At 37.5% G+C, this 72,089-nt stretch overlaps 3 protein-coding genes and 2 non-coding genes across 16 annotated transcripts; 4 read left to right on the top strand and 1 right to left on the bottom strand.

The window, feature by feature from the left end:
- Positions 1–21,393: 21,393 nt before the first annotated feature.
- Positions 21,394–33,960, top strand: LOC122008286 (E3 ubiquitin-protein ligase SIS3-like). 5 transcript variants are annotated; one of them, XM_042563977.1, is made up of 11 exons: positions 21,394–21,578; positions 21,676–21,830; positions 21,913–21,951; positions 22,064–22,130; positions 22,225–22,298; positions 30,635–30,773; positions 30,860–30,952; positions 31,638–31,703; positions 32,512–32,628; positions 33,064–33,177; positions 33,391–33,960. In XM_042563977.1, the coding sequence occupies exons 2-11, from the start codon at positions 21,802–21,804 to the stop codon at positions 33,787–33,789; spliced, it is 1,137 nt and encodes a 378-aa protein (XP_042419911.1). In that variant the 5' UTR covers positions 21,394–21,578; positions 21,676–21,801; the 3' UTR covers positions 33,790–33,960. The 5 variants fall into 5 exon arrangements, with proteins under 5 accessions (XP_042419911.1, XP_042419912.1, XP_042419910.1 ...); XM_042563978.1 differs by having other exon boundaries at positions 21,394–21,830; positions 30,761–30,773; XM_042563976.1 differs by having other exon boundaries at positions 21,394–21,830.
- A 1,618-nt stretch (positions 33,961–35,578) lies between these two features.
- Positions 35,579–58,726, top strand: LOC122008284 (dof zinc finger protein DOF1.8-like). 7 transcript variants are annotated; one of them, XM_042563973.1, is made up of 6 exons: positions 35,579–35,779; positions 37,297–38,350; positions 43,630–43,827; positions 45,824–45,899; positions 57,254–57,312; positions 57,854–58,726. In XM_042563973.1, exons 3-6 carry the CDS (start codon positions 43,710–43,712, stop codon positions 57,910–57,912), a joined length of 312 nt encoding a protein of 103 aa, XP_042419907.1. In that variant the 5' UTR covers positions 35,579–35,779; positions 37,297–38,350; positions 43,630–43,709; the 3' UTR covers positions 57,913–58,726. The 7 variants fall into 7 exon arrangements, with proteins under 7 accessions (XP_042419907.1, XP_042419905.1, XP_042419900.1 ...); XM_042563971.1 differs by lacking the exon at positions 35,579–35,779 and having other exon boundaries at positions 37,965–38,350; XM_042563966.1 differs by lacking the exon at positions 35,579–35,779 and having other exon boundaries at positions 38,041–38,350; positions 57,254–57,697.
- LOC122013205 lies at positions 37,737–37,831 on the top strand. The gene has a single exon (XR_006120529.1). It is a non-coding gene; the product is annotated as a small nucleolar RNA snoR1 (small nucleolar RNA).
- Positions 38,081–38,173, top strand: LOC122013204. Its single transcript, XR_006120528.1, has one exon. It is a non-coding gene; the product is annotated as a small nucleolar RNA snoR1 (small nucleolar RNA).
- Positions 58,727–58,949: 223 nt separating the features above from the next.
- Positions 58,950–61,825, bottom strand: LOC122008285 (60S ribosomal protein L10-like). 2 transcript variants are annotated; one of them, XM_042563975.1, is made up of 5 exons: positions 61,665–61,825; positions 60,427–60,928; positions 60,126–60,207; positions 59,715–59,880; positions 58,950–59,206 (listed from the first exon to the last, which is right to left on the bottom strand). In XM_042563975.1, the coding sequence occupies exons 1-4, from the start codon at positions 61,672–61,674 to the stop codon at positions 59,743–59,745; spliced, it is 732 nt and encodes a 243-aa protein (XP_042419909.1). In that variant the 5' UTR covers positions 61,675–61,825; the 3' UTR covers positions 58,950–59,206; positions 59,715–59,742. The 2 variants fall into 2 exon arrangements, with proteins under 2 accessions (XP_042419909.1, XP_042419908.1); XM_042563974.1 differs by lacking the exon at positions 58,950–59,206 and having other exon boundaries at positions 59,560–59,880.
- Positions 61,826–72,089: the final 10,264 nt, after the last annotated feature.

Here is a 72,089-nt window from a genome sequence, read left to right as displayed (position 1 = left end):
AGTGTTTTTTTTCTGAGAAAAACTTCTACTTAACCCTCTCTTCAACCAGCCTTTTATGTCTCTGCCATCTCTGCCTTTCGCCCGCAACGGATCCCTGCCAAACTGCAGCAAATCTCTGCATCCAGCCATAGCATCGCCAATCACGCTTCTTTCTCATCTGATCATCTGAGCTCACACCAATGGAATTCTGGTCTTCACTGGTGTCTCTGAGCTCCACCCAATCACCATGAGTTGAGCTGATCGATGCCAGATCACCGCCAGATCGCAGCCACGACTTTGCTGCTTTAACAGGTTTACAGTGGAACATAGCAAAAGTCTCTCTGGTATCCTCTACTAATGAAGCTCAATTTGAAATCAACCAATTGCAAATTACCAGTAACCTGCACCTCAAAATCTTGCATTAGATGGTTAGAAATATTTAGGCAAAAGCAACTTTGAATCAGAAAGAATCAGAGAAAGTGCATGCAAAACAGACTATAGTATGGATCGGTCTGCAGACCGATCCATACGTTCAAATCTCTTTTTCGATCGTTACTGATCGGTCTGCGGACCGATCAGGAACTAACCTGATCGGTCCTCAGACCGATCAGGTGTCGCGCGCACAAGCCTGATCGGTCTCCGGACCGATCAGGCATCAATCTGACCGGTCCCGAGACCGGTCAGTATCGATACAGTAGCATTCGCAGTATGCTACTGAGTTCTCACCGATCGGTCGGCGGACCGATCAGTAACAACACTGTATGCTACTGGGTGTTTACTGATCGGTCCGTAGACCGATCAGGACACACTTAGTGTCACTGGATCGGTCTGCCGACCGATCACCCGTGCCACTTGTGCCACTGGATCGGTCTGATGATTTAAGAGGCAAGCTTCCAAGCTTGCTACCCTTAATCCTGACAGTCCAGAGACCGAGCTACCGAGCTCTTCTCCGACTATACATGCCAAGTTTCCATACTTGGACTTCCCAATACCAGATGTCCGATCACCCTTGATCCATCTGGATTTTCCCTTGCCTGGCTTCACTCACCAGGACTTTCCAATTGCCTGGCTTCACTCACCAGGACTTTCCAATTGCCTGGCTTCACTCACCAGGACTTTCCAATTGCCTGGCTTCACTCACCAGGACTTTTCCAATTGCCTGGCTTCACTCACCAGGACTTCTCCCGTGCCAAGCTCCTTGCTCGGACTTCTCCCAATCAGATTAATCAGGTCAACCAAGTCAACCCTGATTTGTCTGAGTTAATTCAATATCTGATTGAAACTTAAATCAGTGTCAACATCAAAACAACATCCAGGTCAGACTGTATCAACAATCTCCCCCTTTTTGTTGTTTGACAACACGATTTAAGTTTAGATCAGAAATGCTTTCATATCCATAATTTTAGGGAAATCGGGATCCTCCCCCTAAGACGGATATATCTCAAATATCTTCTCCCCCTTTTTCATATTGAGTTTACAATTCGTCTCTAAACTTCAAATACTCTCTCCCCCTTTGTCAAACACCGAAAATGTATATATATAAAAACAAATGTGAGGACTGACAAACACCTCCCCCTTAAACCCATATCATAATCCACAAAAAAAAGTAAGATATGATAGAACTCAAGCAATGTCATATACATAGCATGAAAAAGATATCATAGGAGTACAAAACGCATGAAAATAAACATAATGTCTAAAATAGCAACCATCCAGGACAGGCAATCAACATCGTATCTAGAATAAAGTAGCACAATCAACAATCAATCACATAATCAAAATCAACTCGCATCCTCATCATGAGGAGCAGTGTCATCAGCAACAGGATAAGAGAATCCCTGAGGGGGCACGCCGCTGCCTGAAGATGGATCGTCTGTAGAAGGCTGAGGTGGTGGGTGGCTGGCCATCCATCCCATAAACGCCTGATGAGTAGCCAGCTGATGTCTCTGTAGGGTCTCAAAGCGTCGGTCAATGTTGAGACGTAGACCAACGAACTCAGCAGCCACCATCTCCTCGTGGCGATCAAATCGGTCCTCCAACTCCGCGATCTGCCAGCGCAGATCTGGATCCGCCTCGACAAGTGCAGCTGGAGCAGGAGCACGAGCACCCTGTCGTGGGAGTGGTAACTCACCCAGTGCCCTCCCATCCATCCACCTAATGGTCCCATCTTGACTGAGGATGCCAGATTTGGAAAACGCACGCTTCCCAAGTCGACAATCCTGGCGAACCATCTTCACCAACCTCCCCTTAGAGACATCTATACCCAAAGTCTCGAGCCAATCAGTAATGACATGCCCATAAGGCATATAGACATTGTCGCCGCTTGGCGTGCTATGGAATACGATGGATGCATAGATATTGGACATGATATCAAAATCTAGACGCCGACGTAACCCGTAAAGCATCAGACAGTGATACGGGCGAATCTCTGCCAACGATTTAGTGGTGATCGGTAGAAGACATTGTGTGACCACTTTAAAAAGGATATAGTCAGGAGGAGAAAGACTAAGGGCTGGAAATGTGGGAAAGTCGTCATCCAACTCATTTAATCCATCCTGTCTGGGGTGTCCAAAGAAATACTCATAGATTGAGTCAGGTGAGGCATCGAGAGGAGGAGGCACGGGGTCTGGCAAATCAGGGTAGAAAGAGAGCAACCCCGTACTTACACGACAAGCCAAATAACCCAAGAAGTCAATCATATTGAAATCAACGTTTTGCTTAGCCACTCGGGTTCTATAATTACCATCCAAGGTCTGATGAAGATTATTATAGAATTCCGAGACTAAGTCAAGGTTGATGTCTCTCTCCAAATATACCAAGGCGTCAAGTTTGTAGTAGGCGATAGTTTCGGTTATGGACGGACAAAATTCGTTCATGTACTTCTTATCAACCGACCTACACGGGAGCAACTTGAAAATCCTGTCCTTAAAGTTTTTCTCAAACTGTTGGTTCGGGAATCTCCCCGAACTGGATGGTTGAGGTCGGGAAGAGGTAGGAACCTTAGATTTGGACTTATCCGATTTAGAGGTACCCTCCCCTGCAGATTTCTTCCTAAGGATGGGAAATGGGACATGACCGGGGTACACATGGGAGCACAATGCCACAACAGATGAGTACCGACCCAAAAACGCAAATGCAGTGAGAACTAAATTAAAAAAAATGCTAAGGATGAATAGAATGGGAAGAGGAAGTTACCTTGGAGGCATTACTTCGTTCGTCGGAGAAAGAAACGAGGGTCGGCCGGCGCTGGGAAGAAGAAACGAGAGAAGCGGAGAGGTAGGGTTCGCGTGAGACGCCAAAGAATGGGAGGTTTTAAGAGGGTAGGTGACCAACCCGATCGGACGGCCGTCCGATCAGGAGAAGGATTGAACGATCAGATCCTTGGATCGGAGATAGCGGATCGGTCCCTGGACCGATCAGGCATCCTTCAGATCGGTCTCCGGACCGTTCAAAACGCGAACAGAACCTATCGAAATTTCCTGATCGGTCGGCAGACCGATCAGGAAACCTCCTGATCGGTCCGCAACCTCTCTGTTCGATATCTGAACGGTCTGCAGACCGTTCAGATATGATTGTCGCAAGAGAGCCCCTGACCGGACTGTGGACCGATCAGGGAGTCTCCTGACCGGTCCAGCGACCGATCAGTGTCTGATACTTCAGACTTCTGATATCTGAAACTCGTATCAAAAGTCCTAAATTTTGTTCCAACAACTTCCTAGGATCCTAGAAGCCCATAGATTATAGTTAGTGATATCAGATGGATAATTCCTAATGATTTGCTCTCAAGAATTGAACTCATTCAAGGCTTAGAAATTCAAAATTTAAACCTTCTCGATTCTTAGCTTCAAAATCAGTGAATCTCCACAAACTTAGGAAATTGCTGAAACTACAATCTGTAGTGAAGCAAAGTCCCAAAACTGACATAGGCTACCTATAACCTATTCCAAAATTCGTCCTTTCTATGATTAGTTTCAAGTTTGTCAAAATAAGTCTTAGTTCCTAATACTTCTTTATCAACTTGTCCTAACATCAATCAAAGTCATGAAATGTATCAAGCAAAAAGTATCAACCACACACATTAACTATGTTAGACAATTTCTAGACAAAAGTCCAACCAAGATTCCTTGGTTGGAATGTATGAGTAAGATCTAGGAACCAAATACACATGAATTGTGTAATGGTGTTCCCCAAACTCAATTAATGTCTCTTCAACCTAATTATTCAAGGGATGCATGATACATTTTGAATAATTTGGTTGATCCTAGCATCTCACCCCATTTCTAGCAAACAAAAACATTTTGTTAAACCTTATAGTGTATGTGAGATGTTCCCAAGTTGCCCAAATTTTTTGTCCCAATTACTCTTGTCATCTTAATAGTCCTTATTGATCATGGTGAAACTCTAATGACCTAAGGAGCCAAACACATTCCCAACTCCCTCCTTAAATGACTAAATTCATTTTCCGGAAGGGGTTTGGTGAAAATATCAGCTAGGTTTGACTTTGACTCAACATATGTGAGTGCAATGTCTCCCCTAGCTACATGATCTCTAATGAAGTGATGACGCACTTCAATGTGTTTTGTCCTTGAATGATGGACTGGATTTTTAGTTAGGTTAATCGTGCTAATGTTATCACATAGCACTTGTACACCCTTGTAAGAAAATCCATAATCCTCTAAGGTGTGTATCATCCACAACAATTGCGATACACTCTCTCCCATGGCAATATATTCAGCCTCGGTCGTGGAGAGAGCAACACAATGTTGCTTCCGACTTGACCAACTAACTAAAGATGACCCTAAAAATTGGCAACCCCACTAGTACTTTTCCGATCCAATTTGCACCCAGATAATCGGAATCGGTATAACCTATCAAGTCAAAAGACTCAGTACGAGGATACCAAAGACCTACTCTTATTGTGCCCTTAAGATATCTCAAAATTCTTTTAACCGCAATTAAATGAGATTCCTTTGCACAGACTTGATACCTAGCGCACATGCCCACAAAAAAGTATATCGGGTCTCTGGCTGTGAGATATAGAAGACTACCGATCATGCTTCTATATTGCGTTAGATCAACTGGTTTTCCACTCTCATCATTGTCAAGGCGAGTGTTTGTCGCCATTGGAGTGGACACTTCCTTAGAGTCACTCATATTGAATTTTCTGAGCATCTCTTGAGTGTATTTTGCTTGATGGACATAAATATCATCTCTAGTTTGTTTGATTTCGAGTCCAAGGAAGAAAGTCAATTCTCCCACTAGACTCATCTCAAACTCACTCTCCATGTGAGTGATGAACTCATTTAAATAGCCCTTGTTGTTTGAGCCACAAATTATGTCATCGACATATACTTGGGCTACAAAAATATTTTCACCATCTCTACGTAGAAATAGTGTTGGGTCTATTTGTCCTCTAACAAAGCCCTTCTCTAGTAGATATGTTGACAACCTTTCGTACCAAGCTCGTGGTGCTTGTTTAAGCCCATAAAGTGCTTTCTTGAGCTTGTACACGTGATTTGGAGATTCGGTATTCACAAATCCTGGTGGTTGTTCAACATAAACTTCTTCCTTAATGAGACCATTTAAGAAGGCCGATTTTACATCCATTTGATAGAGCTTGAAACCTCTATGTGCAGCAAAAGCTAGCATTAAGCGAATGGACTCTAATCGGGCCACTGGAGCATATGTCTCATCATAATCAAGGCCTTCAACTTGACTATAGCCCTTGGCTACAAGTCTTGCCTTGTTTCTAACTACCTCTCCCTTTTGGTTCAATTTGTTCTTGAAGACCCATTTGGTTCCAATAATGGTGGTCTTCTTAGGTCTGGGAACCAAGTCCCATACTTGGCTCCTTTCAAATTGACCTAATTCGTCTTGCATAGCTATGATCCACTCAGGATCATGCAATGCCTCATCAATTAATCTAGGTTCAATTTCTGAGATCAAAGCGACCTCATTGGACTCATTTCTAAAGAATGACCTAGTCCTAACCCCTTGATGGATGTCTCCCACAATCTGGTCTTGGGGGTGACTAGTGTCTAACCTAGACTGCCTTGGTGCTGATGGTGCCTCATGAGTGGTCTCACTTGGCACAGACAAGGACTCAATATCAGGCAATGGATCCACCTGAGTTCTTTGTTGTCCTTGCTCATCATTATCAGAGTCAATTTCGACTCTTTCGATGTTTTGGTCATTCAAACTTAGCCTTCTAAGTTCGAATTGAATTTGTTCTACATCCCTTGATTGATCATTTAAATTAGGGATTTCTTCAAAAGCTACATCAGAGGACTCTTCAATCAATTTAGTCCTACTGTTGTAGACTCGATAGGCTTTGCTGGTGAGTGAATACCCGACCAGTATCCCTTCATCAGCCTTAGCCGTGAACTTCCCAAGATGATCCTTTGTGTTCAAGATAAACACCTTACAACCAAACACCCTAAGATGTTTAATTGTAGGTGGTTTCCCAAACCAAAGTTCATGAGGGGTCTTTCCTAAAAATCTGTGTATTAGGACTCGATTTTGCACATAGCAAGTTGTACTCACAGCTCCCATAAGTAGCTCGGCAAAGAGTACTCATTGAGCATGCTTCGTGCAGCCTCTTGCAGACTCGGTTCTTTCTCTCCACAACCCCATTTTTGTGGGGTCCTTGGAGTAGAGAACTCATGTCTATAACCCTTCTCTTGACAAAACTCTAAAAACCTATGGTTTTGGAATTCACCACCATGATCACTCCTAATGGTTTTAATTGTGGTTGATTTTTCATTTTCCGTTCTTCTACAAAAAGAAATGAAAATATCTATGGTTTGGTCCTTATGTTTCAAAAAGAAGGTCCAAGTATATCTAGTGAAATCATCAATAATCACAAGACAATATCTACTTCCATTCAAAGATATTACACTACTGCAATCAAATAGGTCCATGTGCAATAAGTCTAACGGAGTAGAAGTACTTACAATGCTTTTACCTTTATGAACCGCTTTTGTTTGCTTACCCTTTTGACATGCATCACATAGTTTGTTCTTTTGATATTTGATGCTTGGTAAGCCTCGCACTAATCCTTTGTTTGCTAGCTTCCGGATGTTCTTCATGTTTACATGTGCCAACCTTCTATGCCATAGCCAAGACTCTTCTTCTTTTGACATGAAACACTTAATCAAAGCATTAGTAGCACTTTTAAATGATACTTGATAAATATTGTCTACCCTTGTGCCTACTAGTACTGTGTCAAGTGTGTCAATGTTTTTAACCAAACATTGACTTGAATGAAATTCAATTGTGTAACCCGTATCACACAATTGACTGACACTTAGGAGATTAAAAGTCATTCCCTTGACTAGAAGGACATTCTTGATATGAAGACATTCGGATATATGAATGTCTCCAACTCCTATTACCTTAAGACTACCATTGTTACCAAAAGACACATTACCTCTACTTTTGTTTTGAAGAGAAGCAAATAGAGATTTGTCCCCGGTCATGTGCTTGGAGCATCCACTATCAACAAACCAAGTTGATAGGTGCTCCCCCTCGATCAATGCCTACAAGATACGAAAGATAGATGTTTTAGGTACCCAAATCTTGGGACCTAATGCATCTACAAGAAGTGACCTAGGAACCCATGCTTTGGTCATACCCTTCCTAGTTCCATGAACCCTAGAATCATTTGATCTATGGTATTGGGTCCTAGACACTAATGAGATAAAACTCGATTCTTTGGGTTGATAACCTATCCCGGCTTTGTTGTAGACTGCCCTTTGGGCATTTAAGATCATGTCTAATGTCTTAGAGCTAGTTGAGAATTTCTCAAGCATTTTCTTGAGCTTCTCAACCTCACTCTTCAAAGCCTTGTTCTCATCTTCAAGAAGCTCTAGATGAAGGTCATCAACCTCATCTTCCCTAAGAGCCTTTAGCATTTCTACTTCTTCTTTTAACAATTTATTTTCTGTTTTCGACTTTTTAAGCAATGTAGATAAATGAGTAATAGTCTTATAACATTTTTCTACATGAGAAGAGGTTACCTCTTCATCATCCGAGGATGATGAGGCCGCGTTTGAAGCATCACTTGAGTTGCCATCGCTTCCGGAGTCCTCCCTTGCCATGAGTGCTAAATGGCGAGTGCTCTTCTCCTTCTTCTCTTCTTCCTCGGATGAGCTTGAAGATGACTCATCCCAAGTGGCCTTAAGGGCCTTCTTCTTTTTGCTTCTTTCTTCTTTCTTCTTGGCTCGTTCTTCCTTCTTCTTGGCTCGTTCTTCCTTCTTGAGCTTAGGACACTCACTTCGGTAGTGCCCTTTCTTACTACATTCATAGCACGTAACGTTAGATTTATCAATGTTCGGATCATTAGGTTTACCTTTGTATCTTCGGCTTCTTCTCATGATCCTCCTCACGAAATTCGCCATTTCGCTTGATGACGATGATTCGCCTTCGTCATCGGACTCGGAGGAAGAGGTGGATGAGGAGATCTCCTTTTCTTTCTTCTTTTCCTTCTTCCTTCTCCCATCCTTGCTCCTGTCTCCTGCAACAAGAGCAATACCTTTCTCCTTTTGGCCTTTGTTAGCAAGTTCATGTAATTCCATTTCACAGAAAAATTCATCTAACTTGACAATTGAAAGATCCTTGGATACCTTGTAGGCATCTACCATAGATGACCACAAGGCATTCCTAGGAAAAGCTTTAAGTACATACCTTACAAGATCGCGGTTTTCTACATGTTCATCTATGGAATGGAGACCGTTAATGATCTCTTTAAACCTACCATGAAGTTCACTTACATTCTCATTTTCCTTCATGGTGAGGTTCTGGAGTTGGTTGAGGAACAAGTCTCTCTTGGCAATTCGAGAGTCCCGAGTTCCTTCTTGAAGCTCAATGAGCTTGTTCCATAGATCTCTTGCACTAGTAAAAGGACCTACCTTGACTAGTTGGTCCTTGGCGATTCCACATTGCAAGGTGACCATGGCCTTGGCATCGGCTTGTGCTTTGCGGAGTTGTTCGGTAGACCACCTTGACGATTCGAGCTCCTTACCTTCCTCATCTCTTGGTGGTGTGTAGCCTTCCTTGACTGAGAACCACATGGCAATGTCCGTCTTTAGGTAATACTCCATGCGTCCCTTCCAGTACTGGAAATCTGCCCCTTCAAAGTAAGGTGGTCGATTTGTGCTAAAACCTTCCCTCATGGCCATCTCTTTGCTCTTAGGTTGTTAAGCCGGATGAAGAGCTCCAAGCTCTGATACCACTTGTTAGGGTCTTGGATGGCTAGAGGGGGGTGAATAGCCTCTTCAAAAGCTAAAACTTAAAGATAAAACTCACACGAGTGGTTAGCGCAGCGGAAAACCAGTTAAGAACAGAATAAGAATAAGGGAAGAAACAAAGCAAACCACAGTGACTCAAGTGTTTACGAGGTTCGGGGATAACTTGCTCCTACTCCTCGGTGTCCGTAAGGTGGACAAGCCGATCTTCGGTAGATCAACCCCGGTGAACACCCGGCTATGAACTTTCTCCTTCTCGGTGGAGTGACCTCTCAACAAAAACTCAACAGGTATGTAGAATATAGCACAAGACTTACTGAGCTTGGTGACTTAGGAGAATCAAAATTAAGCTTACAGTCACGCGAAGGTCAGTGAAAGAGAGAGCAAGTCGAGACAGCCGCTTCTCAGCCCCGAGCGTCAAAGCTTTTGCACTGATCGACAGAGAGTGTTTTTTCTTCACCAAGAAAACTTCTACTTAACCCTCTCTTCAACCAGCCTTTTATGTCTCTGCCATCTCTGCCTTTCGCCCGCAACGGATCCCTGCCAAACTGCAGCAAATCTCTGCATCCAGCCATAGCATCGCCAATCACGCTTCTTTCTCATCTGATCATCTGAGCTCACACCAATGGAATTCTGGTCTTCACTGGTGTCTCTGAGCTCCACCCAATCACCATGAGTTGAGCTGATCGATGCCAGATCACCGCCAGATCGCAGCCACGACTTTGCTGCTTTAACAGGTTTACAGTGGAACATAGCAAAAGTCTCTCTGGTATCCTCTACTAATGAAGCTCAATTTGAAATCAACCAATTGCAAATTACCAGTAACCTGCACCTCAAAATCTTGCATTAGATGGTTAGAAATATTTAGGCAAAAGCAACTTTGAATCAGAAAGAATCAGAGAAAGTGCATGCAAAACAGACTATAGTATGGATCGGTCTGCAGACCGATCCATACGTTCAAATCTCTTTTTCGATCGTTACTGATCGGTCTGCGGACCGATCAGGAACTAACCTGATCGGTCCTCAGACCGATCAGGTGTCGCGCGCACAAGCCTGATCGGTCTCCGGACCGATCAGGCATCAATCTGACCGGTCCCGAGACCGGTCAGTATCGATACAGTAGCGCAGTATGCTACTGAGTTCTCACTGATCGGTCGGCGGACCGATCAGTAACAACACAGTATGCTACTGAGTGTTTACTGATCGGTCCGTAGATCGATCAGGGCACACTTAGTGTCACTGGATCGGTCTGCCGACCGATCACCCGTGCCACTTGTGCCACTGGATCGGTCATCAGACCGATCCAAGGCTGTGATTTAAGAGGCAAGCTTCCAAGCTTGCTACCCTTAATCCTGACAGTCCAGAGACCGAGCTACCGAGCTCTTCTCCGACTATACATGCCAAGTTTCCATACTTGGACTTCCCAATACCAGATGTCCGATCACCCTTGATCCATCTGGATTTTCCCTTGCCTGGCTTCACTCACCAGGACTTTCCAATTGCCTGGCTTCACTCACCAGGACTTTCCAATTGCCTGGCTTCACTCACCAGGACTTTCCAATTGCCTGGCTTCACTCACCAGGACTTTCCAATTGCCTGGCTTCACTCACCAGGACTTTTCCAATTGCCTGGCTTCACTCACCAGGACTTCTCCCGTGCCAAGCTCCTTGCTCGGACTTCTCCCAATCAGATTAATCAGGTCAACCAAGTCAACCCTGATTTGTCTGAGTTAATTCAATATCTGATTGAAACTTAAATCAGTGTCAACATCAAAACAACATCCAGGTCAGACTGTATCAACACTTGGGTCAAGGTTGACCGTTTGACTAAGTTTGGATTGATTTTGTTAGTATCAGTCCTGAGAATTAATTATGAGATGATTGACAAAGGACCTATTGTATCATATTTTATTAATAAAAGATAATATTTATGGTTATTATATTTGCTTATATCTATGCAGTTGAATAAGTATAATAATGTCTTAGGGTAGTATGTTCTAGTTTACAGCATATCAATTTGTTAAATTGATAGTAGGAGACTGTAGATATATATAGAACACTACTCTTAACTATTTCTAATCAAGCATTAATATACAAGGGTAATATTAATACATTGAGACTAGCATGTAGGACTTAATCTTAAAGTCATGAATACAAGATATCAAATTGACATATTGGTATATATTAGAGAATATGTACTAAATTAACCCGTAATAAGAATATTTTATAGATCATTATATGAGTGTCATAAGCATTCTCATAGTGACTATTAGTATAAATATTCCTTAGACCTTAAGTTACTACGATTCCGTACATAAGAAATTGTGCACTTTAGTATCGACAAACGCCATCTGTAATAAAGTAGACTATAAAATCAATCACTGGGTGTGTAATAAGTTATGCAAAGGGATGTGAGTGATGTATATGAGATCTATCCCTTCCATATGATAGAAGTGATATTTGTGAGCCCTTTGATTAAGTATAGCTACTAAAATGCATGACCATGCTTGAATAAGTTAATATGAGATATTGAGTTCATTTGGTTAAGTAAGTCTACTTAGAGATCAAGAAACATAAATATTGATAAGAGGATGACATGGTATATACCTCATGGATTGATCTAGATATCGAGGATAAAATAATTGAGTTATACAAGATAATAATCATGGACATGTTAGGTCAAATCTCGACATTCTCATCACTTGGGTAACAATGATGCATTGTTAGATGTTACTTATTGTTTTTATAGCAAAAATAGTTTTAGAAATACTACCAACATTACAAGAACCTAATGGGTCACACACAAATAACATGTTGATTTGGAGATTGATTGATTTATTTTATGGTTTTAGACCTTAAACTTATTGAGTTAATCTAATTAGATTTTGGACTTATTGGATTAATTAGTTAATCCATTTAAGGCCCAACCCAACTAGAGCCCGCTAAGAGTTTTTCTTAAAGATGAAGGGTTAGTAAGAAGGTGAAGAGTTAGCTTCTTCTTCCTTACCACCTTAAATACCCATCACTAGCAAGAAAAGAGATTTTTTTTTCCTCTTCACCTGGCCACCTTGAATAGCTATCTCTAGCAAGAAGGTGTGGTGGTGTGAGACTCTCCGATTCTGAAATTATTGAGACGAAGGAAGGGGCATGCTCCTGTGTATACAGTAAAGGCATGGACATTCTGATCACGCTGAGATCGACCAAACTAGAAGTCTTCTAAGGGTTGTTCATGCATTAAATATAACAATCCTATTTGCTACTGATCCTGTCTGAACGCTGAGTTGATGGACGCTGGGCACGTGGCGCTCTCCGAACTAATGACGTGGATCTCTGACCGGCCGTATGGATGTCCGGTGAACCTGCAAGGAAGTCGGGCCGGGAAGGGGTTCCCGACGACGACCTTCCGACGCTTAAGTCAGGCAAGAGGAAAACTATGAAGTGGCTCCAAAGATGAGAGATTGCGTACCTCCGGCGAAGTCTGAGGGCTCTTATATAGAGCTACGGGGAGGCTTATGCACACCTACCGAGGTGTACACGTGTCCCTTACCATACCTTAGTATGAGCCTAACAGAGGAGCATGTCTGACACCATACTGCTACAGTCTGAATACCTCTCTGATGGGACGACAGAATCTTCCGTCGTAGGATTCTGCGTATGACTTGGTCGTCAAACATGCCGGTTGTCAGAAGATGTTCCCCAATGTCCCCTTGCCCTTGTCTCCTTTTTCCCGACGCCGAGCGTCAAGCCACTCGGCAGGCACATTACTTCCAACCGGGCACAGGTATTGGTCCGACCGGGAGGATTCCCGGTCGCGTGCTCGGCTGAAACTGCTGTTTCACAGCATAGCTGTTTTATGCCTCGGCCGAGCGGGCTACCCGCTCGGCCCGGCGCCCTTGTTCACCCTGAGCATCGGAAACCCGACTCCCCGTCGGGTTCTTTGATTCCGCTTGGACCCGTTCGGTCGGTTGACCCTACCCCTCTCCGATCGGCCGACCCTAAGGTTGACCCTTTTGCCTTTTGACCACTATGTGTCATTGACTCCCCTCAAAGAGGGTCCCCCGTTCTTACTGCCGGATCAGCTACTATAGTTGCAAGAGTATTTCTGTAATTGCATAAATCTCTAGAGGGATCAATTTTTGCTGCATTTTTAATTTGTTTCTCTATAGATCCCTACAGGTTTGAGCTTGAGTTTCAATATTTGATAATATGAGTGAGAGAAGTCAAGTAGGTCAAGAGAGTACTAGATACTTGACTGAAAAAGTCCTAACTAAGGTTAGGAAAGGAAAAGTTCTAAGTGAGGTTAGGAAACGAGAAGTTCTAACTAGAGGTTAGGCAAGGATGAAAAGTCTATCAAATAACTAGTCCTAACTGGAGGTTAGAGCAAGGAATGTCTAATGAGAAGGTTAGCAAGAGGAAAATTCAAGTAGGTTAAGGAGGACCGGATACTTGGTGAGAAAGTCCAATTGAATTAAAGGTTAACTGGGCACTTGGTGATCAGAAGTACAATAGAAAGTTGGCAAGGAAAAATTTAAGTGGGTTAATAAGGAGGACTATACACTTGGTGAAGAAGCCTTGAAAGGTCAAGGCTGACCGGATTCTAGGCAACTAGAAGTCCCAAGAAGTCATGGATGACTGATGTTGAGCAACGGAAGTCCTAATAAGTTGAGGTTAATTGGATATCATGTAAGACATGATTTTAGTCTTTAAAAGGGTGAAATTAGGGTTAGCAATCATCAACCGATTGAAAAATCCTAAACGCGAAAGTTCAGATTTTATTGCTCTAATCGATTAACTTAATTGATCGAGTAGAGCCAATCGATTGGCATGGATCGTCAATCAATTGAGAGAGGGTTTTGTGAAAAATGAGATTCAGAATTGATTGGAACAATCAATTAGGCTATTTTTCTTCATAAATGGAAAAGTTCTGAATCGATTCAGGCTTCATCAATCGATTGGGTTAATAAATTGAGACCATTTTTGTGAGAGAATAGAAAGTGCTGGAATCGATTAAGCAATTTTTAGTCTCATGACAGAGGCTTCGAAATTGATTGACTTAATTGATTGGAAGCTGATAATTGATTGACATGACTCACAAATTGATTAGACATATAAAAAAAGAGTCGTTCTATAGGTTTTGAACGGTTGATCTAAAGTGATAATCGATTGAGGGTAAGGCCACTAGATTAGAAAGCGTAAGTCAACCCTAAAAAAGGGGGTTCGCAAATGTTTCAAACAAGAAAGCTAATACCAGTTCTTACGAGTTGGGGAGAAAAGTGCTACTGCATTTGCAACCATTAAAAGGCATTTTCTAGCAATAAGAGATCAAGCGAGCAAGCTTATTCATTGTAAAATCATTTCGATTGTATTTGCTTGTGTATTTTGTATTTTTGATTGTGTTCATATGCTTGAGCTTCTACGAGGCTTCTGCACCTCCAGAAAGTTTCTGAGAATAAGTCATTCATAGTGGAGCTATGAGTGTGAGGAGTGGGATTAGTCATCTTAAGGAGGTGAATATCAAGTAAAAAAAAGGAGTTAGCATTGTGGAGTCTTCGCTTCGAGTTTTTGCTGTAAATCAAGTTTGAAGAAGCGCCCTCTAGCTCATACTTGTTCTAACATGATCAATAGTCTTATCATCAGTCAACTTGATCCAAATCCACTTTTCAATAGATGTACAAGTTCGATCGACCGAACCATGTCCACGTCAACAATTTACAACTTATCTTCTGACATATCAGCATCCTGATGCTTATCTTCGACCATGTCATTTGACACATCAACACTTCAATACTTATTTCTAACCATGCACCTATCACGTCAGCATTCTGAAGCCTATCGCTTGCCACACCAGATCTTCTAAAATTTTATCCTTGACACTTCAGTTGCCACATTATCACATCAATTCTTATCCGTGCCACATTAACATCTTGACACTTATCAAGACCATGTCAAGCCTATGCTAATTGTAGTGTTAGCTTTTTGAAACAACTCAGATATATCGTGCCACGTCAGTAGGGGTGTAAATGAGCCAAGCCGCTCGTGAGCTATTCGAAACTCGATTTGATAAAAGCTCGTTTGAGCTCGTTTAATGAGGCTCGTTAAGATAAACAAACCAGGCTCAAGCTTTACAATATTCGGCTCGTTAGCTCGTAAACATGTTCGTTAAGCTCATAAATCAACTTTTAAATAAAAATAATAATAGTTTTGATATTGAATTTATAGATTTTACACTCTACTTATGAAAAACATAGACAAATATATTAAATTTATTTATTAGAATAAAATTATAAATTTTAACAAGAATATTATATTTTTTTTTAAATATATAATTTAGTTTTTAATGAATATTTAAATTTATAATTTATATTTATTAAACTCGTTTAGGCTCGATAAAAGCTCGAATAAGCTTGTGAGCCATGAATATATTCGTTAAATAAAGCTCGAGCTCGGCTCAATTATAAACGAGTCAAACTCAAATATCCAAGAGTTCAGCTCGGCTCAACTCGATTACACCCCTACACGTCAGTATCCTGTTGACCAAACACACTATTCGGTTGTCCAAACTGTTTGGCCAACTAAACCAACTTTCAGATCGACTAAACTTGAGTTCTTGCAAAATCGAGTTAGCCCTACAAAATAAAGTTAGTACAAACATCAATGCATGCTCTAAGTGTGACAGTTTATAAGCAACTATTTAATCTCGACTTTGAAATATGGATTAATTTTTTAGTTGGATTAATGACAAACCTAACTTTTATTGTGAAATGACTATCAAATATTGAAGTACTAAAATCTTTCTCTACACTAATATATCATAGGAAATGGCATGGATAGTCTCTCATAAGGAATATAAATAGTGAATTCTAATTTTCGGATTAAATTGCTATTGATTTAAGGGTTTGGTCTTAAGTTGCTAAATCTAAGAAAGTAAAGAGAAACAATTGTAATTGACAAAATTAGATTTTCACTAACTCACGAACATGAATGAAAAGATGCAACTAATGAAATTGAGACTTGCTAAACTACAATGTAAAACAATTCACGAAAGTATTGATCAAGGAACTAAAGATCAAACAATTGACAAAAGATTTAAAATAAGCTACTAAGAATTGAAATCAACTCATGAATTTAAAGAGAAAGTAAGCTAAACTAGCCTAATCTACTGTTGAATGAGAATCAAACAAGAATAGCAATATAACCAACTATCAAATGCGAGTAATTAAATTAGAATTGAATTTGAATTTAAATAAAAGTGTGTACGGGAATTTAACTAAGCATGTTCAACAACTCAATCTCATAGAAATGATCTACATATCATAACCAGAGAAAATCTGAATCAAGAAGGTGCTCACGAACCAAACTAGGGCATTCTCGAGCTGGTTTCAGATTATATCTATAGAGGCAAAACAAAGGACGTCGACGACAATCTGATGTGTAGAGAGAGTGTGCATCAAAGATGGATTAATGAAAAAGGAGAAGGTCACGGTCGTGAGGAACGTCGGAGATGAAGGAAAAACCTCTCACGGTAGATGATAGAGGAAGATGATTGATGCCCAGTGGATGGTGGTGTTTGTGGATGGAATGGGAGATGGATCACCATAGCAGGATGAAATGGATTGGGAAGGGAAACCTTTAATCCTCGATGGTGGGTGGAGCTCTGGTGGATGGCGAAGGTGAAGATGATCGGGATACCCCTCCTCTACTCTCGAGTGCATCCACTGTGCTTCATCCCTCAAAATCACGATGGGCCCTATAGCAATTAACGAACGACTTTTGGACTGTAGCTTCTCAATTGAAATGGAATGGATGGTGGAAATTAGTCAAGATCTGATTCAACAGTGGGATTTTATCTAAATCTGATTCAATTCTCAAGACCTTGATCACTGGTGATGATCTACTTCCTCTTGGCTTGGAGGAACTAGATCTTTGACGGATGACTCAGATATCTTTAGATCTTGATAAACAACCATAATTAATTAGATCTGAGTCCTTTGATTAATTTGCTTCAGATTTGATCCAACGGCTCAGATTTCTCGAGATTGAACTTCCCCTTGACATAAGCCTTTAGGTTCAATTTGATCCAACTTGAGTTCAATGCCTACAAGATAAAAGTGCATAATTGTAAGTAGAAATCCATAAAAAAGTAGGAAGAATTATAACAAAGCCCGTAATATGAATCCAACTCAATAAACATAATAAAAATCAACAATTAATCATATGAGAGGATTCAAACATGGATATAAGTGCATAAAATTATGTAACAAATAATAATTATCAATTAATGCCTAACTTTGTCCTAAGCTTAGGACATGTTCTCATTGCCTTCTTTTCAAAATAACCTCTCCTATCCAAAACTTACCTTTCTTTCCTTTTATCAAATATTTGGTCCAACTGATCTATTTGGACTATCTCTACTTTGTGTCTAATCTCTTGATCCATTAGGGCTTCTTTTGAATTGATGTCGGGCCCTACTGACCCATCAAGTATGTCTTGCTAAATGTGTAATTCCACTAATCCATCTAGACTTTTAATTGTTTGATGTCCACTCCACTTGATCTGCTAAAATTTCTAATTGCTTAGTATCCAGTCCACTTAACCTACTAAACTTTCATGTTAAGTAACTTGCACACTTAACAAACATATCAATTCTAAGAGCTTAACTTTAAAATCTCTGTCAACATCATGACACAGGTTCAATTATATTATACTTCCTACACCAAGATGTTATACCATTGGGTACTATCAAATGATCACACAATTATAAAAACAAAAGTCTCAATAAGCATGTTGATGTATATATTGAGAAAAAACCACTAGATGTGATTTGTTATAAAAATTCATGTGGTATGTTATGTAGTATCTATAGGGTTTCATGCAATTGAATATAATCTTTCATGCATGTGTTTTTTTAATTTTTTGGTTAGTGCAATCATGTCCTAAAATGATCATATGCGACAGAGTACAAATTAAGTCTTCTATCTGAGTTATGTGTGCACAGGGGAGTAGTTATATGGGGCCGAGGGGGTGCGACACCCCCTCCTAAAATTTTTTGGGGAAAAAATTAATATAGTGTTTTTTAAAAAAAAGATTTAGTTATAAATTCTAAAACTTTTTAGGATTTTTTCACAAAATGTTCAATTAAAACAAACCGAACCTTTTTTTTCCTCTCTCCATCGACCTTTTTTTCTCTTCCATTGACTGTACTTTTTTTTCCCTTTCCCCTTTTGTGTTTTCTTCTTCCTCCTAATCCCCTCTTCTTTTTTTCTCTCCTATGGCCATCTTTCTCTCATAATTCCCTTATTATTCTTTCCCTAACCCTAATTTTACTCTTAAATCCCCTGCCGCACATTGATATCGTTGTCGTCCACGTTGCTATCGCCGCACGCCGCTATCACCACACCACTGTCATTTGCTACCAGTGCTGCCGTCGTTGTTTCACCGACGCTCCAAAATAAACACTTTTTGATTGAGGTAAAGTTTTCTTGCTTTATCTCTTTCGATTACGAATTTAAGTGTTGGAAAAAATATATAGTGTTAATTTTTCATATATTTATATTTTTGTTTGTTAGTCAAATATGTCAAATATTTACTCATATTGAGATCTTCCATGCATTTGATATTTGATTTGTTATATGAAGTGATCAATTTTATTGATGATCGTTTAAAAATTTAATCAATTAAATCATATCATTTATTATAACTCATCATATAATTTACTACAAGAAAATCCACAATTAGCGACGTAATTTAATTTTTGTCGCTAATTAGCGACCAAAATAAATTATGATTACTAATTTAGAAACAAAAATTAAATTTCATTGCCAATTTCATATATATACTTATTTAACCTATTTAATTAGCTACGAAAACTTAATTCTGTCGTTATTTTAGCAACAAAATAAGTTTTCATCGCTATTTTAGCGACTAAATTAAGTTTTCGTGACTAATTAACTTTCTAATTAAGGTTTTCATTTTCGATTTTGCTTCCCAACACCCTAAAATCTTCCTCTAATTGACCTCTTCTTTGATCTCTGGCACACTCCTCTCCTCTTCTCTCTGATTTTTGGCACCGGCATGCATCCCATCAGTATAATCGATCTTCTCCCCTTCCCTCTCCTCTTTTAGCGGCGAGGTACGGTCTTGCTTTGGCTGCGGCCTCGCAATGAGGTCTTTCCTTGGTCGCACCTTACAGCAAGGTCTTACCTTGGTCGCCACCTTGCAGTGAGATGGCGAGGTCGGGCATGACCTCAACAGCATGCCATGGTCAGCTTGAATTCGCCCCCTCGGTTGCAAATCCTGGCTACACCATTGCATGTGCATGATGATTGGATGCGCATAAAGCTCATGGAAATGGACTTGTGTGTGCATCAATGGGTATGTTCGTGACCACAGTTTTTGATATAATTGAGCAAGACAATGTAGCTATTGACAAAAACAAAGTGTTTATCATTAACATTGATATGGATGAAGGGGTAGAGGTTAGACAGGTTGTCCTTGATCACGTCCTTAGTCTTGATTAGGAAGCAAAAATAAATAACAACGGAGTCATAGGTGCCCTTCTTGGGAAAAACTTGAAGTTAAATTGGAAGTGCATGGTTGTTAATGATAATGACACGATTAATGAGAAGGACATGATTGGAGGAGTATTATCACAAGGCAGCGAAGATATACACTGGGAGACTCCTCCTGGTGGCATATATGGTTGTCACATGAATGGAAGGTGCGGACAACATGTTCTCCATCGTTGAAGCCATTGTTCTAGAGGATGAGAGTATCATCGGAAGTGACAAAGCTAAAGGAGAACCAAGTGTGACAGAGAGAGCGGCGTAAAATTGTTGGAAATATAATTAAAATTTCACATTAAAATTATATGAGTTTGTAAGTTGAATTTTTTTTATTAGTTTAAGATTTTTGGATAAAGCTTAAAAAATAAATCCATGAATACTTAGGCGGTTAATGATCCCGCTACCATATGAAGTCCAAAACTCTTGGTCTTTCATAGATAGACCTAAGATAACAAGAGCATAGGGATTATGTAAGTGTAAGTTTTGCTATCAATTAGTGGGCATCCATCTAGTGGCTCTTGTGTTGGCTCATACACTTGATACATCCTATAAGTTATTCTTGATAGTTAAAAATAATTTAATTTTACTAAATTATTTTAATATATTTTTAAAATATAATATTTAATTGAATCATGTACCTAAAATTTTCAAATATTTGAATCATGCATTTAACTTTTTCATATCACCAAATCACGTATTGATTGATAAAGAATAATTTCTGCCCTTTGCCCTCTCTCTTTCTTGACCCTTTGCTTGTCTGAGGACCGCTTAAATAGGTAGTTAAGGTCGTCTTGAAATTAGAATTAGACAGCGACTCAATTATGCGACCACAATTTCACAATCAATTTTATTTGCGGCTTCCTCGTTATGATTTCATAGCCGAGTTGATCAAAATCGCCTTATAACTTTGGTTATGATTTGTGCCTAAGTGACTACAAAGAGTTGAAAGAGACAATTTGGATGCTTGACAAATTGGCCGCTTTTCATGGTCACTTTGTCACAAAATCACGGTCGAGTTGGCGGCGAAAATGCAATCGTCCATTGGATAAGTATATGACATAGGGCTATTTTTTAAAAAATTGATGTATGGTTTGCTAATTAAAAAAATAAGATGCTTGTTTTTCATATTTGGAAAACTTATGCGTTTGGTTTGCACCGTTTTCATTTTTATTTTTTGAAAAATACGTGTTTTTTAGAAAATAAAAAATGATTTTTTGTCATTCTCTGTTTTTCTAGAAAATGATAGTCAAATTTTTAGAAAACGCGCGCGTAAAACGCAAACCAAACACCGTTTTTCAGAAAACGCGTATTTTTCAGAAAATAAAAATAGAAAATACGCGTATCAAATGCCCCCTTAGCTACGCAGTTGAGTGAATCTTTAATAAATACTTATTTAATTTTTTTAAATATTAATTTATTTAAAAATATTTATGGTAAATTGCGACTCATCAGTCAACCATGGCAAGAGGCGGCATCATCTTGGGCCAGTCTTGGAGTGGGACTGTGGTAGTCGATCAGTTCCCCATGGCCCATTAATACCTGCCCGCAGAAATGTCATTATATTATTATTTTGTTTATCCATATAAATCCTTTTGCAAAGTAGCTGCTTTGGTTGATGTCCATCACATAGTTTACTTGTAGTCTTGTCGGTGTTCAGTGTCCACCAATCCTCGAATTTGGCCCAACGGCGCCACCACCACCAATTAAAGGCCGAAGCCACCGTCCGGGCGCGACGTTGTCGGACTCCCCTTCATCGCCTCGATTAAAGTCCTCTTTAGTGGCACACTTTTACTGTAGTTTCGCCGGGCTTCGTTCTCAATTTTATCTTTGTTTTTTTTTTCCTGGTATTGGTTAATCGAATCCTTTAAGCCTCGCCTCTCGATCCAACAGAAACGTGCGAGAAATTCCCGTAGCTCTCTTGTTTTTTATTTTTGGGGATTGGAATGGAGGATTGGAACGGAGGATCGGAGGCGTTTCTCGAACTGGATCTAGGGTTTTAGATGAGATTTTTGCACCATGGCCATGCGAGGCGTCGATTTCAAGTGGTGAGTTGAATTCCATTATCCGTCGAAGAACTGTGCAGCTGTTTTTGGGTGTGGGAATACTCCTTGCTTTAATTGCTTGCAGGTACGACGGATTCTTCTTGTCCATGTTGGCTACGAGCATGTATCCTTGGTCCTTGATCGGGTGATTTAGTCCTTGAATTTTTAGATTTTGTTTGTTCTATTGGTTGGTTGGACTAGGAGGGTTTTGATCTTTCTTGACGAGATTTTGTTAGAATTATTGTGTCGATCAACTGGAAGCGGTACCATCTATGCACGCATCCCTTGCACATATGGATTGTGGTGAGTAGTAAACAACATTGGCGTTTTTAACGTTGAGGGAACTACTGATTTTTTGATTTTTTTTTGAGTGAGCTCAAGATGACATCTGATTCAGGTTGACTATACCACTGTCTTCATATTTCGACTGCTAATGTTTGTGGACAACGGGCTTGCAGCTGGAATGGGTTTGTAAGTACCACAATTTTGTCATCCAACAACTTAGCTATTTCTTCTGTATAAATATAATGATCATTTTTCTTCAAGTGATGTAGTTTTCAGTAGTTTTAAAAGAATTATATCAATATTTAAAATTATTTTAGGTCAATTGACCTAAAAAGATCCCTAATTTTGTTTTTGCTAGAATTATGATTCTTTTGTCCATTGTGTAGATTAGGTTGCATCGGCATATAGTGATTTGGGAAAACCATTGTTTTGAGCATTTTAGAAAAAAAATGGTTTTCCCAAATTACTATATGCTGATGCAACCTAATCTACACAATGGACAAAAGAATCATAATTGTAGCAAAAAAAATTATGGTCGGTCCCAAGCCCCAGATAAAGTAGGAAGATTGCATTAGGTTGCTTAAAACTATGACAAATGTTAATGGATCCATTAAACTATTGTGTTAATGCTAGGTTATTCCCCGGAAGAAACGCGTTGCAGGGTTTGACTGTAACGTCTCAGCAAGGATCACTACATCTCCAGAACTCAGATGTAGTACTAAATATGTAAGAGTTCATGTTGCAGAGTCCGACTATAACGTATCGGCAAGGACCGCTATATCTCTATGAGATTTGAGTGTAGCGTTAAATAAGTAAGGGTTCTCACATCATAGATTGGATAAAAACAAATATGATAGGAAAAATAAATATGATAGGAAAATTAATAGTCTATGATTTAGAACATGGAACATAAAAACCCTCACTAGTAAATCAATGGAGTAGTAAATATGATAATTAGGAGAAGAATTAGTTTTTTTTGTGTACAAAAGACAAAATGGGTAAGCGAGTAGGCAAACATGATAGAGAACTCGAGTTTTAAGTTATGGTGCAAAGGAAATAGTAAAGCAAGAAATAGAGTGGGTATTGTTGTAGATAATTCGTTAAAAGATGAAGTTGTAGAAGTAGTTAGAAAAGGAGATCAAATTATAGCCCTTAAGATAATAGTTGCGAAATAAACTATGAATATAATTAGTGAATATGCACTACAAGTATGATTAGATGAAACTACAAAATCAAGGTTTTAGGACGACTTAGATGAAGTATTACAAAACATTCCGCTGAATGAAATAATTTTAATAGGAGGTGATCTAAATGAGCATATCATAGTGAAAAATGAGGAATATGAGAGGGTGTTCGGAATGAGAAATAAAGAAGGGAAAACTATATTAGATTTGGCGATATCATATGACCCTATACCAGCTAATACATTTTTTAAGAAAAGAACATTTAGTCACGTTCAAAAGTGGGAATAATAAATCGTAAATTGACTTTCTTATGGTTAGGAAGAAGGATAAAAAGATTTGTAAAGATTCGAAGGTCATCCTTTTGGAGAAAGATTAACTACCCAACATAGGTTAGTAGTGTTGGATATACGTCTCAAGCATAATATCAATAAAAAGAAAATATATACAGCTCATAGAATTAAGTGGTGGAAGTTAAAGGATGGAAAGCAAAATATATTTAAGGAGAAGATAAGAGTACAAGTATTAGGTAAAATATATGGTGACTTTAATACGACATAAGATAAGATGGTATCAAAGTTGAAAATAATAGCTAAGAATGTACTCGGTGAGTCAAAAAGACATGCACCACTAAATAAAGAATCTTGATGGTAGAATGAGAAAGTATAACAGAAAGTGAAGGAAAAACGAACAACTTATAAGGAATTATATATTTGTAAGAACAAGAAAATTTTTAAAAAATATACAATAGCCAAGAAAGAGCCTAAGAAAGTAGTGAATAAAGCAAATAAGAAAACTTTTGAACGATTATATCAAAATTTGGATACAAAAGAGGGGGAAAGAGACATTGATAGAATAGCTAAAGTGAGAGAAAGGAAAACAAGAGATCTTATCCAAATAAAATGTATTAAAGATGAATGTAATAGGGTAAAACGATGGAGAAATAAAAGAGCGATGGAAGAGGTATTTTCATCAACTTTTTAATGAAGGTTTAGGTGACTAACATAACCTAGGTAATTTAAGTAGGTCAAATGAGTATAGAAATTTAAATTTTTATCGTAAAATTCAAACTTCAGAAGTTGAACAAGTTTTAAATGAGATGCACAATGGAAAAGTCATTGGGCTAGATGATATTCCGATAGAGGTATGGAAGTGCATAGGGAAACAATGTATTAAATAACTTACAAAATTATTTAACATGATATTGAAAACGAAAAAAATGTCTGATCAATGGAGAGTAAGTACTCTAGTTCCCTTATTTAAGAATAAGGGAAACGTATAAAATTGTGCAAACTATAGGGGTATTAAACTAATGAGTCATACCATGAAATTTGGGAAAAAGTAATGAAAAAAGATTAAGGAGACCACGGTGATCGAAAATCAATTTAAGTTTATGCCTGGAAGGTTGACAATAGAAGCTATACATCTTTTTAGACAACTAATTGAAAAATATCAGGAGTAAAAACAAGATCTACATATGATATTCCTTGACTTAGAAAAAGCTTATGATAGAGTCCTAAGAGAAATTAGATGGAGAATTCTAGAAAAGAGAGGTGTTAGCATAACATATATTGAACTAATTAAGGATATGTACGAAGATATAACGACAAGAGTAAAGGCGCGGAGTAACTGAAGCATGTTCAATAAAGATAGGGTTACATCAAGGATCAATTCTAAGTCTCTATCTTTTTACACTAATTATGAACGAACTCACTACATACATTCAAGATATGGTACTGTGGTGCATGCTGTTTGCAGATGATATTGTTTTAGTAGATGAAAGACGTGAAGCAGTAAATGCTAAATTAGAATCTTGGCGGGAAACACTAGAAGGGAAAGGTTTTTGGCTTCGTAGAATAAAGATAGAATATATGAAATTTAAGTTTAGCAATATTAGACGTAATGAGACAATTATTAAGATAGGGGATAATGAGTTGTTCAAAATCGAGAGCTTTAAATATTTAAGATCATTTTTATAAAATGATGGAGGGATTGAGAGAGATGTTTTACATGGAATACAAGCATGATGGTTAAAATAGAGAAGAACGTCGGGTGTTTTATGTGATCGTAAAGTATCTCTAAAACTTTTTTAATTTTTACAAAATTGCAGTTAGATCTATTATGTTATATGAAGCTGAATGTTGTGCTATGACTTGAGCACATGAGCAGAAGATGAGAGTTGCAGAGATGAGGATGTTAAGGCGGATGTGTGGACATATGAGGATGAACAAAATAAGAAATGAGAGTATTAGAGAGAAAGTCAGAGGTGTATCTATGGAAGGAAAACTCCGAGAGACACGTTTAAGATGGTACAGACATATACTTAGACGACCAATAAATACTCTAGTTAGGCGATGTGAAATTATAACAAACACACAAATGAAACGAGGAAGAGGAAGACCAAAAAAGAATTAGTTAGTAATAATAAAATAAGATAAAATTTATTTAAGTATAGATGGTGATGTAGTAGAAGATAGAGCTTGGCGTAAAATGATCCATATAACCGACTCCACCTAGTAGGATAAGGCTTGATCGTTGTTGTTGTAGTAGTATTGTTTTGAGCATTTTAGCATATTGTCATACAAGATATTCTCCTATATCCTAACATCAGGAGAAATTACTATAAGATTGTTTGCTGCATTTCAAAAGCCTATCTTTCCCAACTGAAGTCTAGCTTTAGTGTCCTCGATATGAATTTTACCCTTTGTTTAGTCTTACAATAAATTTAGATCCAAGAAGAATGTCATATATTTGTTAAGTAGCAGAGATGTGGACGAACTATAGTGGCTACTCTTTTTGAGAAGAACATCATACAGTAGATTTCTCCTAGTGATGCATTAGATGGACAAAAGAATGCAACTCAATGGCTGTTCTTTTTGGAGTCCCATAAGATACTGAACCATACTTGACCATAACATAGCTCTAGGCACAGAATACTAATGTTTACATTTTTGGCCATATCATAGCTCCTGGCATAGATTGCAAAGTATTGTTAACTAGGTCAACTTACCTAACCAATGAATAGTTCTTGTTGAGAACCATCATCTTCATATAAAATTCAATTAGCTAATCACCTGGCTGCCTCTCATTGGTTATACTCTTCCATAAATACTTGCCTCCATCTCAAAACTATGCTCTAGTACATCTTCTACTAGATGTTGAGTCTTCCATGACTATCGGGTCTTTGATGCTCTTCTCTTTAACAATCTCACTCCCAATTGATTGAAGCACATCTTCATCACTGTGCTATCATTTATTTTCGCATTTATATCAATCAAATGTCAAAGAGAGGAGCTGGGATCATTATGTTCTGAGGCTCAGTCTTCTGTAACTCTGAATTCATATCCTCCTAGCATAATTTCATGTACCGGTTCTAATTATCACATATGTCAATGGCTAGTTGAGGCCTAGTTTTATTCTTATTCTTACACAATTTCCTGTTTAGGTCATCAATCAATGCTTGTAAATCACGATTCACAAAAAACAAGAGGATGGTTGACCATCATTCGTAGGACTTGCATTTCAGCTGTGTACCTGCATTTACCTCCCTCCATATTCGTGGGACCGGCTCTAGGAGGGCAGCTGATGTGGCGGTTCCACATTATTGATGGCTGAAGTCTGAATGGAGTTTACATTAGGAAGCTGAGAAGAGATACTTATGTTGACTTTCCAGTGTGTTCGTAAACAAAAAATCTCAGCTGGAAGTTGTTCGTCACCTTCTATTTATTTGACACTGACATTCACTTTGAGTTTCACTCAGTTGACTGTGAATTCAAAAGCGTCACTATATTGCTTTTTGAAACCTCTTTGGTGGTTGAAGTAGATGCCAATCCAAATGTATGTTGGTTTTCAATTCTCTACAACTATGACAATACTTCATCTGTAATGGTTTCATCCCTATGAAGTAGGATGTAGAAATTAAAACATAGATTGTTAAATTATTTACGAACTTTATCAGATCAAGGTTTGTTTTTTTGAGCCCCAATAAAATTTATAGATGACTGCAATCTCAAAAAATAAATCATATCTGTGATCCATCATAGAGAAAATGACACTATTTAACTCTAGTTGATCTTATAGTTATGTTTAAAAGGATGACTTAAGCCTACTCCTTATGAATGTTGTTAGGCAACTCACAAACAGGGTAGTTGCTGTTGGTTGCTACTCGGAAAACCTATAGGTTCCACTGTACAAAAATTTTGTACAAAGGTCTGAACCTTTTCCTAGCTACCATGTGTTCTTTTAAATTAAATTTTGGATCGCCTGCGGAACTTAACACGTTTGATCCAAAACTTAATCTATTTGTTCTTTTAGGTTTTGACTTGGATCTCCTGCGGAACTTAACACGTTCGACCCAAGTCTCCTTAAGTTATTAATTTCATTAAATATTAATTTCCATAAAAGGTTCCCAGTACTGACGTGGCGAGGCACATGACCTTCTTGGATATGGGAGCAACCACCACCGACTAGACAAAACCTTTAATAGAAAGCTAATATTTAATTTCCTAAAATAACTTTAGGTTAACCAAAGAGAACAATCAAATCACAAGGAAAAGAAAAAACAAAAGAACACAACTTCGAAAAAAAACAGAAATTCTAGAACGTAAGCCTCTTGTATTTGGTATTATTTCCATAAATAACTAGTATGATGCGGAAAGGAAAAATTACTAGTTATACCTTCTAGAAAGACCTCTTGATCTTCTACCGTATTCCTCTTCTAACCTCGGACGTTGTGTGGGCAACGATATTCCGAGATGAGAAACTTCCAACCACCTTCTTCTCCTCCAAGCAAGGTTCGGCCACAAAGGAAGAACTTCACCAAAGAAGAAAATCAAAATACTATCCAAGCGCCTAGAGATGCTAGCTTTCTCTCCTTCTTCTTCTTCTTCTCTAGTAGTATCCGGCCACCACGAGAGCTCCAAGGGAAGAGAGAGGTTCGGCCACCACAAGAGGAAGAGAGGGAGAGGATAATGATGGCCGGCCACACCAAGGAACAAAAGAGGGAGTGAAATAATAGAGGTTGTGTCTCATGAGGCACCCTCTTTTATATTCCTTGGCCTAGGCAAATTAGGAAATTTAATTACAATAAAATTTCCTTAATTTTTCTTGACATGAATTAATTGAGAAAAATAAAACAAAATTTCCCAATTAACTTGAGATGGTCGGCCACATCATTGAAAACAAAGAGGACAAGTTTTAATCAACAATTAAAACTTCCTAATTTGTTCCGGAAATTTTAAAAATAAAATTTCTCTTTAAAATCTCTTCATGGTTGATAAAAGGAAATTTCTATAATTTTAATTTTATCAACATGTGAATAATTTTAAAGAAAAATAAAACATCTCTCCAATCTACAAATAAGGAAAGAGATCTAATCTCTTTCTTTAATCTTTAATAGATCTTTTACAAGAGATATATTTTAATTTTAATTCTCTTTAAAATATATCTTCCACATAATAATAAAAATTAAAATTAAATTTCTTTTTAATTTTATTTGGGGTTCAAGCTAGGGCCGGCCACCCAATATACCTAGGCCGGCCCTAGCTTGGTTCCCAAGCTAGCTTGGCCGGCTCCTTATCGGTGGGTATAGAAGGTGGGTATAAGTGGGTATAGAACTCTATAAATAAGAGGCTACGATAGGGACCGAGAGGAGGAATTGGTTTTGGTCTCCCGATAAAATTAAGCATCCGTGTTCGCCCGAACACACAACTTAATTTTATCAATGATAATTCATTCCACTAGAGAACTATCATTGAACTACCGCACCAATCCCAAATTACATTTTGGGCTCCTTCTTATTATGAGTGTGTTAGTCTCCTGTGTTTAAGATATCGAATGTCCACTAATTAAGTGAGTTCTTGACAACTCATTTAATTAATATCTAAGTCCAAGAGTAGTACCACTCAACCTTATTGTCATTGGACTAAGTCCACTGCAGGGTTTAACATGACAATCTTTATGAGCTCCTCTTGAGGACATTATCAACCTAGTATCTCTAGGACACGGTTTCCTTCTATAATCAACAACACACACTATAAGTAATACCATTTCCCAACTTATCGGGTTTATTGATTCAACGAACTAAATCTCACCCATTGATAAATTAAAGAAATAAATATCAAATATATGTGCTTGTTATTATATTAGGATTAAGAGCACACACTTCCATAATAACTGAGGTCTTTGTTCCTTTATAAAGTCAGTATAAAAGAAACGACCTCAAATGGTCCTACTCAATACACTCTGAGTGTACTAGTGTAATTATATAGTCAAGATAAACTAATATCTAATTACACTACGACCTTCTAATGGTTTGTTCCTTTTCCATTTTGGTCGTGAGCTACTGTTTATAATTTATAAGGTACTGATAACATCATCTTCTGTATGTGACACCACATACTATGTTATCTACAATATAAATTAAATGAACAACTACAAACAAATGTAGACAATTAGACCAAATGTGATTCTTTATTCATAATAAATGTTTACAAAGCTTAGGTTTTCAGTATACATTCCAACAGTTGCTGGTGGTATCTTAGGTTTTTGTAGCAGAGCAATGGTAGTGAAGGAGACATTGCCAAGATTTGTATCCAAACAAAACAAGCAGCTTAAAACTGTCATTGCAATAGAGCCTTGGAGAGCTAGAGGTTGAGGTTTTTGTTGGAAATGCCAGGATGATGAGATTGTATGAAGCATTCAGTGATTGCAGACTGACAAAGCTTGTAGTAGACAGGGTTAGTGATGATGGTGTTCTCTATGAGGTTTGTTTTCCTAAACAAAATACATCATGGAACCAGTTAATAGGTCCACTAGAAAAAAGGTGCTGAAATGAGGGGCATTTCTGGTTGAGAAAAGGGAACCTTTTTGGGCAGTTTATGGAAAAGGGTCTTGCCAGGTTTAAAAAATAAACAGTCCGGTGCACGAAGCTCCCGCCATGCGGGGTCCCGGGGAAAGATCCATTGTACGCAGCCTTACCCTGCTTTTTGCAAGAGGCTGTTTCCAGGATTCGAACCCGTGACCTTTTGGTCACATGACAACAACTTTACCATTGCGCCAAGGCTTCCCTTCCGGGTCTTGCCGGGTTGAAATTGAAAATAGGTGTCTTTTGGGGTAATTTTCCATTGTTAAAAAAACGATTATATTACTGGCCTCAGAATGGCCACATTGTCAAAAGTCAACAAATGCTTGCAGCACCAGTGACTTTATGGTTAATTGTTGATTTGGTGATTCTTAATACCCCGCTTGTCATTTTTTTTTGTTGTAATAGTGTTAGTTATGAATTGGCATTCTTTATGCTTGGTGAATGCTCAATGCTTTATATTGAATGATATATTTTAGAGATCTTGGATCAGAACAAAGATATGCTCGCTTTTGTGGAAGGCTAGTGGTTCTTTCCATTCTCATTTTGCTCCTTTATCCTTTTCTTTGGGTTTGGACTGTGGTTGGCACATTATGGTTCACCAGTGCAAGAAGCTGTGTAAGTTCTCCCTCAACTTTTCAACCATGCCACTATAACACCAGCTACTGATTTCTACTCTCCATTTTGGTTCTTGATGCTTGCAGCTGCCAGAAGAAGGCCAGAAATGGGGTTTTCTCATATGGCTACTTTTCAGTTATTGTGGATTAGTTTGCATAGCTTGTATTTCTGCTGGAAAGGTTTGTTATGTATATGCATGTCTGTAGATAACCTCATTTTCTAGTTCCAGTTAATGGTTTATGATGATTTAATTCATATTTAGTGAACTTACCTGCTTGACTTATGTTGCTTGAATGGTATGTGCATGTGCTGTCATTCTTTGCTGAGTTAGAACTGCTAGATTTTTCACTTAGAAAAGTATATTTAATTTCCTTTGGGAACTGTTTACTGAAGCCAAATTATAAATAGAGTATTCTTGAAGCAAATAAATTCAAACGTTTCAACCTTTTGATGCAGATAATTTCTAATTTCTATGTACGACAAGATGAGCTTGGACAGGATTCTTGCTTATCATTATTGATAACCTAAAGGCATTTTCCAAGAGTATCAGATTCTAAATAATCAGTCTTTTGTTTTCTAAATATTTTCAGATTTTCATGCATTTTTTTTTCCATTAAGCATGATATGGTCTCCATTAAGGACAGATGTTGATTTCACTTGCAGTCTCTAAGTATTTTTGTCTTTGATATGAGAGAATTTATTGCTGCTTGGTGTTTCAAAGTCAGCGTCTCTAATGAATGATTGTGGAGTAGAACACATCGTGTCATTTATGTAGTGTTTCAATTTATTGGATAAAAGTGTTAGGTGTTTTTAAAATAATTCATTTTTCCCTCCAATATATTGTAAATCTAAGTTTTTTTGCAGTGGCTGACACGTAGGCAAGCCCACTTACAGCGCGCTCAACATGGAATTCCAATCTCAGAATATGGGGTGAGATCCTTTTGAATGATATTCCAAAGCACCTTAAATATCCTTCTAGGAAACCTTACTTGTTTTCTTTTCCAAAGATAGTAGAGCTACTAATTATTTGTGCTATTTTTTGTTGATAAATTGTTTTGGTTGTTAACTCCACTTACCGGACTCTCATATTGTGTGCAATACCGCCCCCGGGCATAATTGAGTTGGTACCCAGGTGGTAGACTTGTATCAATGGGCAAGGGTTCGAGTCGTGGTTACGGCTATGACAAATAACCCTCCCACTTAGGGGATCGCTCAGTACCCTGTCTTCATCTCACCGTGAGACTGGCGATGAGGGGCTCTTGGTGTGAACATTATCACGTTCTACGTCAATATTGTGTGCAATATCTTTCCGTTCCAGTTTTTCTTACAATGCTCTCTTGTTTTGACCGAGAATGAATAGTGAAGTATAAGCATATTTCATATTTTTCCAAAATCGTTGCTTACCTTGATTATTATTTTTAATTAAATGTACTAAAATTAAACTTGAAACTGGCTGTACAATGTAAAAAATGATTATGTTCATAATGACAATAATCTGAATTAAGAAAGCTCCTGCCATCGTGTTAATAACTAACAGTTGAGATTAGTTGATTTACTTGATTATCTGTCTAGTAATGAGTTGCGATATCATTTTTACTATAACATTGAGCCATCAAAATGTATGTTTTTGTTGATACTAGGCTTTATAGTTATCTTTTATGAATCGGAGTAAACTAGTGCTTTTTTTCTTGTTTATATGATGTACACTTGTATCATGAGTAACATGTTGATTCTTCAGGTTCTGGTTGACATGATAAGAGTACCTGAATGGGCATTTGAAGCTGCCGGTCAGGAACTCAGTGGAATGGGTCAAGATACTGCATACCATCCAGGACTGTATCTAACGGCAGCCCAGGTACTTTCATCTGACATTTTAGGAAAATCGTTTGTTCTCAAATTCCGTTAAACCTTTGTTATTTCTTGCTCATATTCTTGATTAAAGAGTTCAAGTAGGTGGACTCCTTCAATCACTTACTATGTTGTTGCGTTTCTTTTTTCTTTTTTATAACTACTTTTGTAATGTTTACAAATGTTTTGTTGAGCTCAATCGTTGGATATTTATCAACTTTTGTTTTCTATTTTTACATCGATTTCCATACTGCTTTGTATTGTAGAGGGAAGCCGTGGAGGCTCTTATTCAAGAACTTCCCATATGTTGTTGCCTTTCTTTTTTCTTTTTTATAACTACTTTTGTAATGTTTACAAATGTTTTGTTGAGCTCAATCGTTGGATATTTATCAACTTTTGTTTTCTTTTTTTACATCGATTTCCATACTGCTTTGTATTGTAGAGGGAAGCCGTGGAGGCTCTTATTCAAGAACTTCCCAAGTTTCGATTGAAGGGCGTTCCGACCGACTGCAGTGAATGCCCCATCTGCCTTGAAGAATTCTGTGTTGGAAATGAGGTAATGAAGCTGTCAGCTATCTTCTGTGCTCAAGATGACGCATCCTGATGCTTGACATGAATCATTACTGGAAATTTTACTTCAGTTCATTTGTACACGTCCAAGGAGACACATTTATTCCCATTTCTTAAGCATCCTTATAAAAACTCAGTCAAAATGCATGCGTTGTTAATCTATCATTTGGATTCTGAAGTGGCCCCTCAATTTATGCAGGTCCGAGGACTCCCATGCGCTCACAACTTCCACGTGGAGTGCATCGACCAATGGCTCCGGCTGAACGTGAAATGCCCAAGATGCCGCTGCTCCGTGTTTCCCAATCTGGACTTGAGTGCCCTCTCCAACCTCCAAGCAGATTCGGAACGCCCTTCGCCCGGCGTGGTTGCCACTGCCTCAAGGTATGTACGGAACCAACAGCCTACCGGCCAGAGCTATCTCCTGCGGCTGCAGGAACTGCTGCTCCGCTCTGTGCGCGGCGAGAATGCAGGTGCAGCTGACAACTTTGCTGACATTGAGAGTGGAGGAGTACAGGTAGTCGTCTCTCAGGTGCCACCTAATATAATTGTCCCTGTTGTGTCCTATACTGTTGTCGACCGAGCTCTTGACCGTGAATAACATGTTTATTATTTGGATATAAGCCATAGATGCCAATTACGCCCGTTGCTCCTAAATGGAAGGCATGGTTTATGCTTGGGCATCATTATGTTTACACTTTTTTGACCTCGTACTTTATTTTTTGGGGAGATTTGACATGCTAGTTGAATTTGCTTGTTTAAAGCCGATCAATCACAGAAGCAAAAAAAAAAAAAACGATTATCCTGTGTGCCAGTATGATACGTTGAATTTGCCCCTTTTATTAATTAGTTTGAAGAGTTTATGAGATTAATTACGGAAAAGTGTTTAGATTATCTTGATTACGGAAAAGAAAAAAACGATTATCTTGATTACGGAAAAGAAAAGGAATTATGAGATTAATTTATAGCTGATCGTTATGTGTTTAGATAGTGAAAGAATTTTTTGTTTTTGTTTTTTGTTAGAATCAAATATCATCTAAATAGTGGTAAAAAAACTAATTCGTTCATCTTAATATCTCTATCAATCCGTTTTAGCCAACACGAAAAAGATAAATTACGAGTAATTACTAATTTTGAGCAGCTCATATTGAAGAAAGAATACATATGATTTTTTTAGGTGTTCAAATAACTTTTTGTTTTATAATTTTCTTTAGAATTTAAACACTAATATTTTAAATAAATAAGAGTGAGGTTTATGTAAAAAATAATATTTTTAAATTTAAATAAATTATTTTGCATTATTAGTTAATTATTATTATAATGTTTTTTGAAAAAAATTAGGATATAAACTTAATTATTTAGAATAAATAAAATTAGTATTAGATTTATTGTGAGAGAGATTTCTATAAAAAATCATTTTTGAAAATGGATACTGATCCTGTCCGAACGTTGAATCGATGGACGCTGGGCACGTGGCGCTCTTCCAACTGATGATGTGGATCTTTGACCCGCCGTACGGATCTCCGGCGAACCTGCAAAGAAGTCGGGCCGGGAGGGAGTTCCCGGCGACGACCCTCTGAACGTGTACGCCTCGGTAGATGCGAGATTGCGTACTTCCGTCGAAGTCTGAGGGCTCTTATATAAAGCTGTGGGGAGGCGTATGCACACCTACCGAGGCGTACACGTGTCCTTTACCATACCTTAGTATGAGTTTGTCAAAGGAACATGCCTGACACCATACTGCTACAGTCCGAGCACCGCTCTGATGGGACGGTAGAACCTTCTATCGTAAGATTCTGCGCATGGCTTGGTCGTTGAACATGCATGTTGTCAGAAGATGTCTTCCAATGTCCTCTTGTCCTTGTCTCCTTTTTCCCCGAGCCGAGCGTCCATCCGCTCGGCAGGCATCGGTCCGACCGGGCGTAGGTATCTGTCCGACCGGGTGCTCGGTTGAGACTGTTCCTTCACAGCATTGATGCTTTACGCCTCGGCCGAGCGGGCTACCCGCTCGGCCCGGCGACCCTGTTCACCATGAGCGTCGGAAACCCGACTCCCCGTCGGGTTGTCTTTGATTCCGCTTGGACTCGTTCGGCCGGTCGACCCACCCCTTCTCCAATCGGCGGGATCTCATGCTGACCCTTTTGACTTTTGACCTCTACGTGACGTTGACTCCCCTCCAGAGGGGGTCCCCCGACCTACTGTCGGATCAGATACTTTGGGGGAAAAACTTTCTCATGGGAGTTTTTAACTAAAACTATTTTTTGAAATATTTAAAATAACAAATTATTTTATAATTTTATATGATTTTCATAATATTTTAGCTAATATGAGTTATTTTATATTAGGCAATTATATTCTGGCCCTAAATTTGCGAATCCTACCTGATTTCCACAGCCCATCCGTCCGTTCTATATAATGCATCCTTTGAGGGTTTTCATACGCAGGAGTAGCCGCCGCCGTCGTCGTCTGCCTCATCCTCCTCTTGCCCTGGCGTTTTACTTCCTATCCTTGCTTATGATCTCGTATCTTCTCATTTGTAGTTGGAGAAGAAGCTGCCTTATGCTTTTGGGCTACGTCCAAAAGTTGCTCCGGTGAGTATCATCTCATTTGGAGAAAGCGGCTTGCCTTGAGAAGGCAATACCTTTTTCCTTCCAGCAATATAACATGCGAGATTTTGTATTCCATTAATTTTCCCCTGCTTTTACTAGCTTCACTGAGTATCAATGATTTGTCATTGATTGTTCATTCAGGAGCTGTCTTTGGTTTGTTTGGATAAGTTTTCAGGTGGTATACTTTTCGAGAATCAGAAAAAACTTAAAGTTGTTTTCTCGTCCTTTAACACCCATTGAGATTTTTTTCGCCTGTTGATCTTCAAAAAAAAAAATTGTCAACATTGCATGGGTTTTCCTGTTCACCTTCTGAAAGTGAATGGCTTGAGGATAGATGCCTTGAGATTATCAATCCTGATGTTAGCTCCTTATTATTTGTTATATCAATAATTTCATTTATAATTCTCTTCTATGCAAAAGCTTATGAGGATTGTGGTGGTTGTTGTCTTTCTTACTAATCCACATGAGAATAAACCTGCTTTTGTTTGCCACAATTTTGAATGTGGTCATACTATCTTATGATATTTAAACTCTAAATAGGATTGCTGCTATTTGAAATGTAGTATAGAGATAATTGAAGGTTCGAAATGGATATACTAGCTGAAATGTAAATGATAAAGTATAAAGACAATTCAAACTTGATGATTTATGTGGTTATTCAGCTTCTATTCCATGGCCTATCCTTGGAAACCTTTAAGTGGTGGAGACACCCCTTACAATAGCCTTTCTTTACAAAAAGAAATTACAATGGAAGTAAGAGAATAGAGTGGAGATTTAAGAAACTAACGAACTATGAACACTTGTCAAAGTATTAGACTTGTCATTAGTCTACTACTTATAGTATCAATCGATTGACTAGTTGATTAGAATTTAGATGACAAACAAAGATGAACAATATCTTTTTGTTCACTTTTCATTTATCTTGAGTTAATTGACTTGTCAACTCAAATATTAGTCAACTGGAAAATACATTTAGTCTACTGAAACAGACTGAGGCCATTTCTTAGTCTTGAGTTTAATCTCCAAGATTAGCCTACCATTATATATGATCGTACACAACTTTGCACAAAAGAAACCTACTAAGAGAGTTCAGAAATTATCTTTCTCTAGAACTTTGTTGAGAATTCTTGCTTCCAGACCTTCCTCTTATTGTAAGCATACTGTTAACTTGCCAAACATTTGGCCACTCTTAATCTCCACATTGGGCACATCTGATTAGTAAGCATCATATGATCTAACTCAAAAATTTATCAAACATGAAAACTCATTTGCATTAACAATAATTGCCTTTTATATGTATGCAATTGGATTGCCTAGCAGATTATTATAATTTTAAATTGTTCAGTGCATTCTACCCTTTCATCTAATCTTGTATTCTATGCAATCAATGGAACAATTGTGTAATTTAATTTCTGTTGTCCCCATATTTTGAATTATGCCTCTGCAATAATTCAATATTTTCTATGTTTTCATATTCTGAAAGTTTGTTCTTGTCACAGACAGAAATACTGTTTTGTCATTTGGAGTTATGGGCAATGATTGCATGTTATTGAATGCAATTTCTTGTGAGTATCTTGTAAGTCAGTATAATTTACTGAGGAGCAACTTTGGTGAGGCATGCACCTCTTTGTAAATCAGGATTCAGGGCCCAATTGATTTTGTAATTAAGTACGACAGTAGTAATTAATAATCCACTGGAAGTAATAGTAAATTATTACTTGTTTGTTGCACTTCTGTATTGTTGGTATGATCTCTGGCTTTGCTTCTCATGCTTACATGTTTATTGCTGGATATCCCTTCCAGCTATTATATTCCAGAATTAAAGTCTGATTGACTTTAGTCTCCTTTTAGAGGATTATATCTCACTAATTAAATAATTGTAACTATGCGTTTATTTCTTTTGATAAGACATTGCCCTTAATGAGCTAGGTTTAAAAAGGTTAATGATGATCATTGCTTCTTCTGACACCTCTTGTTTGAGACGGGCTACATCATGTCAGCTCTTCTTTGAGCAGAGTAGCAAATGTCTGAGACCCTTTCATGATCTAATTGTTAAGCGACTCGATTTCGAGATCCTGCTACTTGGCTTTCTAGTTTTTTTATCCTTTGTTGTACAACCAAATGATTCATTTCTCTTTCACATTTGTCTTTTTTTTAATTGTCCCAAGTTCATAACAAATTATTCTCAGTAGAGAAAGCATTCATTTAATACCAAAACTGCGTCATTTGTTGTGATTATTTCTTTTTATCAAATACTTGAACAATTTTAGCTTCTTGTTCTTGGGCCATGATGAATAATGCTTTTCTTCTGACACCTCTTGTTTGAGAAGGGCTTTAATGCATCTTCCTTGAGCAGATTTAGCAATGAACTGAGCCCTCGTTAATAGTCCTTTTTTGATCAACCCTATCATTATTCCTTTCGAACTATTTTGATTTCATACAAAATTATTTTATCCATACAAGCGAATGTATGGAGTTGTCAGGTATGATCTCTCATTCTAAGTGGAGGTTGAGCTTGCTGGTTACAGAGAGAATTGGCATTCCAGTTGCACTGTAAGTCTCACGTTTGGTATACACAGAGTCACCATAGATTACGCCATGAAATTATCAAAAATTAAATATGAATGCCTTCAATTGATATCCAGGTTCTTTTTATAAGTTTTATATTTCTTTGCTTTTTTTAATGACGACTTAGCCGTTGATATAAGTGTTATGTCTCTTTACTGTTCTTAACTTTAATCGGGCTATGTATGCAAAAAGTTGTAAATGTTTTGGGGCAACGAGTCTTTGTACGACGAGTGCTTAGGAAACGTATTGACCTCTTGGCATTTATGGAGCATTAAAGATTAGTTTAAGCAGATTAAAAAAATAGAGGTAGTAAGGGCCAAATGCTCAGGTTGATGGGTTTCTAGCAAGTTGTAGCCTCAAACTAGAACTAGCTTGGCCATTCAACAGCTATGCTAGAAGTCGATCTCAAGTGGGACCGGCTCTAGGGGGGCCGTTGATGTGGCGGTTCCACATTTTTTTTTTTTTAGAAGTCGATCTCAAGTGAAGAACAGAAGGTTAAAGGGTCCAGCGGCATGGGGCCGTCAGCAAAAGGTTAAAGGATAAAGCCATGAGTGTCCTTGTCCTCCGAGGCAACGTATGAGAATGAGATGTTAGAAGAAAATAATACGTTGTCGGAGATTTATGGAATATTTGATGAATTTAAATATATCGAATTAAATTTATTTATTTGTCAAATGGTTTAAGTTGATAATCTCAGATTGTCAGCAGTGATTGATATTTGTTAAGTGCCGAACGAAGGATGCCAAGTGGCTGAGCGAGCTAGCTTTCGAGCAAATTTGAGACTAGTCAAGTGTAGTGACCGAGCGAGTTTATAGTTGGTCGGGTAAGCAGAGAGATGTAGCGAGTTGAAGGCCGATCGGACAACTTAGTCGAGCGACCTTGACGATCAAGTGAGATACAAATCAAGGTCGGTCGGGTAGATAGATTGAGTGAAGCAGTCAAGTGATCGGTTGGACTGAGTAGCAGAGTGACCAATCGAGCGAATTGGAGGTCGGTCGGGCGAAGAGACCGAGCGAGCTGGAGGTCAGTCGGGCGAATAGGTCGAGCGAGCTGGAGGTCGGTCGGGCGAAGAGGCCGAGCAAGCTGGGGGTCGATTGAGTGAGCTGATCGATCGGGCGAGTTAGAGGTTGGGTGGGAGAAGACTAGAAAGCGATCGAATAAGCACGCTTCCAAGTGATCGGGCCGGTAAACAGCTAAGTGAAGCGGTCGATATAGAGCTGAGCGAATTGAGTCTTGTCGTAAACGCAGTTTCCTTGAAATATGTGTCTCATTTCCGGTTGTGCTTTGAGGCTTTCTCGGAACGTCGATTTCTAAGGATACAATGGTGTTCCGTGATTCCACCAAGTACTGGTGGTCACAACGAACTGAGTGGTATCCGAACTATCACAGACACTCCATCGAGCAAAAGTTGCACGACAGAGCAGGAGGGAATGTAGGTGGAGAGCTCCTGCTGCTTTTCCATGTATGTAATCTTTGCCTATGGTCGCACCTCCTTATCTAGGAGCTCAGACCAATGACAATGTTAATATCGTTTAATGATCATTATTTGTCAATTATGTAATGCTAACATTTTATTCGGCTGCATTAATCTTTTTATAATGCATCCGTTTCATTCGACTGCATTATTCTTTGTTTAATGTATTCGTTACACAAGAAGCAAATGGATTTACGTGGCAAAATGTTGGTTGTTCCATTTGGGTAAATTTTGCCTCGATTGGTTCAGAATTTGGCGTGCGTATATCGTGCCCGCACACGAGTCAACGTGATTCAATATAATCCGAGATCCGAGCCTTGGATTTGCACCCCCTTATGCATCTACGCGTGAGAGTGCCTCCTATCATGCATTTGTTCACATTCTCAATACATATGAATCAATATAAATCAACTTTATTGCCTTGGAGCTCTCAATGTGGGGCTAAAGTTTCATTCACAATGGAGCTCAAAGTAATGTCTTTGCCCGAGGTTATCTTCAGCATTACATTTCTGTGGCCCATGATGTTCGAGATTGCTGAGTTTCCCATGAACAATTTATCTCCAGTGACTTCTTTGAAGTTGTGGAGCACCTCCTTGTTGCAACACACATGTCTGGTGACTCCAGTATCGATCCACCAATGCCGCGGGTTTGAACCTACCAGGTTCAACTCAGTGACCACAACGCAGAGGCCGTCCATTTTTGGTCTCTCGTTCAAGTTGGTCTCCTTTTTCTTCTACTTTTTGCACTCTGAAGATTTGTGACTCACTCTGTCACAATTAAAGCACTTTCCAGAGAACTTCTATTTGCTGATGTCTCCTCTGGATTCCATCTTGGAAGGCTTAGGGTTCTTCTATTTCGAGCTTGATCGTGCTCGACCACATTGGCTTTCACAGTAGCCTGAGAGAATAATTTTCTCTCTAAACTCTTATTATCTTTTTCGATGCGAAATCTAATAATAAGTTCCTCCATATTCATTTCCTTTCGCTTGTGCTTCAAGTAGTTTTTGAAGTCCTTCCAGATTAGAGGCAGCTTCTCAATGATAGCGGCCACCTGGAAGGTCTCACTTATAATCATCCCTTTTGAGTGGATCTCGTGCAAGATCACCTGAAGCTCCTGGATTTGGTTGATCATCGTCTTGGAGTCAACCATCTTGTAATCCAGGAATTGACCCACGATGAACTTCTTGTCCCTTGCATTCTCCGTCTTGTACTTCTTATCCAGGGACTCCCACAGCTCTTTAGTCGTTCTCTTCATGCTATACACAGCGTACAGCGAGTCGGCAAGGTAGTTGAGGATGCATTTTCGGCAAAGGAACTCAGAATGAGTCCATGCTTCAACTCAACTGATGGTTTGTGCATCAGCATACTCAGCACGCTTGGGAGGGTCCTCGGTCAAGAACTAAGCTAGATTGGCATGGTCAAGTAGAAAAGAATCTTCTGCTACCACTTTTTGAAGTTCAATCCATTGAACTTCTCTGGCTTTTCTCCGTGACTGATTGACACAATTCCAATCGGGGTGAAGCGGGCCTACACGTGTTGAGTCTGTTGCACTTCAACATTCTATTATGTGGTCATCTCAACAGAATCGAATCTGTTTCAAGATTGTTAGAAGAAAATAATATGCTGTCGGAGATTTACAGGGTATTTGATAAATTTAAATATATCGAATTAAATTCACTTATATGTCAAATGACCTGAACTGATAATCTTAGACTGCCAGCAGGGACTAGTATCTGCCAAGTAACGAACGCAGACTGCACAGTGGCAGAGCGGGCTAGCTCTCGAGCAAATTTGAGACTGGCCGAGCGTAGTGATCGAGCGAGTTGAAGGTTGACTGGGCAGTTTAGCCGAGCGAGCTTAACGATCGAGTGTCGAGCGAGATACAGATCAAGGTCGGTCGGGCAGATAGACCGAGTGAAGTAGCCAAGTGGTTGGTCGGGCAGAGCAGCAGAGCGACCAACTGAGCAAACTGGAGGTCGGTCGGGCGAAGAGGCCGAGCGAGCTGGAGGTTGGCCAAGCGAAGAGGCCGAGCAAGCTAGGGGTTGGCCGAGCGAGCTGACCAATCGGGCGAGTTAGAGGCTGGTCGGGAGAAGACTAGAAAGCGACCGGATGAGCACGCTTCCGAGCGATCGGGCTGGCAAATAGCTGAGCGAAGGGATCGGTCTAGAGCTGAGCGAATCGAGGCCTGCGGTAAACGTAGTTTCTTTGAAACAGATTTGCCCCACCTCCGGCTGTGATTCGAGGCTTTCTTGGAACGTCTGTTTCCCTGGATACAATGGTGAACCGTGATTCCACCAAGCACTGGTGGTCACGGTGAACTGAGTGGTACCCGAATTATCACAGGCACTCCACCGAGCAAAAGTTGCATGATAGAGGAGGAGGGAACGTAGGTGGAGAGCTCCTGCTGCTTTTCTATGTGCGTAACCTTTTGCTTATGATCACAACCTCCTTATATAGGAGCTCAGACCAATGACAGCGTTAATGATTGTTTAATGATCATTATTTACTAACTATGTAATGCTAACGTTTTATTCGACTGCATTAATCTTTCTTTCACTATAAGAAAACATAGCTTTAGAAATAGATTTTTAAAACGAAAATAAAATCTGTTTTAAATTTTAATAAATTATAAACGGATTTGCTACGAAATTATTAATCCGTTTCATTTTAAAAGATAATAATATAGAAAAATATTTTTAAAATGAAATTTAAAATAAATTAAAAACAAAATTTATAAATTAATTTTTTATAAATAAAAATAAATATGGATTAGTAACGAAATTTGATACCAAATCTTATTGGTTTATAAATCTGTTTTAAAATATTTTAAACAGAAATAAAATCGGTTTATAATTTATATAATTGAAGAAAAAAATTATTAAGTAATTATAAATCTATTTTATTTTAATTAATCAAAAAGCCAAACCCTATTCTAATATAAAAGTTTGCATTTTTTCTCCCAAATCCTTCACGGTTGCCAGCGCGACTTTCTTCTTCGCCTGCACGATTTCTTCTCCGCCTCCACTCGATCTTCTTCTCCGGTCCCAAATCAGGCACAACTCTAAGGCAGGCATGACTCTGACTTAAGGGGCAAGCAATCTTCTTCTCTGGTCCCAAATCACGCACTACTCTATGGCACGCAACGCTCCGTCTTAAGGCGCACACGATCTTCTTCTCCAGAGTTCTTTCCACAATCCACCGAACAAGCTCAAGTTTAGGTAATCCTAATCTTCTTCTCCATCCTTCTCCGTCCTAGAACGTGCAGCACTAGTTGCGTCCTACTCATGCGATCGAGGTCATTCGCATGACCTAATCGTGCGGTGGTTGTCGCACGCAACGGCAATCACTCGCGCGACCTAATTGTGAGGTGGTTGCGCCTAGCCATTGCCGCAACCACCACATTGGTTCTAGCCTTGGTTATCTTGGCTGATGCCTTTCCACTGTCGTAGCCTTGGTCTCGCTGTCATTGCACACTTTTTTTCTACATGTGCTGCACGCTTTGTTTGCCCCGTATGCAAGATTAAACCCTATTGTTTTTTTAATTTACTATTTTATTAATAAAATTAGTTTTCAACCAGATATTATTATTGCAATGTTTTATTATTATTGTTTTCTTGTTGTGCATACAAGTTGTTGTCCGATTGAAGCAGTAACAAAACTTGATTGTCTAGGTTCCTGTCTAGCTTAATTACTACACAATTAGTCTTTTAATGTAATATATGTTTTTAGAGAATGATTAGCTTAGCTTATTTTGTTTATGAAAAATGTTTGTATATTTTTTTAAAATGTAGGAAATATTTCTACAAATCATAATTGGATGTGCCATCAAAATATCTTCATCGTGAGTTTATTGATGAGGTAGACTGGGGATATGAGGTTGCTGGAGGTGATAGCAAGGTCAAGGACGTCAGCAGATAAAGTCTCAGCTTACACTTGCTTGGTCGAGGATAACCCCATCGCAAATCTGAGGGCATTCGATTCCCTTTTGTGTGAGTTATTCTACTTTCCTTTCATCACATTCACACTGTTCAAAGTTAAATTCATTATTTAAAAGATCATACTTTAGTTTATGGACGTTTGAATTATGTATATGGTCTACCTTAACTTTCGTAATATTATTTACTATCTTATTTTTTTACAAGTATTAAGATGTATAGTATCTTCATGCTAATCATTTACTTGACAACTGAACGTCATGAGCTTAATCAACACTCATAGTCACCTGTAGCCAAGAAATCTCTTACTATAATTGATTTATTATCATCACAAGTAAGCTTCTAAGTGGTTAACTTTCTTTAAATTGTTTTCAAGGCCTGGGAATCCTTCAAGTATGTACCTTGGATTAGTAGTTGAAAATGAAGAGTGCAGGAATTTGATTTTTCTCATTGGTGTATGATTCATCAACTATTTGTTTTTTGGGGAATGGTAAATATATATAGATGAATTTAAAGAGGCTATACATGCACTAGATGTCTACAAAACGGTAGAAATCTGCACTTTGAGGAACATTCTCTCAACATTAGGCTCACATCCCTCAAGACGACATTGGTTATGAGTTTACTATAGGAGAAAAATCATACAATTGATCGCTAAGTAACGTGCCTTCGTCACTCATCCTTTGCCACAGATTTGCCTACGGAAAGCTCGAAATAGACTTGCCATCTTATGGATCTCAGATCTGATACTGATCCATCCGCAAATCCTTCTCCACAGATCTAATATGTCCTTTGCCACGGATTCATCAGCTATTTGTATTCATATGAAGAGTGCATTAAATGTTCCTCTCAACTTATAGCAACCTTGGATTAAATTTAAATGTTTCTCATTAGAGATTTATTGCTTGATTGGAAGAAGAGGGAGCTTTTGTTTACCATATGTTAATGATTTGGGAAGTTTTAGAGATGTATGAAAGACATGACTATAGTTGAGAGGTGGACGGAGACTATGGGGGAAGCAATGTGGATATAATAAAATATTCAAGAAATTAGAGGTGTTCTTAGATCCGAGTGTATATTCATAACAAACATGACAACAAAAAAAGGAAATGTAGTTTACTAGGAAAGGCACAAGAAGCATAGTTCATTGGGTTGGTACTGGTATCAATATGAGTGGCAAAAATTTATGCTCACCCTTATTGGGAAAGAATGATAGAATTGATAAAGCACATTTGGTATTCAAATTGATGTGATCACCTGCCCAAAATTATGTCTCAAATCACAGTTGGACTTGGATTCACAATATTCATTCTAGATTCTTTGTCTCTATGTCATTCTTTTTTGCGGTTGCTGCTAATTCACCTTTTCCCCTTCTCACTTTATATTATTTTATCTCCTCCACATGATTGCCACACAAAATCAAAGGATGAGTTACTTGAAAAATATCTTACTTTGGCTAGTTCTTAATGCCATTGACTAAGGAAAGCTCTGCCTCAATCAATCCTATCAAAACTGGGTGGATTGTGGCATAATAATGCTTACCTATGTCTTGATTGGCAAGTGGAATGATATATTATTATTATTATTATTAAGATATATATTGTGATTGTTAGTACTACTATCATATTCTTAGGTAGAAATTGCAATCATAATTCATAACAACCAATATAGTTGATTGCAGCAAAATATTGAATCAGATGATCTGGTGAAAATATTAGTACTATTTTCAATATTATTAGTACTATTGAGGTATCTATTTTGCTATTAATATTATATCCTAAGGTTGAGATTGAGATATGACAACCATGATGGTTGGCTTTTTCTGGAAAATTTCTATCAGATGATTTGGTAAAAGTCTTTGTACTAGTTCCAATTGTTTATGGGTTTGCAGCTCTTGGATCCAATAAATGACTAATTTGCTCTCTTACTGTTGAAGCATGTGATTTGATGCATTCTATACCAATTATTTGTGCCTAATACCATTCAAGAGCCTTACTCTTATGTACTTTTGGTATTGAAATAACTAAAAAATTTCTTCATTGAGTTGCAGTTATGGTGACATCGAAGGAAGGGAAATGCTATGCATTTACTAGCTTTGAAGCACTGAAGGAGTTGTTCCTTTTGAGGTAAGATGTCTTCCCTAAATGCACTTCTTTATATTGTTTCATCCTCATGTTTCCATTAATTGGATTTGTGGGTATATACCCTAGATTTATGTTAATATTATAAAGACCAGCTCTAGTTTACAGATAGACTAGATACCACATTATTCCAATAATTTAAGCATATGATAAATTTATTAAATATTTGACATTTAGATATAAATTTATTGTATCTTATTTGTTCTATTTTATATTGACATATATTATGTATAATTGTAGAAAAAAGATTTGAGATGAATTTGAGGTTTTTGAATGAATGCATAAAAGAAAGCAAGATATTGGAGAGTTTGTGGATAACAAATTAGCTCGAGTTAGTGTAAGTCAACATAATTAATTATTCATTAATTTTTTATTATCTTATATTAATTCTTACTTGTTTATTTTCATATTTGTTAAATTAATATAAGTTATTGTAATATGGACAGGAACAATATAAAAAGAGATAAGATGTTGATGATCAATCTACTTAGTCTTCGTTCTCAAAAAAAGGTATATTCGCTACCTTAGCGGCCCCCATAGTGCCGGCCCCACGGATATGGAGGGAGATTCATGCAGGTACACAGGCCATAGGCGCATGACGGGGTAAACCCCAGGTCGTCAGTTCCTGAGAATCGACCCCTGACTATTACGCCAGAGATACCATGCGCCCACCGTCTGCGCTACGCCCTGGGGGCACTTAGTCTTCATTCTCAAGTTATGGTGTGATGTGGTGGACGACCCATGCAAGGGGAAGGTGTACGGATTTGGATGCAATCGACACTTTAGAAGATCATACAATGGAAGTTCCAATGAAATGTGCTCCCATGAGAAGAACAAGGAATTATCTTAAGAAATTGAAGACATGCGTACTACTAGCAAGAGGATGGAGGAAGAAATTACTGAAAGCAAAAATAAATTAGAATTCATTATCAAAGAAAATAGATAGATGGAAGAACAACTTATCCAGGAAGGTAGACAAAGAGAAAAAAATCTAAAGGAGATGGTTCGTAAAATGATTCAAGATGTGGGATATACAAATCATTTATATCTAAGAGGATCTGGTTCCCGTCAGCGTCGTGATAAGTGAAATAAAGATTAAATTACTTTATGTTTAATTAATGGTTAAATGTATTTAGATGATGTGAATATTCATTTATTTCAATATTAATTCTACGATACTTTTGCATTAAAATTAATTGTTTTAAATATTTTTAATTTGTTTGAAATGTGTGATTGTTAAAAGTATTATGTAGATGAGAAATATAAAAAATTAATTCTACGATACTTTTGCATTAAAATTAATTGTTTTAAATATTTTTAATTTGTTTGAAATGTGTGATTGTTAAAAGTATTATGTAGATGAGAAATATAAAAATATAATATAATATAAATTTAGTAATAAATTTAAAAATGATTATATACGGATTTATAAATAAAATTATAAACAGATTAAAATTATATTTGATATGTTATTTGAAACAGATTAATTATGGATTTAAAATAAAATTTAAGACAGAATTTATATACGAATTTATAAACAGAATTATAAATAGATTAAAATTATATTTGTTATGTAATTTGAGACAGACTAATGACGGATTTAAAACAAAATTAGAAACGGAATTTGTATTTTTTAATTAATTTCATTTGGTCAAATAAAAACATATTCATAAACAGTTTTTCATTCTGTTTTTGAAATTAGAGACAAAATATTTTCGTCTTAAATTTAGCTATGGGGCTTTCACTAACGGATATTTGAAATGGAATATTCCGTCTCAAACATTCTTTAGAGACGGAAAAATGACTTTCAAAGATAGAATTTTTCGTCTCTGAAACCTTATTTTCTTGTAGTGTTTAATGCATCTGTTTCAACCGACTACATTACTCTTTCTTTAATGCATCCGTTACACAAGTAGCAAAAAAATTTACGTGACAAAATATTGGTTGTTTCGCTTGGATAAATTTTGCCCTGATCGATCCGTAATTCGGCGCGCGCATGTCGTGCCCACACACGAGTCAACATGGTTCAGTGCAATCCGAGCCTTGGATTTGCACCCCCTGTGCATCCACGCGTGAGAGAGTGTCTCTTATCATGCATTTATTCACATTCTCAATACATGTGAATCAATATAAACCAACATTATTGCTTGGAGCTCCCAATATGGGGCTAAAGTCTCATTCACAATAGAGCTCCATGCCTCTTCCACCTCTTCTCCATTCACAAATCTTCAACAATCCCCCACATGAATGGAGATAGGATATATGATAGCATTTAGCAGTTGAGTCAAGTATAGGATAGGTAGGTTTTACCCTTTGAACATTCCCTTGTGAAGATCTGGTTGCTTACTGACTGATAGTAGACACGATGTTCTTGTACTATACTACCGTTTGTATAAGTAGTGATAAATCTCACCGAAGATTCTCCTTGATACAACTCAGTTCTCATGAGTGTGTTCATTCTTAGTCATGAACACGCCTAATTGTGTGAGAAGCTCTAAGAATTGTGCCTTCAATTCTCTTCGAAGCGACCCTTTTTTTTTCACATAGCCGATCTCTTAAAAATATTCCACATTACTCTTCTTGGATCATTCAAAGTCATGTGCTTAACCTCCATCCTTCACTGATTCATTGGGTCGTTCTCCCACAGTGTGTTTAGTCAGTGCAAATTAGTTGTCACTTTGAACCTAGTTCTTGGGATCTCCAGTCAGCATAGGTTGGGTGTCCTCTGCACTGATTGCTAACAACGGTATCAAGTTCATTCCTCGTGATGAACTCACAACTAACTCTCGATTTAACCCTTTGGTTAGCGGATCCGCAAGGTTATCTTTTGACTTCACATAGTCAACAGTGATAACTCCCGTTGAAAGCAGGGGTGGATCTAGGCGAGGGCTGGAGTAGGCTGAAGCCCTCGCCAAGATCTGTCGGACAAGGAGGAGCTATGGGGTTGATGTGGGGTTGACTTCTCTCCGCCCTCACAGAGCGATGGAGTCCCAGCCATGAGTCGATTGCTGTCTGCCGATCAGCGTCTAGCCTGCGAAGGGTGGGAAGGGGCACAGTGGGGGTAGATGCTTGTGCGGCAAGCAATCGATGCAGAAGATGTTCTTCTAGTTCTTCTTGTGGCTTCCTTGGGCGCCACATCCCACGAAGAAGCTCTCCTCCATCAACCTCCCCAGCCATCCTGGCATTGCCGCCACCGTCGATCCGCACTTGCCTCCTCTTCTATGCATCCGATCGAAATCATGCAACTAATAGCTTTCAACCTTTCTTGGACGAATGGGGAAGAAGCTTTGTCTTCGTCTCTTTTTATTTTATTTTATTTTATAAAAGAACTCCTTATTAAAAAAAACCATCTTCTTACCTTTTGCAATCTGCTGTAGCCCGGGCCTGGGCCCAGGCCCAACCGCCTAAGTTAACAAATCATTCTCTCATTCTCTTACCGATTTATTTTCCCTAAATGTGATTTCAAAACCCTCAACTCTCTCTAGTGCTCTCCGCCTCTCCCTCTCCTCCTCTCGTCTCTCTCTTTTCTCTTTGTCATCGTTGATCTGCTGCCCAAGTGCCCCAACCACTGCTGTAGTGCTCAGTCCAGATCCAATTGGCAGTCAAAAAACTACATATTTATTTTCCATTGCCCATTGTTCATTCAAAATTCAAGGTAATTTTTTTTTACCATTCATAATTGTAAATGTTGATTTAATCACATAATGTACATGACTTTATTTTTAGTGTAGATTATGGAAAGTTTTTTAAACCTAAATGTACGTAGTGAAGGTTCTTCCAATGATCCTAATATCAGTAAAGCTGTGGAAAATCAATCTCTTGTGGAATTAGATTTAACCGATACTTCAATAAGCAATAGTCTAATAGTAATTTTGTAATTTATTAATTTACTATTTTATTATTTTTACTATGTCGAATTGAACTGTTTGTTATTAAATATATTTATTATGTCGCAAAAAATTTTTTTATTAGCCCTCACTAGAACTTATCTTTGGATCTGCCCCTGGTTGAAAGTAATTGTCTAATGGTATTATGTCTATGACGTATATGTTTATAGACTTACCATTATACAGATGGCTCTGTGCCCGACAAATTGCCGATTGACTATCGCAATGTATGCAAATTACCGACACAGGTTTCGGCCATCGTGGAATATCTTATAAGAATTGTCGTAGTCATTCAACTCCTTCACCACATTTGTCAAGTGCTACAAACTCAGATTCCATCGTGGCTTTGGTTATTACGGTCTGCTTAAAAGATTTTCAGGAAATGGTTGTACTTCTCAAAGTGAATACATATCCACTCGTAGATTTAGAGTCTTTTATATCAGATATCCAACTTGCATCGCTGTATCCTTCGATCACAGAAGGATATCTCATATAGTGTAGACCATATTCACGAGTATATCTTAAGTATCTCAGTACTCTTGTTATCCCTTTCCAGTGCTTAACATTGGGATTACTCGTGTATCTACTCAGTTTACTTATTGTGTAGGCCAAGTCTGGTCGTGTACAACTCATCAGGTATATCAGACTTCCAATCACTCGAGAGTTCTATTATTGAGAGATACTTTCACCTCGATTTTTCGATAGATGTTGACTCGTATCTATCGGCGTTTGTACCAACGCAGTATCACCCTTGGTGAATTTCTCAAGAATTTTTTCCGCGTAATGGGATTGACTAAGAATAAGTCCTTCTGTCGTTTTAAGAATTTTGATTCCTAGAATAATATCAACTAGGCTCGTGTCTTTCATGTCAAATCTTGAGTTCAACATATCTTTAGTGGATTTGATTATCTTATCATTACTCCCAATGATAAGTATGTCACCTACATATATGCACAAGATGACATAGTCACTCTCTGTAGTTTTCATGTAGACACATTCATTAATCTTGGATCCACATTCCTTCATGGCATTATCAAATTTCTCATGTCACTGTTTTGGTACTTGTTTTAAGCTATATAATGAGTTCACCAATTTACATACCTTGTTTTTCTGTCCTGACAAAAAAAATCCTTTAGGTTGCTCCGTGTAGATTTCTTCTTCTAAATCCCCATTTAGAAAGACTATATTTACATCAATCTAATGTATTTCTAGATTCCATAGAGCGGTAATAGCCAACAATACTCTAATGGAAGTTAATCTCGATACCTAAGAATACGTATCAAAGTAATCAATGTCTTTTCATTGTCGGTATCTTTTGATTACCAATCTGACCTTATACTTATCAATTGTGTCATTTGATTTCATTTTCTTCTTGAAGATCCACTTACAATCTAGTGGTTTACTTCCCGGAGAAAGATCCACAAGTTCCCAAGTGTGATTTTGCAAGATAGATTCCATCTCATATGCAATTGAGTCTCTCGAGTGAGGTCCATCATGAGAACCTACAACTTCTGAGTAACTTCGGGATTCAATTTCCAACATGAAAGTGATAAATCCGATATATAGGATCTTTCTACTCGAGCTTTTTTGCTTCGTCTAAGTTCAACCTCCATTGGTTCCTCATCATCATCTTCACCTTGTGTTTTATATGCTCGCTTTGAGGAGCTAGCATCCTCTCGGGTCATATACGGAAACACATGCTCGAAGAACGAGACATTTCTCGATTCTATTATCGAGTTCTTGTCTATCTCCAGTATTTGTGATTCATACACAACAAACCGATACACACTATTGTTCTGTGCATATCCAATAAATATGCAATCAACAGTCTTAGGTCCTATCTTAATCCTTTTCGAATCAGGTACCAAAACTTGGAAAGACACCCCCACATTCGTTAATATTTATAGGACAGTTGTCTTCCATTGCACAACTCATAAGGGCTTTTATTTATTTTATTCTGAATCACTTTATTTAAAAGGTAATTAGCTGTTAACCCAGCTTCCCCCCACATGAATTATGACAATCCAGAGCTCAATAGAAGGGCATTTATCATTTCCTTTAGAGTTTGATTTTTCCGCTCAGCAACTTCATTTTGCTAAGGAGTATAAGGAGTTGTCGTTTCATGTATGATCCCATGTTCAACACATAACTCAGCAAACAGTGATAAATATTCACCATCTCGATCACTTCGAACCATCTTAATCTTTCTATTAAGCTGGTTTTCAACATTATTCTTACAGAGAGCAAATTTCTCTATAAGTTCATCCTTACTTTTGAGAAGATACACATAACAGTATTTTGTGTTATCATCTACAAAAGTGATGAAGTACTATTCCCACCATGTATTAATGTGCCTTTGAGGTCGCACACGTCAGTGTGAATTAGCTTGAGTGATTCGTTGCTTCTTTCAATATGTTGAAAGGATTACTTTGTCATTTTCGCTTCTACGCAAATCTCATACTTATGTTTTGGGTCAAGGTGGAATGTAGGTATGCTTTGCATATTTATTAATCTATGTAACACATCGTAGTTAACATGTCATAGTCTACCATACTATAAACACGAAGACTCAAACATATAAATGGAAGAGCTTTCATTTTTATTTATCTTAGGCCTAATCGCCATGACATTGAGTTTAAACATCCCATCAGATACATAGCCTTTTCCTACAAATATTCCATTCTTGGATAATATAACTCCGTCTGATTCAAAAATAATGCAAAAGTCATGCTTACTTTACAATGATCCGGACACTAGATTCTTTCGAATCTCCAGAACATACAACACATTATTCAGAGTAAGGTCCTTGCCCGAGGTCATCTTCAGCACTACTTTTCCTTGGCCCATGATGTCTGAGGTTGCTGAGTTTCCCATGAACAATTTGTCTTCAGTGACTTCTTTAAAGTTGTGGAGAAGCTCCTTGTTGCAACACACATGTCTGGTGGCTCCAGTATCGATCCACCATTGCCATGGGTATGGTGGCTCCAGTATCGATCCACCATTACCATTGCTATGGTGGCTCCTTCTTTTTCTTCGGCTTTCTGCACTCCGAAAATTTGTGACCCACTCTGTCACCGTTAAAGCACTTCCCAGAGAACTTCTTTTTGTTGATGCCTCCTCTGGGTCTCATCTTGGAAGACTTGGGGTTCTTCCGTTTCGAGCTTTAACTGTGCTCGATCACGTTGACTTTTATAGTAGCCTGAGAGAATAGCTTTCTCTCTAAACTCTTGTTGTCTTCTTCGATATAAAGTCTAACAATAAGTTCCTCCACATTCATCTCCTTCCACTTGTGCTTTAAGTAAAAAGTCATTTCAACCTGGAGGTAGCTTCTCAATGATAGTAGCCACCTGGAAGGTCTCACTCACAACCATCCCTTTTGAGTGGATCTCGTGCAAGATCACCTGAAGCTCCTGGAGTTGGCTGATCACCGTCTTTGGAGTCAACCATCTTGTAATGCAGGAATCGACCCACGATTAACTTCTTGGCCCCTGCATCCTCCGTCTTGTACTTCTTGTCCAGGAACTTCTACATCTCCTTAGTCGTTCTCTTTATTCTATACACAATGTATAGCGAGTCGGCAAGGCAGTTAAAGATGTAGTTTCGGCAAAGGAATTCAGAATAAGTCCATGCTTCCACTCAATTGATAGTTTATGCATTAGCATCCTCAGCATGCTTGGGAGGGTCCTCAGTCAATAACCGAGTCAGATTGAGCGTGGTCATGTAGAAGAGCATCTTCTGCTGGCACCTCTTGAAGTTCAGTCCATTGAACTTCTCTGGCTTTTCCCCGTGACTGATTGGCACAGTTCCAATCGGGGTGGAGGGGGCATGCACGTGTTGAGTCTGTTGCACCTCAACATTCTATTCTGTGATCATTTCAATAGAATCGAATCTGTTTCAAGATTGTTAAAAGAAAACAATCTACTGTAGGAGATTTATGGGGTATTTGATGAATTTAAATACACCAAATTAAATTCATTTATCTGCCAAATGACCTAAGCTGATAATCTCAAGCTGCTAGCAGGGGTTGGTATCTGCCAAGTGTCGAACGAAGGTTGCATAGTGGCCGAGCGGGGCTAGCTCTCGAGCAAACTTGAGACTGACCGAGTGAGCTTATAGCCGGTCAGGTAAGCAGAGAGACCGAGCGAGTTGAAGGTCGGCCAGGTAGCTTAGCCGAGCGAGCTTGACGATCGAGTGTCGAGCGAGGTACAGATCAAGGTCGGTCGGGTAGATAGACCGAGCGAACCAGCCAAGTGGTCAGTCGGACAGAGTAGCAGAGCGACCAACCGAGCGAACTGGAGGTCAGCCGGGCAAAGAGGCCAAGCGAGCTGGAGGCCTGTCGGGAGAAGAGGCCGAGCGAGATGACCGACCGGGCGGGTTAGAGGTCGATCAGGCGAAGACTAGAAAGCGACCGGACGAGCACGCTTCCAAGCGACCATGCTAGCAAACAGCTAAACGAAGCGATCGGTCTAGAGCTGAGCGAACCGAGGCATGCGGTAAACGTAGTTTCCTTGAAACAGATTTGCCCCACCTCCATGTATGCTTCGAGGCTTTCTCGGGATGTCTGTTTCTCAGGATACAACGATGAACCGTGATTCCACTAAGTACTGGTGGTTACGGCGAACTGAGTGGTACCCGAACTATCACGGGCACTCCACGAGCAAAAGTTGCACGACAGAAGAGGAAGGAACGTAGGTGGAGAGCTCTTGCTGCTTTTCTATGTACGTAACCTTTTGCTTATGGTTGTGGCCTCCTTATCTAAGAGCTCAGACCAATGACACGTTAATGATCGTTTAATGATCATTATTTGTCAGTTATGTAACGCTAACGTTTAAAAATTTTGATTGTTCCTCATGGGCAAATTTTGCCCTGATCGGTCTGACATTCGCCGCGCGCAAGTCGTGCTCGCACATGAGTCAATATGGTTCAGTGCAATCCACGCCCTGGATTTGCACCCCCTGCGCACCTACTCGTAAGAGAGAGTCTCTCCCTATATATTTATTTACATTCTCAATACATGTGAATCAATATAAACCCACCTTATTACATTCGAACTTTCAATATAAAATTAAAATATCATTTATAATTTATAATGGAGCTTCATACTTTTTCCATTACTTCTCCATTTACAAATCTCCCACATGAGATGCCTTACGTGTACTAGATCCATGTGGTCCACATGACTTCAGCGGTCAAATTCTTGATTATATTTCCTTAACCAAAAGAGCAATGACTGTAATAAGGGGGAAGATAACCTAGGGCCATGTTTCTAACCCTACTTAATGGGCCGTCCTCTCTACTCAACAAAAGCAGAAAGGGCTCAAGGCATGGGTAGATGGGCTTGTAGCGGCCGTCCTACTTTCAAAATTAACAACTCAGTTATCCTTTCCCTCTATTGTCCACCCTTTCCTCGCCCTTTGTTTTGAAGGCGATCGTTTGAACAGGCAATGAAGGCACTCACAAAATCACGATCGATTTGATAGTGAAATCACAACGAAGCCTAATTGTAATTTTTGCCTCGACTGTGAAATTGTGGCTAAGATTATATTGTTGGGATTGGCCACGAAGCAACTACCGAGCTGGTCACAAAATCAATATATGATTTTTTGATATATCACGGCTAGGCTTTTTCGAATGCAAAAGTTATTATTATCATGCTCTTACAAATCCAATTAATTTTAGAGATATGATTTACTAATTAGGTAAATCCAAAAGCACAAACAAACAATTCCTTGCTCAAGATTTTTCATCTCATTAAAAAAAATTATCCGTTGTTGTATTTAATTCTGCTAAATACCTTGGGCAACATACCCAGGCTATGAAAAAACTTAGAAAATATTTGTATGACTTTGATAATTATAAAAGCTGATGTGGACTCAGCGGCAGTTGGATCGGCAGGGTGACCCACGATCGTTTTGTTGAGATGTCTCCTTCGTTGTTATTATTATTATTATTATTATTATTATTATTATTATTATTATTATTAGATGTCACGTGCGAGAAGCCAGAATCGATACTTTCCTTGAGGCGGAGGGAGAATAAAGAAACGGAGACGCTGGGATTCACTTTCGGCTTCGGCTAACCCTAAAAATTCGTGCGTACCTTTCACATCATGACGTTACTTCCCCTGTCGCGTGCTCCGATTCTTCCTGCCCCCGGCTTCTAGGAGCTGCCGGCGCACTCAGTTGCTTGCTCGATTCGATCATGGAGTCTCAGATCGGCGGGAACAGCATTCAAACTTCGCGGTAGCAAGCCATTCCAAACCCTAATTTTATTCGTTGTCCTTTTACTGTCCGGTGAAATGGCACTGTGCTGTGGCCCACAAAGAATCAAGCTTTTGCCCTTTTGGACTAATTATACTTTATTACGAGATTTTAGTAATCCAATTTAGTATTAATTCGTTGGAGAGACGATCCAGTTGGAGGTATATGGTAGATTACTGTACTCTCAATCTGTGATGAGCGATTGTGTGTGGTCCTTACATTGTTTGGTGAAATGTCGAAGTCACAAAATTTGATCTTTCAGGCACTAGGAATGACTTTGCCTTTTAATTTCTTTCAGTAGGGAAATGGAGGACTAATTGGTTGTAGAGATATATGATCAAGTAGGGGCAAAAAAAGGTAGGAATTGGTTGGTGGATTATAGGCGTTCAACTTTTGAGGAAAGATTGTGGCTGAAGCTGTATAAATGAGTCCTCTTTAATTATAGGGAATTGTACAGTAGCCAATAACGAACGATCCTATAATCACATTGACAATGGATTGCTAATTCACAGTCGATAGCATATCTAGTTATGTAGGACTGTATATGTTGAAACTACCACTTAGATTCTGGTCAATTAAATTGTATTTTGTCGATTTTTACTAACATTGCCAATATATGTTAGTCTATTATTCTTATCTTTGGGGAAAAGTTGTCATTAGTAAAAACAAATTCTCTACAGAACATAAAAAGGGACTAATTTGGTTACACGGAGAAATGAAAAGAGATAGAATATTGAAAATAGGAGCCAAATGTGACACTCATTTAGTCTCATATTAAGAATTGTAAGCCAAAACTTATACTTTAGATGAGTTAACTTCTGATGATTTGAGTTTAAGTGATTTGAGTTGGACCTTACAAGTTTAGTGATCTATTCTCTTAACATTTAGAAGAATTATGCTAAAAAATGTTAATCATTCTTCTAGTTGATAACTGAGAAAATAATTTTGATAACTAAGAAAATAATTAGTATGCTATCATTCTTATTTTCCTTCCAGCCTGAGGAAGTGCAAATGCCCAATATTACAGGCCTGCATGTCTCTTCATATTATGCTTAATATCTAACTGGAAACAACCTTTTGCATAATCAAAGTCTGACACAAAAATCCAATGAAGGATCTCTTTCATTAGGTTAATTTGATCTTCTATTTTAAATTTCCTTCTTATTAAATTGTACAACGCTTTTTTTTTCAGGGGAAAATGGGAGGAGACATCCCATGCAAGTCTTCTGTATACAATTACAGCAATCCATGGTAAAGAATATATCAATGAGCTTTTGCTTAATGCTTCCTACAATGTGAAGGTGGAAACTCTACAAGGAAGTCGGTCAAAGATAGTGGAGTTGCTCCTCCACCATCTTTTTATCTCTTCTTATTCACACGCTATCCTTCTACTACCATGTGGTGACATTCACAACCGAAGTGGGCCTTCACTCTCATTTCCCATCACCAGTTCTATTATATATTCTTCTTTCTTCCACTCTCAAGATCCCTCTTCTCCTCGTGCTCCGTCATAACTAGCACACCATTAATTTTCTTGGGGGAGTTTTAGCTCATTTCTATACATTGCACGTCATTCCTTTGTGAGATGGCAACATCTTCAATGCATATTGGCATGGACTCCTCTGAGTGGCTAAAGGTTATTAATTCTCTGAAATTAACTCTTCTGTTTCTGCGCTAAATTAAATGGCCCCTAGTTTTCTTAATTGTTCTACTCAGTGAAAGAAATGGCTTGTCACACAGCTCAATGCAGGCAAGCTTTTACATCTTTCGTTAATGATTGTGATTTATGCAGAGCATCGTGATGAGCCACGAAGACAAGGTCATAGCTGCAGACTACTCCCTGACCTCTGACGAGCTGATCTCATGCTTGACGCCAATGCCGGCAACTGAGAAGAGGTTGCGACCACCACCACAGGAGCAACAGGCCCTCAAGTGCCCACGGTGTGACTCCATGAACACAAAGTTTTGCTATTACAACAACTACAGCCTCTCTCAGCCTCGCTACTTCTGCAAGACATGCCGCCGCTATTGGACAAAGGGTGGCTCACTCCGCAATGTTCCTGTTGGCGGTGGCTGCCGTAGAAACAAGCGCCGCCCTGCCTCTGCTACCATTTTGGTGGCTGCACCAGTGCGACATCAGCTGCCACCGGCAGTCCCCCTAGGCGGCCTAAAACCAGTACAGCTCCCAAATTGCTTGATGAACGAGGGCAGTTTAAATATCATGGATTGCAGTTACAATTCTGGTGGGCTTAATCTCGTCATGAACCATGCTAAACATGAAATTGGAGATATGAACACGCTTGGGCTTTGCATAGACAGAAGCGCATTAATGGTGGAGCCTTGTCAAAAGCTGAAGTTTATGCTGGAAGATGAGCGTTGGGATCATGAAGTTAAGTCTGGTGATGAATCCTGGAGCAATGTTCTCTCTATTGGGTGGCAAGGATCAGTCGGCTACTCTAATGACCATGGATCACTATCATCATCGTTGGGCAGAATATAAAATAGGGAAGGCATCGTATTAGTAGTATAAATATATTGCTGCTAAATCCTTTGGAGTGGAATTAAGAGACGCATACTTAATTCCATGTTTTGTTTTCTGATGAAGAATGGAAATGTCATAACGCTTAATTTGCAATCAAGTTAATTCTCTAATGCAGTTTGATGATCTTGCCTTCCATAAAGGTAATAGGAAAGACAATGACCTCAAGAGTTCGCATCTGAAAAAGATGGTATGAAAATTGTTTTATATGGAAGAAAAACCACCCATCTCAATTCACATAACAATTCCCTTCTGAAATGAAAATCACATCTGACAGTGATGGAATTTGATTCAAATTGGCTTCAAAAGCGCCAAGTTAAATGAACCATGGACACAATTTCGTGGCTTAATAATCAACACCCATCTATTTTTTTTAAAAAAAAAAGTGTAAAAGAATAATAACAAAAATAAAGATGCAGTTACAGGAAAATTCAATGACAACGGAAGCTGTGAAATGCGGCATTGTAGTTCAAGCCCTAATTTTCCTCGAGTCGCCGTCATTTGGTAGGAATTGATGGGTTGCAGGAATACCTGCAGGGGGACAGGAACGGCCCACTCCATTCCGAAATGTCCAAGCGTTAGATTTCGGTTGGATTTCATTCCCACCTGCAATCAAAGCATTGAATCATTCATTATCTTATGATATTTTTGAATGTTTTATTCTTAGTTTTTACATTTTCATATTTGTTCTGTACAAATAAATAAATACAGGAGCATGAAACTGGATGAAATAGCCTATCAAGGGCTGATGATACATACGGAAATAGAATGAGCAAATAACATTATGGAGATTTTAAATCCAGGTTTGCATCAAACATAGTTGAGACAGACCCATCGAAAACATCCACCTACTCCGTAACCCTTTAGTTCAGACTTTCCTGTCAAAGCAACTTGCAAAATGACCTTGGGGAACTCAAACCAATACCACTGCAAACAATAGCCAGTCCCAAACAAAGATGAGCTAAACCAACACAATCTGTTAATCTTTGCAACTGTCAAGTACCACACACATTTGTTTAAAGAAACAGGCATAACAAACAATCATAGAAAGAACCCAGGTACTGAAACATAAATTGCCAGATGATAAAAGTTATCGCATGACCAAAAGTCGCACATTTCCAAAAACCGGAAGTGTCAGTAACTCAGTAATATATAGTTCTAAGAGAGGAACTCGAGTCCATCTTCAGAGGATCTGTTTTTAAGAAACTTTCAGAGGCAGCAGATGCTAAGAAAGCTCTTCCAGGTTGACGTTTAGACAGTGGGCCATGGCATCCGAGTAACTGCAGAACCAAAAGCATGGATGAGCCTTTAATACCATATATACATTCTTCAGACTATTCTTACTAGCCAAGATAACTTGAATGCAATTGATTAGCCATGCGCCGCACATGTTCACACAACAGGTCCAATTATTTAGGCAGAGGGCAAATTTAACAAGCTAAGATGAAAATATGAAAATTCCAAAGATGCCACATCTAGCATACAGAGTTGTTAATTTATTGCATTGCATAAGCAACCAACATACCTTAGCATTGACACCATCTGAGACAATCCGGTTCTCGCTCTTCCATTTGACATAATCATTACGGCTGAACTTAGTAAAGCCCCTGGGTATCAGTTCAAAATATTAGCCCACAATGAAAATAAAAAAAGGCACAACTCTAATTATCATTCCAGCCAGTAGATTTGTTTGAAAGCAATTGTTAAATCAGCAGCAAGAACTACATTTTAGCTGCATATGTAAACAGCTATAATTTGACCAGTAAGTACTTCACTAATGGATGGTGTATTATATGAACTTCAAAGGCCTTCCTTCAAATACTCACCATTTTCCACTGACAATAATCTTTTGACGACCAGGAAATTTGAACTTGGCGCGACGTAGAGCTTCTTGGGCATTATGGTTATTGCTATCCTTGCAGCGAACAGATAGAAGGACCTGGCCAATACTTACCCTAGCACATGTCCCTTGAGGCTTGCCAAAGGCACCCCTCATACCAGTCTGGAGCCTATCAGCTCCAGCACAAGAAAGCATTTTGTTGATACGAAGGACATGGAATGGGTGGACCCTCACTCTTAGATGGAAAGCATCCTTTCCGGCAAATTTTGTCATGTACTTATTACATGCAATGCGAGCAGCCTCAAGAGCTTCACTGGAAACATTTTCCTTCTCCCAACTCACCAGGTGCACACAGAAAGGGAACTCATCAACCCCTTTTTTCTTCATTCCAACATCATAAATCCTAATCTTAGGATCAGGAACACCACGGCAGTACCATGATTTAGGATATGGTTTGTTCTTAATTTGGCGATAACAACGTGCAGGTCCTGCATGAAAAATATGCCTTCAATTTTCATGACAAATCAACAAATGATATTAGGAAATAAATATGCAACTAAAAGTTCATGCCACCTGTATACCACGAACAGTTATTCAAATGCAAATCTAGGTCTTTCATGTTTCCATAGTGATTTGAAAAATGGGTCAGAAAGCAACAATCACTAGCCAAAAAGCTTTAACTTTAGTTCTAAAATATACAGTATGGATTTGGAAAATCACTGATCGAAGTATAGAATTAGAGACCAGGGAACTACACGAACTAAATTACGTCTCTTAAAGTAGTTCCATTAATCTGTTTGATAAACTACAATCATCCTTACGACAAAATAATCCTGTTTCATTCACAATATACTAACGCTAAAAAACATAGGATAAACATAAGATTGTATCCTTCATTGATAAAAAATTAAAAAAAAAAAAAAAAAGTATTCTTATAAAACCGCATCACCATGCAAAAACTTGAACATACTTTTAGCTACCAACAATTAACTTTAAGGATAGTTTGCAAGAACTATGCGACCAATGAAACAACGAAAGAGCAATTAAGTGGACGTTAGATTCCATCTATTCCATGTCAAATGAGACCAGGAACCAGTTCAAATCGATCAAACCTTAGCAAAAGCTTAATGAGAACCAAAACTGATGAAATCAAACCAGACGATGAAGTCGATGTTTAACCAATCTAGAGATGCACAAGGAAGAGACAGAAACCAAGAAACTTACGCCTCCCCATCTTTCCAACGAAGCCGAAGGACGAGATCAACGCCGAAAACCAGCGAGGGGAAGCACGCGACTCCTCGACGACTCCGGTTATAATGTGGGAGAAAGGAAACCCTATGCGAAAACTAAATCCCTCGGACTAGTACAGGCATGGCCCGTCTGTTCCAGGGGTGAAAACGATAAGGGCCGCCCCAGTTCGGATCCTCTGTCCCATTTGTCTCTGTCCCCGTGTTTTATTGTCGATCGGACGGATCAGATTAAATCTCAAGGTATCATGACATCTTTAAAATATGTGCAATATCCTTGTGATATGCAATGTTACCTTAAAATTTAATCTGATTCATCCGATCGACAATAGAACACGGGGACAAAGAGAAATAGGGACAAAGTATCCGAACTAATGGCGCCCTTGCTTTTAGAAAATTACGATAACAGCTTAACATATATTTTATTTTTTTTTAATTTTAAATATATTGTAAATAATATAAACTAGGTGCCCTTTTTATTTTTTGAATTTTAAAAATTCACAGGATGTAATCTAGGCGGTATAATTAAGGTTTGTGGGTTGAGATTAAACCGAACAATCAAATTTATTAAAATTAAATTAATCAATTTTTTTTGACCAACTGAATATTTTTACTATTAAAATTGAATAACTGAACTGATAAAAATTTAATTGATTTCATAAAAAAAAATATTAAAAAAAACTTAATATTTTATTATTTAATAAAACATAATTTAATTGATTTAACTAAATTTCAAAATCCATAACCCAAATCGATTTATAGAAACAACTGATATTTTAAAAAATAAACTTTCGAATAAATTGAATTGTATTTCTGAATTAATTCAATTCTAATTTCGATCTAATTTTTACTCATCCTAATGATGACATTTAAGGGGCTAAGTCCATCAGTAAATTTTCATTAATATTTACTAATGGGTATACATGATCTAAAATTTGGACATACTTATATTTAGGAGATATTTAGGAATGTATTGCTTTTAGTCTGTATTGAATCTAATTTTAGCTAAAATTGATTGATAATCACAGTTCTAAATAGAAAATTTTGAGCATAGTTACATTTAAGATACTCATAGGAATGTAATTAATGGTCGCACAGGGTTCTGAATTTGAAATTTTAGACATGATTCCACTCAGTAGAATAGCCACATTGGGGAAGGGGGTGCGACCGCCACCTGAGGTTTAAAAAAATTAATATTCTGAATTCTCTTCTTCTACATGCGGCGGCTGTTGTTACTGAGTATGATGAACTTTGAGTTTTTTTTCCTAAGAACAAATTGTCTAACCTATTGAGGGTTGTTAAAGTGACAAGGCAATTGGTGCAGTGGATGTGTCATAAAAGGGAAAAAAGGATAAAATTTTGTTATTAATGTTGTCATTGTTATTATTATTACTTTCTTTTCGCTTATTACAGTATTTTAAATTTCTTAGATACTAAGTAATTGATGAAGCACAAATACTTATTTTAAGTTATATTGGGCTTTCTTGAGTTTATACATTTTTAGGGTATTCTATATATTACCATATGTAGGATTTGGCTGACATATATTTTGTTTTTAATATAATCATTTAAAAATATAAATTTCATTTCTATTTGGTAGATTTTAATCCATTTATATGTAGCAAATACTAAAAACATATGTATTGATTATAAACATGTTTACTGTATATGTGTTTCAACATAATCAAGTCTTTTTCTTAGGCTAAAGTCTTTAGTTACTAGTTTACTTTATTTTTTTATTATCATACTTTCATTATTTTATTTTGAAATATTTATTTTGTATTAATTGTTAAAATATAAGTTATATGGGTGAATTTTCATATTTGATTTCTTTCAAATTGATTTATTCTTCCTGCATTACTCTAATTTAATTTGGATTAAGTAATATTTCATTTATGTCTTTTGATTCTATTTGTGACATAAAAGAAAATAAATTAACTTGATTTCTAAAATAAGATCTTGTATTTATTCCATAAATAATATATTTAACAACTTGTTCTATGAGATGTTTAGATTTGTTATACGTGTTGGGGTGCTCTTAAATTTCTTCAGTGTTTCCTATGATTTGTTTTATATTCTTTACTTTTTAATTAAATGTATTTTTATTAATTTCCTCTTTTATATTTTTATTTATAATGATTTTTCGACTTTGAGTCATAAATAAGTTTTGGATGATTCATTGTTTCAATTAGAACTAAGATTAAGGTCGAAGTTTTTAAATTTAAGTTTTTTTTTCAACTACATAAATTCAAAATTTAGACTTTTTGAATTATGAAAATTGACTTATACTAATGTTTAAGATCGGAAATTTTAAATTTAAGTTCGTTTTCAACCCTTTAAATTTGAAATATCGACTTTTGGATTGTGAAAATTGGCTTATGATAATGTTTGGAATTTTTTAAAATTCCCGCTTATATTTTTTTAAAGTATTTTTGAGTTTTAGAGTTGGATAATTTAATTTTAGAAATGTTGATGAATTATAATTGTGAATATAATTTTTAAAAATTACTGTATGTAGTTGTGAAGTAAAAGGTGAAGTTTGGACTTTTAGAAAATTTCTTATGCTCTTTGTTTCTTAATTGTTAAAAAAGATAGTAATTAAATGATTATGTTTTTAAAATATTATGTTAATGATAAATTAAGTGAAATAACAATGTCGAGTTTTTTTAACAAGATGTGAAATGAACCTATTTCAAAGCATCTTCCCGCCAACTCCTCCTCCTTCTCTTCTGCCTCCTCTATCACCATTTCGTGTTGTATTTTTTTTTTTTAATTTATTGAATTCACCCCCAATTAAAAAATCCTGTCTACGCCACTGGTTCCACGCAAGAGACTCCTAGAAATATGTTGATTCTAATTGGATTCTAGTTAGCTAAAGGTCATCATTGAGTTTTAGATAAAACTCACTAATAGTCTTATAGTGTCTTGTATCTAAAATTTTAAGCATAGAGCACTTAGCAGACTCTTAGAAATGCACTGGTTCTAGTTTGAATTGATTCTAATATGGCTAAGGCTATTAATGAATTTTAATCAAAATTTATTGATGATTATACAGTGCCCATGATATATCATTTTAGATATGGTTAGAGTCAAGAGAGTATAAGGAATCAATTGATAGTGTCCTTGAGTGGATATGATAAGTCTAGATTTTTCTTGAGTTTCTATCAAAAGTACTAAAGGTTGTCTTAAATTTTAAAATCTCATAGGATGTCATCTAAGCACTAGATTAAAGTTTGAGGGCATGATGATACTCATGAGGCTCATAGTAATACACTAATCCTAGTTTGTATTGATTCTAAGCTGGCTAAATACATTGTAAGTTTTGGTTAAAATTCATTAAATGACCATACAAGAGCTTAAATATGACATTTTAAGCATTGTTACATAAAGGAGACTCCTAGAAATACATTGATCATAATTTAGATTGAATCTAATCCGCCAAAGATGATATATAAGCTTCGGCCAAAACTCACTAATAATCAGAAAGGATTTTGAATCAATTTTAGATATGATTACACTCAAGAGGCTCTTAGAAATATGTTGGTCTTTGTCTAAATTGAATCTAATCGACCAAAGGTCATTAGTAGGTTTTGATAAAAAATCACTAATGATCATACATCTAATGGCCATACACGGGCCTAAATTTGGAGTTTGGGGCATGATAGCACTTAGGAGGCTCCTAAAAAATTATTGGTCATAATTTAGAATGAATCTGACCAATTAAAGGTCAACAATGAGTTTTGGTCAAAAAAAAAATAATAATAAAAAATAAAAACTTTGATAGTCATACAATGTTCAGAATATGGTATTTGGGTATAGTCAGTAGAGTACAAAAAATCTATTGATAGTATCATTTATTTGATATGATAGGGGCCTAGATCCAACATTGGTTTCGTGTTAAACTACCTTAAACCCTAAAAATTTTAGAAACTCACAGTAATAGAAACAAAGGTTGGAAGACAAAAGTACACTTACTTGAGTTCCTAGAAGGATGAGTCAATCAAAGATCTGCAAAGTAAATCATCTATAGTTAATTTGATGTCTTTGGGTTCATCAATATTTTTTTTTGATCAAAATTCACTTATGGACAATGAGATTTCAACCACATGGAAGGATGAGGAGATTGAAAGGAAAAGAATCATATTCAACACTTTCTCCAATAAGTCACTGATAATAAGGACTTGGGATAAATCAAAAGGGAGTGAAAGACTAACAACATAAACATTTAACTTTTAAAAAAAACTTAATTTTGGAGATGATGATGATGCTGAGCTTGAAACTTGACCTCGTATTATGTAAATTAGTAATTTTGAAACCGGAAGTAAAAGTTGAAGGAAGGAAGAAGATGTTAGAAATTTTATACATGGAGATGGATCTATTTGGCATCAAGATCTAATAGTTCGGTTTGGTACATTATCTCGACGATGAATCGATGACTATAACCGGTGGAACTCGGTATGTCGATGTCGATCTTATTTTATTTATATTCTCGACATCCCCTTTAAGTTATCTAAGTATCCGTTCGGATAAGAGACATACCCTTCTTGGTATCATCGTTACCAACCTAATCTCGTCGATCGTTGAGTTATCTCTTCAAATATTGACACAACCCCCTTTGGATAAACTGATCCTTAAGGATAAGAGTATTAAGCTCAAGGTGAAAGGTAGACCTTCTTTCCTTAAGACGATATTGTCTCACTCAGGTACTTATAGTTTATTCGCAATCGTCTCTCAAGATACAATGACTTGCATCTCGAAATAGAAACACTCCAAATTTTGAGCTATGTCAAACTTTCGAAGCCTTGAAACTCTTAAGAGAGTAGAGAGAAAAGAGAACTCAAGAGAAGAATTCACAACTCGAATTGAGTGAGAATTGAGTGGAAGGAATAAGGTTTGTTTTATAGGGATGAAGGGTCATTCCCAAGAGGTGAAAGGTTTCTTCCGAGAGGAGAAAGAATATGAGATAAGAGAGTAGAGAGAAAAGAGAACTCAAGAAAAGAATTCACAACTTGAATTGAGTGAGAATTGAGTGGAAGGAATAAGGTTTGTTTTATAGGGATGAAGGGTTACTTCCAAGAGGTGAAAGATTTCTTCCAAGAGGAGAAAAGATTGAGTGAGAATTGAGTGGAAGGAATAAGGTTTGTTTTATAGGGATGAAGGGTTACTTCCAAGAGATGAAAGATTTATTCCAAGAGGAGAAAGGATTGAGTGAGAATTGAGTGGAAGGAATAAGGTTTGTTTTATAGGGATGAAGGGTTACTCCCAAGAGGTGAAAGGCAGACCTTCTTTTCTTAAGACGATATTGTCTCACCCAGGTACTTACGATTTATTGGCAATCGTCTCCCAAGATACAATGACTTGCGTCTCGAAATAGAAGCACTCTAAATTTTGAGCTATGTCAAACTTTCGAAGCCTTGAAACTTTTAAGAGAGTAAAGAGAAAAGAAAACTCAAGAGAAGAATTCACAACTTGAATTGAGTGGAAGGAATAAGGTTTGTTTTATAAGGATGAAAGGTTACTTCCAAGAGGTGAAAGATTTCTTTCAAGAGGAGAAATGATATGAGATGTGTCTTTTCCCTTATATCTTTTCACTTAAACCTTATCATTATGATTAATTAATTTAAGCTGATTAACTATTTACTTAATCTATTACAAATATTAATTAATCAATTAATTAATATCACAATGATTAATTTTTTAATCAATTAATTAATTAATCAATAAAATTAATTATAATTTCATACCACTCAATGGTTCCACATACTCGAGTTAACGTTCATCCATGAATCTAACTCGTGTGCTAGTCAAACTTCCGGTCGATCATAGCAAACCAACCCTTCATTAGACATTAATATCTAATTTACTTGAGAAAATGGTTTACAATGGTCTACTTGTGAAATAGTCATCTTATCCCTATTTAATTTATTGGTCACCAAAATAAATTTTCCAACAATTACCCACATGAATAGAAATTATGGATAAGTTTCAATTCTTAAGCGAGAATTTCATCGGAAGACTATTGCATCAGGAGAGATAGTTTGTGGCGTTGAACCTTCCGTAGTAGAATACAATCGGATTTACTTGGCTGCCCAATGAACTATGCCTTGAATTATTTAGCCGTTGGTGCAAACCAATACAATCATATGCACATAATAGCCCCTAGTCCCTAGGCTTTTACCAGTTCTTTATTGTGTCCATTTTGTCTATGGACAAAGCTTGGGATTCATAAATATTTCATCGAAGTTGGTCATCTTCACACTTATATAGGTGATCTCCTATTAAGAGTATCCTACAATACTCTATCATAACATTTACGGTATAATATATGAATCATTAAGAACTTTTGTTCATCTTTTACTCATTTTACAGGTTGCACCTTTTGTCTCCAGGAATGAGTTGGAGTGATTACTCCTAGGTGCCTCAAATCTCATAGCTTAGTTGTCTCTTTTAAACCATGATCTTGGGGTCTCCAGTCAACATGGTTGGGTTACTACTACTCGATTTAAATGTTGAGTTTTAGACTCATTCCCCTAGACATGCAATATAATTGATCTCTTGGCAGGCCTAGTCGCACAATTCTCCATATTCAATGGAGATTTTATCAATAGAGATCTATTGCTTTAATGATATTAAGTTATTTCAAGACTTGTCATTTTACATTAGTGCCCTTCTTATATTTCTTAGATACCATAATGTATCATATATATTAGCACATATCGATGCATTTTATGCAATTAATTCTTTGAACCCTTAATTTGGATATTTATATCTAAATACCCCCACATTTATAGGCTTCATTAGAAGGGTTGTGACCTTTCAATGCCTTATAAAGATACCTTTCAATGCCTTATAATGATTTTTCATTTCTATCTCACTAGGGCTTGTGGTTTACCGAGAGGACAATTTCCCCCACAATTTCCAGGATAAATCCAAAACTTATCAACATAGTTCTTATCATCTTCTTAATGTTTAAGCTATCATTGTTGAATTGAGGTAAATGTGATATAATCGATGATTGAATGTTCCTCTTCCTTGAGAAATATTCCTTGAGCAATATCCTGCATTCTCTCTCTTAATCACCATAGATGATCTTGCTTAGTTGATTTTTCTAACCATATTTCTAGTGTTTTATAACTCCCTTAATCACTTCAAGGGCCTCAATCTTACTTAAAAGTAAGTCTTCATAATTCCAATCTTCTAATTTTACCGAGTTAAAATTGTGGTTATCTAATCAAGATGATAATCACGATTAACTTGTTCTTAAAAAAGTGCTCAGTCTAGAAAGTAGGTATCACTTGGTCTTCCAATTTCATCGAGCTAGAGCTATGATCGTCTAATTGGAGTGTTGATCAAGATTGCATTTACTCGACTAAAAAGTATGCATCCCTTGGTCTTTTAATCTCATCGAGCCAAACTATGGTCATCTGATTGGAGTACTGACTAAGATTATATTTACTCTTCAAGAGGCACTCGTCTAAAGAGGTATACATCCCTTGGTCTTCTAATTTTGTCGAGCCATAGTTGTAATCGTCTGATTAGATTGCTGAACAGGATTATATTACTCTTTGAGAGATACTCAATCAAAAAATATACATCCCTTGGTCTTCCAATCTCATCGAACCAAAGTTGCAGTCGTCTGATTGTAGTGCTGACCAAGATTGTATTACTCTTCAAGAGATACTTGATTCAAGAAGTATATATCTCTTGGTCTTCCAATCCCATGGAGTCAAAGCTATGATCGTCTGATTGGAGTGCTGACCAGAATTGTATTACTCTTCAAGAGATACTCGACTCAAGATGTATACATCCCTTGGTCTTCCAATCTTGTTAAGTCATAGTTGTAGTCATTTGATTGGAGTGCTGACCATGATTGCATTTATTCTTCATGAGACACTTGACTCAATTTCTTAGTCACTTGCAACACATGTGATGTAATCCTTCTAACTCATCTATTTGACCTCCACTTAGGTCTTATTGAGTTAAAGTCTAGCATTTAAGTAAGTGGGCTTAATCTTCTATTTGAAGACTTTCATTAGCCCACTTTTTGGATAGTTTAAACTCACCATCCTCAACTTTGTGATTTTAGTCAAATGACCCCCATAAAGCCTTGACCATCATTGTTATAATATACCCATGGTATATTTTGTTGTTCATCCTTTTAAGACATGGTTCTCACATAGAAAAATTATATTCTTCCTTAAGAATAACTCTCCTGTTGCTTGAGGTTCACTTTTAGACGCGTTAGGAAATTTTTTATAGTAACCTTAAAAGATACATTTTTTTTTAAAATAATACAGTGTCTTTTACTGTCATCGCTTAAAGACGATTACAGAGAATTTCTCCATTTTCTCTCCAATAGGAGTGGGACCCACGGTCGCCATAACTGTGATTATTGTCTTAAGATTGTTAGAAATTTTATATATGGAGATGGATCTGCTTGGTGTCGAGATTCCAACAGTTGGACCTGGTTAGTCATTTCAACAATGAGTCGATGACTCTAACCGATGGAGCTTGGTATGTCGATGTGGACCTTGTCCCATTTATACTCTCGACATCCACTTTTGGTTATCGAAGTATCCGTTCGGGTAAGAGACATACCTTTCTTGGTATTATCGTTACCGACATAATTTCGTCAGATATCGTTATTGTCATCGTATCCGTTCGGGTAAGAGACATCCGTATTAACGTTATCGTATCCGTTCCCTTCAGATATCGACATAATCTCTTTAGGTAAACTTATACTTAATGATAAGAGTATTAAGATCGATGTAAAGGTCAGGTCTTCTTTCCTTAAGATGATATTGTCCCGCCTAGGTACTTATACGATTTATTGGTAATCATCTCCTAAGATATAACGACTTGCATCTCGAAATAAGAGCACTCCAAATTTTGAGTCCTATCGAACTTTCAAAGCCTTGAAACTCTTAAGAGAGTAAAGAGAGAGGAAAACTCAAGAGGAGAATTCACAACTTGAGAATTGAGTAAAAATTGAATGAGTTGAGTGGAAAGAATGAAGTTTATTTTATAGGAATAAAGGGTTATTCCTGAAAGGTGAAGATTTTTTTTAAGGGGTGAAAGGATATGAGATGTATCTTTTCCCTTAAATTTTTTTACTTAAACCTTAACATTATAATTAATCAATTAATTAATATCACAATGATTAATCTTTTAATGAATCAATTAATTAATCAATAAAATTAATTATAATTGCATACTTTTAATGGTTTCACATACTTGAGTTAGCGTTCATACATGAATCCAACTTATATGCGAGTGAAACTTTTATCCGATCATATCAGATCAATCTTTCATTAGATATTAATTTCTCATTGACTCAAGAAATTGATTTACTAATCTACTCACAAGATAATCATCTTATCCCTATTTAATTTATTAATCACCAAAATTAATTTTGCAGTAGAATATTGCGGCAATCAAATAGTGAGACAAGGTTGGAGCTTTGCCGAAAGAATAGAGTTGCACATTGCTGATTAATTTTCTTCGATGCAAAGACAACTTTGGAATCAAGGACGAAGCCAACCCAACTAATATACCCAAATTGATGGGTTGTCTTTCTTTTTTTTTTTTATTCTTCCTTTCTCTCATCACTGCAACCTTCTTCTCAACGTCATCAGCCGTTATCGGCCCTAGGCTAAAGCCTGGATAAACTATAATGGGGCTCTTTCAGTATTTGGAATGACACATCATTTGCACTTATTTATCTTGATGACATAGATCAAATAGAGTCAATTAAAGTTTGGATTTTCACAAATCAAGGTCACAACTTTGGAAAATAGTTGATGGCGGAATGAGAGAAATAAAAAATAGACGCTGCCTTATAAAATCTTCCCCATATTTGAAATTTCAAAAGTGACGAGCACGCCTATGACTATATATATATATATATATATATATATATATATATATATATATATATATATATATATATATATATATATATATATATATATATATAGATGAAAAAAAAATGAAACTGTCACATCAACGACCGTCCTAGAGCCGGTCTCATGGATATGGAGAGAGGTAAATGCAGGTACACTGGTGGAAAGTGCATGGCGGAGACATTAATCCCAAACAATGACACCCCGGGGATCGAACCCTAGACCTTTCAGCCACAGAACCATGCACTCCCCATCATATATATATATATATATATATATGTGAGAATGTATTACATGTTGGTCTAAGGATAAATTGATAGGTACTGAAAAGAGTAAATTATTTTTTACCACATATATATGAGAATGCATTAGATGTGTGATTTTTTTTTTTTTTTTAATGTTAGTGAAGATGAAGTGTTTAGGGAGAGAGAAATGGCGTTTTAATATTAATAATCACTTCCATATTAATTTTAGTATAAACTTTCTTCTCCTGTGGATTA

The sequence above is a fragment of the Zingiber officinale genome, chromosome 8A (genome assembly GCF_018446385.1).
Source record: "Zingiber officinale cultivar Zhangliang chromosome 8A, Zo_v1.1, whole genome shotgun sequence".
Lineage (NCBI taxonomy): Eukaryota > Viridiplantae > Streptophyta > Magnoliopsida > Zingiberales > Zingiberaceae > Zingiber > Zingiber officinale.
Note: the sequence above shows the minus strand (reverse complement) of the source record. Positions and strands in the feature narration are given on the sequence as shown.

Coding starts and splice junctions, on each gene's coding strand:
- LOC122008284 (XM_042563966.1), top strand. CDS start 57,647: ATGGCAACATCTTCAATGCATATTGGCATGGACTCCTCTGAGTGGCTA. Junction 57,698..57,853: donor ACTCCTCTGAGTGGCTAAAG/GTTATTAATTCT, acceptor TGATTTATGCAG/AGCATCGTGATGAGCCACGA.
- LOC122008285 (XM_042563975.1), bottom strand. Junction 60,208..60,426: donor ATTATTGTCAGTGGAAAATG/GTGAGTATTTGA, acceptor ACTGATACCCAG/GGGCTTTACTAAGTTCAGCC. Junction 59,881..60,125: donor CAGATGGTGTCAATGCTAAG/GTATGTTGGTTG, acceptor TTGGTTCTGCAG/TTACTCGGATGCCATGGCCC.
- LOC122008286 (XM_042563977.1), top strand. CDS start 21,802: ATGGCCATGCGAGGCGTCGATTTCAAGTG. Junction 30,774..30,859: donor TCACCAGTGCAAGAAGCTGT/GTAAGTTCTCCC, acceptor TGATGCTTGCAG/CTGCCAGAAGAAGGCCAGAA. Junction 32,629..33,063: donor TGTATCTAACGGCAGCCCAG/GTACTTTCATCT, acceptor TTTGTATTGTAG/AGGGAAGCCGTGGAGGCTCT.